General features: G+C 41.7%; 1 protein-coding gene across 2 annotated transcripts; it reads right to left on the bottom strand.

Moving 5' to 3' along the window:
- Window positions 1-14,625: 14,625 nt before the first annotated feature.
- On the bottom strand, window positions 14,626-63,269 carry AUH (AU RNA binding methylglutaconyl-CoA hydratase). Of its 2 annotated transcripts, XM_066614961.1 has the most exons (10): window positions 62,992-63,269; window positions 52,276-52,343; window positions 52,105-52,192; window positions 42,461-42,547; window positions 36,774-36,866; window positions 34,775-34,831; window positions 24,780-24,967; window positions 18,496-18,546; window positions 17,820-17,867; window positions 14,626-16,003 (listed from the first exon to the last, which is right to left on the bottom strand). In XM_066614961.1, the coding sequence occupies exons 1-10, from the start codon at window positions 63,218-63,220 to the stop codon at window positions 15,926-15,928; spliced, it is 987 nt and encodes a 328-aa protein (XP_066471058.1). In that variant the 5' UTR covers window positions 63,221-63,269; the 3' UTR covers window positions 14,626-15,925. The 2 variants fall into 2 exon arrangements, with proteins under 2 accessions (XP_066471058.1, XP_066471059.1); XM_066614962.1 differs by lacking the exon at window positions 34,775-34,831.
- Window positions 63,270-72,089: the final 8,820 nt, after the last annotated feature.

Here is a 72,089-nt window from a genome sequence, read left to right as displayed (position 1 = left end):
ACACCAACATACATTGTACACATAAATGTTATATGTTATGATGGCGCGAACATTGTAAAAAAAACTCTGGTAGATCTCCGGGCCTTGCTGGGTTTCAAAGCAGCTCTTGAGCCAAAAAAGTGTGAGCACCCCTGATTTAGCATATTCATGCTTTACAATATTTATGCAAATGATTTCCTTTCACACATAGAGGCTGTCCAGATCCTATCAGATTTGCTGGAGCCAATAGGAATCGTATTAGATCAGAACAAGAAACATTCTGAATTTTGAGGCTTTCATGGTCGGTATAGCTGTCTTTAAAATTAAAATGATCTGGGTTTTGAGACCTCAGACCATTAAAATCTTCCATTCCTAATATTTCACCCCTAGTTGTGATGGGGCTTTGAGAATGCCTATCACAGGTATGGGCAAAGTGGTATGCAAGTAATTTAATGGACCATAGTCTCCAAACTCAGATCGTTTTAATTTTAAAAATTCTGAACAGCAAGTGCCTGTACATAGAGCATAGGCAGCCAAACACTGCCTGCCTCCACCTGGTACGACCTCTTGCAGACCATTTTCAGACAGTACAAAAAATTCCATTGACTACTACTTTGCCACATTGATACCTGAGTTTGAAATAGTTGCTCTTTGATAAACTTCAGAATGATTGCTCCAACAACTCTTGCCAAAGGGTACAGAAGGGCACAGAATGGCTGCCAAGGGTTGAGCTATTTCTTCTTCATCTCATTTCTCTGGCCTGCATTGTAGTAGTTAAAAATGCCAAATAGCTTTCAGCATTAAACAAACAAGACATTCACACCCAATCTTGTGCTAGGTCCATGGTGCATATTTTATTTCTGTTTCATTCAAGATGTGCAGGAGACATGCATTTAAACATGTGTACTTGGTGCTGGGCATCTGCTTGGAGACCAGACCAGTAATATGACTATTGGGATGAAAACTGACAAGAAGCCACAGCTCCCAAGGCCAGGAAAGTCACACTTTTCATGGAACCATGTAATCAACTCCCCTTAATTGATCCATAGAGTCCAATGTGCTATGTTTGTACAGAGACTTGTTTACACCTTAAATTCAAATGGAGCTTTCATGCCGTCAAAATGTAGATGAAGGCTTCTGGCTGCAAATCCTACTGGAATAGCATATTTGGTGTTTTGTGATCCTCCTCCAACTTCCTGGATCCCTGAGCTTGGGAAAACAAAGATTATAAACCAAAGAGAATGTTTCACACCCAGTTGTGTCGCTAGGGAGATGTGGCCCACACCGGGTGATGTGTGCTGGGTGAGTAACATCACTACTGGCCAAAATTGTTAAAATTGCAGTTTTTAGGAATAATACCATCATTCAACACGTAATTTTTCATGCACAACGCAATGAAACAGACAGCGTCGAAATATCTCTATCAAAAGTTATAGCCAAAAAGGCTAGTGGGGACAGGGTGATGATAAACTGCCACCTGGGATGTTGCCACGCACACTGCATGGGAGGAGGTCCATCATGGGGTGATACACTGGTCTCCCACACCGGGTGGTGCAAACCCCAGTGATGCCACTGTTCACATCTCCATTTAGTATTTTGATACCATTGGTGATGTATGCAGCTCACCACTATTTGATGAGTTAGACCCAGAATTCAGTTAGACCCAGTTTGAACCCCCATTTTGATTTTTGAGCACTTTAACACATTTTTGCACACCATCAATCTCATCTGTTTCCCTTTCACTGACTAATTATACAGTTGCACCATCTGCCACTATACAGTGTCCCTACACATGATGGTTCCCCCCATGTGAAAACATGATGGTTCCCCCCCCCCCATGTGTTTTAATAAACACTCCCAGAACACTACTTGGGCAGTTCTATCAGCTTCCACTAAGGGGCTCAACCTGCCAGAAAGACCTCAGATTGTAAAATCTGGCTTCTACAATAATATACAGCAAGCATTCTTCAGTCCACAGGCTATTTCTAACATGGATTTGATCACATAGAAGCAGGACTGCCCAACCATTGCAACAGCAGTGACATGCAATTAAGTAAAAGTTAAAGTCTCTATAATCATCTTCTGTGAGTTGGAAACAGCTAAACCACAAAGGAAAAGGTAGACTATCTTGTCTTCCCTCTGTTGTCTTGAAGGCTGCTGTACTTAATTGGCTGCTAAAGAAACCTGATCAAATTGTGACACAGTTGTTTCGAAACCCTTAGCAGAGTTCATCCGAAACCTCAACATAACAAGTGACTTCTTATCTGTGTACTATTCCAGGAAGAAAAGCATGACATTTCATCATCAGTTGCTGAAAGACCAGAGGGCTCTGCACGTAGACTCGGAAAATAAGGACCCTCAGCTATAAAAGGGAGCGTGCTGGCAGATGATGGTAACAAAATCTCTCACCCTGACGTTTGCTACTGATACTACTTGCCAGAGCTGGAACGGAGGAAGTCGCATTGCCCAAGTTCCTAAGAATACACTTGAAGTCAATGTTTAGCTCATTATCGGTTTTCAGCTGAGGCTATTCTGCAGAATGGAACCCACAAGGTAATATGGTGGCATTCCTGAACCGCCTCACCCTGCAACTCTTCATCATGACATTTACCCTTTCACAAATAGCTGCATTGAACTCTAAAGAGACAACATAAGTTACTTGCACTGAGCTGGAAAGGACGCAGCACAACCCCTTTCAGTCTAAAAGCAGAGCATTCTGAACAAATACGATGCACATCTACTCCAGCCTTTCGTATCCACAGCTGCCTCCTCTGTTAACAGACAAATTGATTTGTGCTAATCCACACAAGTAATTCTGTTTTTTAAAGAGTCATCCAAACAGTGTTGGGTCATCCTTTATTGTCACAGAGTTCTCACAGAAAGGCACACAATATGTGAAGGTATTTCTGATACAGTGTGAACATGAAACTGTGGTAGTATCATAAGACGCAGCTGTACTCAGAACTATTACAACAAAACATACTCAGCAAGCTCAATAGGAAATTGAGATTATAGCAATTTCTCTGAAATCTGATTGATTTTCCATTTTGGGTTTCAGGGGAAAAAAACACTCAATCCAATATAACACTCTAGCAAGTGTCAACAGATTTCCTGCAAAACCTGTGTGAACTGATTCAGATTTTTTTTTTTTTTTAATGGTGAAGAGGTTATGTTCAGCCTAGGATTATAAACAAGCAGAATGCTTCTTTACAGCACCATTTTATACTTGTGTACATGAAGAGTGTCTACTGCAGGGCTTTTTAAACTGGGGTGTCGCGACACCCCAGCCTGTGGGCGGGGGCAGCCAGGAGGCAGGGGGGAGGCAGCATCGCAATCCCCAGGATCATGCCACTCAGGGGGCTGCAGGGGCTTGGGTGCACTTACCAGAGCCTCCTGCAGGCTCCCAGAGGTGCAGGAAGCTCTGTGCAACCGTCTGCAGGGCTCCCCGAAGATTTTGAAGTGAAAGTAGAGCAATTGCACTCCACTTGCGCTAAACCAATTGCTTCACTTTTGCAGCTTCGGGGAGCCCTGCAGACAGTCGCAGCCCTGCAGCCCTCTGAGCAGCGCAATCCTGGGGATCATGCCGCTGCCTTCCCCCCGCCCCCACCGCCTCCCCCCTGCCCCCGCAAGAACTTACAGCGGTTTTCAAACTCCTGGAGAGTTTGAAAACCGCTGGTCTACTGTATCATCCTGTAACATTCACAGGATGTTAATCCGGGTTTAGATTCACATGGTAGCATGGGGGGGGGAAGCTTTTTGATGCAAAGGTTCTCAAACTGGTGGGTCGCGACTTACCAGGGGAACCGGAAGCAGGGCATTCCTCCTTAAGTGGAGTGACCCTGCTCTGATGGTAGCATCAGTGCTGCAGAGATCACAGCGCTGCCACTGCCAAGGGGCTTATTTCTTACCTTGGGGCAGAGCTGGCCTCCTGAAGAGTCCTGGGGGCTTGCAGCCCCCTCCAATGTTTTCTGAGGCTTCTATAAACAATTCTTATCTCTGATCAGTAGCTACTTCCATTTTCCCAGGTTACTGACCCTCCTCCCTGGCTCTCTCCCCACCCACACAAATACTTACCTGGTTCCCAGCTCTCCTATAGGAGTTTGGGAACCACTGCGACAAGGTTTGACCACCCTTTGTAGTTCATTTACCCAATGTTAAAACAAACCAAAGAAAACAAATATATAACAGGGACTGGGTCAGAGCTGACTCATTTCTGCTGTTGAACTTGGTTGCTAAACAAATAGTTTGATTTTCCTGAGAAAATATACAAAACTTTCATTGGGGGGGGGGGTATGCTGAATGAGATGCAGTTGTCACCATTTCCAAAAATTAATCACACCTGACACATGAACCCCCCTCCCAAAAATAAACCATCTTCACGCTTTCCTCAAACAGGGCAACCTATTTCAACTCTGAAGCTGAAACCAGTTGTTCATCACATACATGGCCCAGCAGATCAGTGTTCAGTTATCCCTGAAACATGAGTTTGAAGCTAAGTTGGACTCTCCTATATTGATGCAATGAGAGTTATGTCACAATGTTAATCATTCTCAGGATACAAGCATTCAGGCTAATGAAAAACGTCTTGTGCAAGCAGCCATTAATCAGAAGCATAACATTGCATAATGCTTTCTGAAACATGTGTTATGTGATCAGAGTACAAGACTGCATAACACAGAAAAAGTGTTTGTGCCACAGATGCTGACCTTTCCTAAGACAGAAATGGAAACATGTGATGGGCTGCTCTTGCCAACTGCTGCTTATTGCCAATAATTAAGCTTGATGACATGAAGACAAACTTGTCTTCTTTTCAAGTGCTAAGAAGCTTTGAAGTTTGTACTTTCTGCCATAGTAAACTTATAAGCCATGGCCAAGTGGGCTTGGATATATTACTTTTGTCCATTAGGAGCGACTCCCATTAATGCTGGAATCCAACACACAGCTCCAGTGATTGCTGGCATCTGAGTGAGAGAAAACACATGCATTTTTACAAGAGCGCTTGATGAGCTCAACAAGTATAAAGGTCAGAGGAACAAAGACAGACAAAGGAATGCACGGCACATCAAATCTCAGCACAGAACAACAGCGTTTGAAGTTCTTGAGCAATAATGTTAGCGAGAAGCTCTTACTTAATCTCCTACCAGTATTACCGAAAAGAACGTTTGCGAAACCCTCCAGACAAGCACGCTGTAATTATAAGAAATAAAAAAAGGCTTTTGCTGCACCAAACAATTCTGTAACTCTCTGCTCAAATACCTGTGGAGACACGGCTTCTTTAGTAACACCAAAGGAAGACAATGTTTTTGAAAGCATCCAAAGGCCATGTTCAAATCCATCTTGCAGGAGAGCATGTACAGGAGAGGCCCAAGAGGAGACAGTGCTCCTGCAAGTACAGACCCTGCCACCCCGTGTACACCCCATCACTGCTCTTGTTGTCACCACCACCAGCCAGGTGGTACAAGCAGCCAAGTGGGCAATAAGAGGAGAGGGAGCCCACACCCCCTACTTTGAGCTCCAACACTGCCTCTTGGGTAAGTGTGGACTTGTTTTAAAGAAACAGGAGGAGTGGAGTATCCTCCCTTTTTTCCCCCTTTAGCGGTCCTGGAGGAGGGGGTAGGCTGCCACTAGTTCGATTCTCTTCCCGCTCATTCTCATAGGGCGTTAAGAGGATTGGGGCACTGATTGAATTGACTGCTAGGAGAGCTGTGGAAGGAACAACTCATTCACAGTAGAGCCGAGATACATAAAACACATTGTGGGCATGCTGCAAAATAAGTGCAAAGGAAGCAGCTGGTCATGGGTGCTTGGGCAGACAGACATAAAACAATAAGACAAGACAAAGAAACAAGCAAGAAGTCTAATCAAAAGTAGGAGAGAGCAACCCACAAGTCTTTAATCTAGGAACTCAATATGTAACTGCTCCCCCTACTGGTGGGGATAAATATGTACTATATACCCACTGATACTGTGGGTCTATTGCATGCTGTTACTCTTCCAACCCACCTACTTTCCTTCCTATCTTCAGTAGAAGACAGCCTTCAGTAGTTTTACACTTAAAGATAGTCTGGCCCTGGTCATGTATCTGCATGTAATTTCACCATTGATGGTATTCTTTACTATTTTAGTACTTTTACTACTTTATCTTTACTACTATTACTACAAACCTCATTATGTTGTTCCTATATGCAGTGTTTCTCAAACTGAGTCAGGATCCACTAGGTGGGTCACAAGCCAATTTCAAGAGGGTCCCCATTAATTTCACTGTGCATTTTATTTTTTAATATAGTATATTAGACTTGGTGCTACCATGGTATGTGACTGCTTTGGGGAAATGTTACTTTTTTATTATCCATACTTTTAATACGTTACTTTGTATATGCTTTTAACAATTATAGTCAATGGGCTATACTCCTGTGTAAATGCTGATAGGATTGCAGCTTTTGGGATGTTTGGGGAATTTTTTTAAAAACAGGGTTAGGAGGGTTCTTATTTATTTTTAAACTTATACTTACTGTAAATTTTTTAATTTACTTGATTAATTAGATTTTGTTGTATGGGGGGGACATTAAAAATTTTTCCTGCTTGATGATGTCACTTCCAGCCACATCACTTCCAGCCTAATGACATCTCTTCTGATGGGTTCCAATAAATTTTCATTCTAAAAAGTAGGTCCTGTTGTTAAAACGTTCCAGAACCACTGTTAGATAGGAATGCAACCCTACACGCTACTACCTGCAAATCTGTTTCAATAAAATCAATAGAAACATATTTAGAATTGGGATGCACACTGTATTTTTCCTTTGTTGGTGAACCAAATTAAAAGACTGTTCTTCAGTCTGTCTTTTCTTTTGTTTTTCTATTGGTTTGGCACCAATTGGGTACCTTAGAAATATACCTTCAAAATGTATTTAAACAGCCAGTGTATTAGCATACTACAGTGAGACCTATGTCCAGTAAGACGCTTTTGGCACTTCTACAGCTCTACTTGATACCTTACAGTCTTTATAGGGAAACTGTTAAAAATCAGTCCATATGATAATGGTTCATGTGGACATCCAAATGTCTGCAAATACCTCGTCATGTGCATTGGTGCCATTGCATAGGAAGTTTTGCTGCAAGTGGGTTGGTGCCAGCAGTAAGGAACAGCATCACAAGTTGTAATTTTTTTGGAATATAATCTCAGATAGGTATAATAGGGTGCATTTGTGGGTGAACCAAAGAAAATGGCTGCGGTACCAGGACACTACTTTGATGTGGCTCAAGACAGTTTGAGATTCTCCAGCTGCAAACCATAGGCTCCAATTTGTCTCCTGGCAGACCTCCAAGCTGTACCATAAATTTGTATAATAAACATTTATCAAAAAGACCCATGGTGCTAAGTCTCCAGGGACAAAGAATGATAAGCAATGGTAGAAGGCCACTAGACTGTGCCAAGGAAGGAAAAAGCGATGTCTCCTGGATTGGTGGTTTGGTGAGACTCAGAAGAAGGGAGGGGGATGATGCAGGAAGCAGCAGGACAGAAGGGGTAAAAAAGCAGAAAGCAGCAAAAAAGGGAACCCCACAGTTACAGTATTTGGAAGATCACTGACCAAGGAAGAAGGCATGCCCAAAAATGTCTGTGTCAAAGACTGTACTACACGCCACAGCTATCCACTCTGGTCATATTCCAGCATGTAAGTATGGGTAGGGATAAATTAATAAACTAATGTAATTAATCCATGCATCTTGTTCTCATTCCTTCTATAAGATCAGCATTTGTGTCTCAAGGCTCATTCTCAAGCAGTGAATCAGACTCCTTCAATAATATCCCTGGGCTGGGCCCTGACCACCTTTAGGCTAGCTAGAACACATTCTTCAGGGATGGGCAACTCAACTTGGAAGACTCATACTCGTGTCTCAAAACATGCGTTTTCACTTATTTGTGTGCACTGAAGGCACACGTGTTTTGAAGCCGGAAGTGACTTGGAACTCAGGAGTTTTTCACAGACTTGTGGAATCAAGTGGAATCACAGACTTGAAAACCTGAGGCTTTTGAGCCGCCACTCTGCTTGGTGAGTGTGTGCTTGCTTTTCTTTTCTTCTTTTTGCAGCTTCCAGAGGACCTTGTGGGCAATCTGGAAGCTGCATTTAAACTGGCTTAAGCAAGAGACTTGGAAAGAGGCAGGTATGTTGGCTCCAGGAGGTGGGGTGGAGAGGAGGAGGGGAGCTTAAATTTTGTTTTCTGGGCCTGCCCATCTCTTTTGTTCCTTCGCTTGTGCTGCCCAACCCTCCCATCTTGCCAAAGGTGGGTTGCCACCCCCTCCTCCCTCGCTGTAGGTGCATCCATGCTTGGTACTCCTTCTGAGGGTTGAATTGGGAGTCGTGATGTGATCAGGGGTGGGTTCATGGCTGGGGTTCATCAGGAACCAATCAGCACCGATGCACTCACTCAAACACCAGCAGAGCTTTTGTTTACAAATGGGATTGGGACATAAGGGGTGTTAAATGAGAACTCCAACACACACACACCCTGCCAGCAGCAGCATTTTTTCTACAGACCTGTGCCTGACTCATTTGCCAAAAAGTCTGACTTGAGTCAAACCAAGTCTAAAAACTATCTGTACAAGTACCGCAGGCTGCCCACTAAGACTCAAGACTCGAGTCTAATAAAAAAGGGGTGTGAGGTGGGGCTAGACTCAAGTCGAGCCATGATGGATTGGTACATCCTTGTTATTCTCTGCGACAATAGTTAACAGCTACTGATAAATTGGTTTAGAACAGGGGTCTCCAAACCCCAGCTCGAGGGCCAGATACGGCCTGCAGAGAGCTTCTATCCAGCCCGTGGCCGGCCTCTGATCCCGAGAGCCTCAGGCTCAGTTGACCAAACACAACCAGCATTGTGCTTTTGGGGTGGGGGAATGGGGATCCATTTAAGTGTGTGCTTTATTTCTTGGGTTGTGTTTGTGCTTGGAGAAGTCCTGGACATTTGAGCCCATTCATTTATTCATTCATCTAAGTTCCATCTCTAATACATTTATTTAAATTTTATATTTAATTTTTTTTCTGGCCTTCACCACTGTGCCAGGTATTTGATGCGACCCTTTGGCCAAAAAGTTTAGAGAGCCCTGGTTTAGAACGTGGAATCTAACAGAAAAGCAGAAGTTGATATAAAATGAAGAGTAAACACAAATATCTAGAATAGGGGGAATTCAGTGATGCAATGACTCTAGGAAAAAAGTGACAACATGAAGGCAGGATGGTGCACTAGTTAAGGTGTTTGAACTAGGATCAGGAAGCGAAAGATTCATTCAAATTTCTGTTCAGCCATGTAGCTCAATAACAAACTCTGTGTCAGTAGCTATCTTTAGCCTCATGCAAGTCACAACATTGCTGTGAATTTAAAATGGTAAGAGAGTATCTCCACATTCATCAATTTGAGCTCCTTGAAGGAAATGCAAGGTTAAAATGTAATAAATACTGTAAGTATGAAGCATGTCCCAAAAAGCATGTTCTGACCTTCAGAGCAAAAACATCTCAGGTTGCCTGCCAACAACATTTCCAACTGATGAGGCAAGACCATTTTTAACCAAGAATAGAGCTTTTCAAAAGAAATTAGCTATTTTTTAAGTTAGTAGGACTTGGCACTTGCTACCACAAATAGTTTCAATGGAATCTTGATTGAGGAGGTCAAAATGAAGCCACTTTTATTGTGAGCATGCATTCATTTCCAAGCAGCTGTTTGTCAGCTTTTCTTATCATATTTCAAGTATGAACTTCACTTCCTAAAGCTACACTCTAAAGTGGACCAGAGAGACACTTTTACTGAGTTGCTCTAATAAACATTTGATACTATGATCATTGACAATCTAACACATTCCATGTCTATCTCTTTGTGAAGCGTAACTATAATAGAATTACAATTTTCCTGGTTAATGTTAGCAGTAGAGCCTCTGAAAGAAACATGAACATTGCAAGGTTATTGCATGCTGTGTCAGCAGATACCCATCCTATGTAGCATGCAGTCTAATGCTATGCACTTTAACTCAGCAATGCTAATTTGTGCAACACCCTTTCAGAATAACTGGGAACAGACATTATATTAAATATGTAGTTTAGCCCTGAAAGGTGTTTTTTTTTTTAAAAAAAAAACACCACAAAATCGCCTTAAATAGCAATGGTTAGGCAAAATCAGGACTGCACAGGGAATACTTTAGGAAATACAGCAAGGAGGGAATATTTAGCCCCTTCCCACCTCCTGAAGTTGCTATTGACAAGTCTGAACAAGTGCTGAGTATCACATTAGTATTATTAACAGTATTTATATACTGTTTATTTATTTAGTACTATATATTTATACTATATATTTAGTATTAAATCATTTGATCAAATGACTTCAGTCCTTTAAATGAACTCATTTGTGCTCATTTCTGGTGACATCACCACTCCTGCTGTGGGAGACATTCTTACGGTCCACTCACCTCCGACTACACCCTTGATTTTTATGAAATAGAAATCAGTAGAGAAAAATGAAACAAAAGTTCAGGACTATGAGAAGTGGCAATATCCATACCACATCATGAAAACTTGTGAGACAATGCCACCAAAGATCTTTGCAATAGATCGTTACAGCTTCAACAATTTCTCAGTGCTTACATGAGCCACAACTAATATCCATTATTTATTTGAATGTATAACAAAAATATTTATCAGCAAACAAGCTCACAAAGCTGTTTGCATGACAACATTAACAAACAAAATCAATGGTCCCCAGTTCGTAAAGGGCTCTCAATTTAAGAAAGATGCAAAAGGAAGATGAGGAAATAGCTATGCTATGAAATGCTATACTATAGCATAGCTATAAAAAGATGCTATACTGGGGTTGAGGGACAATTGTTCATCCTCTGCTAAATTTAAGAGAAACACCATGTTAAAAGGTACATCTTTGCTCCATTAGCAATAGAACAGCCTGTTCTAGTTTAGTATTTTAACACAGCAAGCAAATACAGAAAAATGGATGGGAGCATTGTGAAGCAATCATTCATTCTTCTTGGTGATTGGGATAATTCCAACTGTAACTGGTAGAAATTGTAGAGCTGCAACACATACAGAAAAATGATATTGACAAGCCACCAAGATCACACATCAAAATATAGCTTGTCACAGTCATTCAACAGAAGATTATGTGCCAGATGTTTTACTTCAGTAATATAGCAATATAGTAAGTTAATGTTTATTAATCAATGGTTAGATTATATGACAAAATGGTCAAATTCTATAGTAAGTTGGTTGGGGGGGGCAGGGATGAAAGAGACAAAGGCCAGCTGAGGAAAAAATAAGTCAACAAAATCCCCTTAAATGAGCAAAGTACTCTACTCACACCACCAGATCATTGAATCTAAGCTATTGTATATAAACATGGGTTTTCTGGCAATTGGTTCAATAGTCCCATTCTTCACAGGGACTAAGGGCTCAATCCTATCCAACATTCCAGCACCAATTGTGACTGCATCAGCACTGGAAACATGGATAGGATTGGGTCCTAAGAAACCAACACAAAGGGAAGGAAAAAGGGAGAGAGGTATGAGATCATTCTCTGTGATGTGGACAGGCAAACAAGATAATATGAGATGGCTTTAAAAGGGGAATGGACAGATGAATGGAGGAAAAGTCTATCACAAGTCATGATGACTGTATATGATCTCTGGGTTTTAGAGAATGCCAGATTTAGAGCATGGTATTCTCTTTCTGAATGCCAGATGCAAGAAAGTGGCAACAGGTATATTCTTGTGTTCTCCCAGAGGCATCTCTTGGGCCACTGTGTAGGAAGCTGGACTAGATGAGCCCTTGGTCTCATATAGCAAGGCTCTTCTTATGTTCTTAAGGTATACAAGGAGCTTGAAATATTGAAATTCAGCTGAATGGGTTGAATACACAACATATTTTTAAAGTAGGAAACACCTCTACCAACTATACATTCTATTAACAGAATGCCAGAATTGCCACTAAATCAATAATTAAATTTAATGTCATGTCATTTCATAACCTTTAATACAATTAGGAATTCAAGTCTTCTGTAAGTTCTCTCCTCTGAAATCCATTTCAGTACAAGTAACAATCTTTTAAATGATACAATAATAAAATTAACAGTTCTAATCAAGGTAATGCTCTAGAAGTCAAGTACTACAAAAATACTTCCCCCCCCCCAAGAAAAATAAATGTGAAAGACAATTTCTGTATCAGAATTAGAACACATAATAGTTCAGAAAATGTTCAAGGATTTCACAGTATCTAGTCAATATTTTTATAAACTGCAACAAGCAATCTTGATGAAGTAATCAGAGACATTCAACAGACTTAATTTTATTCCTTGCTATTTTCTGCATCAATTAGATGTGCTCAGTCCCACTGAAGTCAATGCGTTTAAGCATGCATAACTAGATGCATTAAAATTACTTCCTGTGCCACAAAAATAGCACTTTAAATTTTTTTAAGGAACAAGACAAAATCTTGAAGACCTTTAATTGTCAGAAATTTCCTAATTCCCTTTCAAACATCAGAATGCATGCGTTTATCATCCCAACAGATTTATGAGCCAAAGTGTTAAATCTGCCACACCATATATTTAAGTCAATTTTCATATACATATATGGCTAAAGGCTGATGTTGATGAGCTCTTGCCATTTCACATTGATCAGTTGTTTTATCACTGTTCAACTGGAGTGTAACCTAGGCAATGTGGCTGTTATCAGCTGGTAATGTTACATAATAAGGTCATTTTAAAAATCTGAAAATGGTTGCATTAATGAAATTAAATAGTTTGGTATGCAGAGATGCACATATGGGTACAGCAGTCATTTCAAAAAGTCTTAGTATTCACTTCAGAAAAGAGCCAAAGGCCTCAAAGCAACACAAGATCATTCAGTATTGGCAATACTTTGATGACACCCAGCTCTATATGCAGGTTAATTCTGCAATTCTAAATACTTTTGAACATGAGAAGTGGAAAAAAATTGCCAACCTCTACAAGGCTTCACAGCCCAATCCTATTGGATTGTCCTTCTGGCAGTTTCCACTAGCACTGGCTACAGTAAAGTCTGCTCTGGCAGCACACCAAGTAACATGTTGCCAAAGCTCCAGTGGGAAGGCAGGAGCCTTTCCACACGTCACCAAACTAGACCATCCGCTGGAGCAGGTAAGCCAACATGGAAGTTAGGAGGCTGCGGGAGGTATAGATCTCTTCCCAATAGCCATCTGAGACCCAAGTTGCTCAACTTCTTCAAAAGAGAAAATGGCTTTGAACAGCTGCTTGTGCAGTCCCTACCCAATTTTTGCAAAGGTGAATATGGCTTTGAATAGCTGATTGTGCAGTTCCTACCCAGTCCTTCCTACAAGTGGTGCCAAGGTCAGGAAAGACAAGCCTCCACAGCTCTTCCCACTCCCTCCAACCCACTGTCCCACACTGCAAAGTATTGGTTTAGGTGGTGCTTGCCAGATGCCCAAAAGGCCACTCCCACTCTCCTGTACTAGCCACCCCAAAAAGCTTTCAGAACTGTTCTCTGCATCTCTGTGGGATAGGGAGCATTTATTGGATGCCTTTTGGGAGGCTAGTCAATAGAGGCAGGCTGCATACATCCCTCAGGTCTTGGGAAGATTTATTCAGTGCAGATGGTCTTGGCAGTGGAGAGGCAGACTCTAAGACAGTGCTATTCAAACTGGGGCGTTGCGACACCCCAGCCTGAGGGCCCTGGTCTCTGCCCCCTTAAGGGTCGGGGCGAAGTCAGCAGCGTGATCCCCAGGATCGCACCACTCAGGGGGCTGCAGGGGCTTGGGTGCACTTACCTAAGCCTCCTGCAGCCTCCCCGGGGTGCAGGGAGCCCGGCGCAACTTCTGGCAGGGCTCCCCGCAGTAGTGAAACTGGATGCGGAGCGATCGCACTCCACTTCTGCTTTAGTGGGGGCGGGGTGCGATCGCTCTGCATCCACTTTCCCTGCTGTGGGGAGCCCTGCCAGAAGTCACGCCAGGCTCCCTGCACCCCAGGGAGGCTGCAGGAGACTTCGGTAAGAGCACCTAAGCCCCTGCAACCCCCTGAGCGGCGCGATCCCCTTCTACCTGCCCCCGCTGCCTCCTCCCCCCACCCCTGCAAAGACTTACTGGATCTCTCCCAGAGAGTTTGAGAACCACTGCTCTAACGGATTTACAGGCACCATGTCCACGGCCACTTTTTTCTTGCTCACTTCCCCTGGATCCTTCAGTACACAGCCACAGAGGCAGGATATGACCACACAGAGGAACATGTCCTCTGTGAGAAGGGCACGACTGTTGGAGTACCAGGTTGCCTGCTGACTTCCTTCACCAGCTTATAGTTCCTTCTCAGATCCTTTCACCTCTCACCACTGATGATATCTAAACAATCAGAAAAAGGGTGTTGTACTTACTGATCTATGGCAAAACTGCCAGTGAAACACTGAGGAAAGCATCAGAGAAGATTACAATAGTCATATCTGGAGATCATAACAGACCAAATCCACGGGGTGGGGGGGGGGGAGACAGAAACAAAACCCTCACAGATACTGAGGTTCAACTGCATTATGTAGCTTGTTTATATTACTGTAAGTGTAGAACACCATAATACATTAAAATTGCTTGAACCTAAATCAATCGATTTCCATTTCACTCAGAACATGTTTTAATGTTCAGAAATAGATTCCCCAATCTCAAAACCCACAGAAGTGACATCATACACATTATACAATATGAAAAAGTATAAATATGAAAGACAAAAAGCTGCCATTTTTACATGGCCTCCATATCGGAACATCTCCATTTTCTGAGATATTTTCATTTTTGAACATAAAATGGAAAACTGATGTCTGCAGTACTGCAAAGGGGATAGTACTTCCTATCATAATCTGCATTCATAATCTTATTCATAACTTATTCAAAGGGGATAGTACTTCCTATCATAATCTGCATTCATAATCTTATTCATAACTTCAGTTAGTATGCTAACTAAAAATGCATTTTCATTTAACACTTAGCTACAGTCCTACATATGCCATTTAAGAAGTTAGTCCCACTGTAATCATTGGGACACAGAATAAACATGCTTTTGATCAGGCTGTAGAGGATATTTTGCATTTGCTGAATCTGTAAGGTGAATATAAACCTACACAGGACAGCCCCTATAACCACTGAAAAATGGTGAATGCTGAACCGAACAACATTTATACAGACACACAGCTAGTAGGAATGAGATTTCAAGGCGCATTTAGCATTGTTTGTAAAATATCATAATGATGCCACAGTGCATTCATATAGCTCTCTCAGGAGGATCTATTTAGATCTACTTTATTGTTCAAATCTTTTTTACTGAAGGAGAATGAACTTCAGCACAGAGCAATTAATACACGATGGAACCCTTAACAACTAACGCAGCATCATAATGTAACAAAGTTTCCAAATGAATTTCATGTACCAACAGAATATGTGAACATAATTGTTCAATTTGTCTCTTCAGTTAGCTAACTTTATTAATAATTTATGCATTCACCTAGAACACACATGATCTTTTTGATCTACAGATAATTTCAGAAATGTTATACAGTACATTTTACATTTTTGCTGTGCAGAAATAATTTGTTCCAACAGCATTTAAAGTTGCATACATTTAATGTTGCTTTAAGATCTGGCTATATTAGGAATTTATGTATTTAACTGATCAGGAATGAGATTCACACATACGGAATAAAAATGTGATATTACCCAATGATCTTGCAGATATACAGGAAGCCTTTCGAAACCATAGTGAGTAAGACTGGATACACATTGGAGCATATTATAGATATCACAGTATGGGTGGCTACTTGAAGTTTCATGGTTGTGGTATTCCAGGTTCTGAGGCAAAAGACAGCTGAAAAGTCCTTCTAGAAGTTTTCATACCATTTGTATTTTAAAAGGCATTTTTTTTCCTATTCTCCCTTGTAGCGAGGGGGTCTTTTTTCTTTAAAAGCAAGAAGACCTTCAATTCTGTCTTTTGTTGGAATGGTCTACAAAAGGAAAAAGTCATTTTCAGAGTCCATATTAAAAGTTAGTCATATTTCCATGCAGATCTTCAGCCTCTAAGCTGTAATGCTGTAAACTCCAGCCATAACATAAAGCACATATGACCTTTTCCATGGAGATTATCTACATGAAGAAAAATACTAGTACACAAATGTATTTTTTCAAAAGCACACAGGTGAGGAAACCTGTGTGACTTCTTGAATCCGACACTTGCAGTGAAGAAAAATATTAACACTGAAGCTGACGAATAATCAAGCTTTCCCAGGCTGAATTCAAAATGAGTTCACCTAAGGTAGACCCAAAGTAGACTAATATTGACTCACTTCAGCTCAGATCCAAATTAGTCTGGACTGAATTCAATTACCCTCAGTCCCATCTGAAGCCATCAAGAACATAATGAGCAATAGATGATGCCTCCCTATTAACACAACAAGGTTTGGAGTCACCCTACTCATCCTTTTTCTCCCCTCTCCCAACTTACCCAATAACAGTAGCAATGAGAATGCTATTGCTGCCGCCTTGATTAGACCCCTAGATGAAAGCAACAACATCATGTGTACCATGATCCCAGAGATTTGTAAGTTCCCAGGGCTTCCAAATACTTGATAACTACCTAAAAGTCTAGGAAACTACAATTACCAGAAACCTTGGCATATGCAATGCATTTGATTTAGTCTAGAACCTAATCAAGGCTGCGGTAACAGCCTTCACATTGCTATTACCACCATATAAGTTGGAGAGGAGGGTGACTGCAATGATGGGCAAAGACTAGCACTGGGATCCAATAATTGCAAGTGAAGCCCAACTTCAGAGGGTTTGTAGTTTGCTCAGAAGTTTCAAAACAGAGAAGATTCCACAGATTAAATTGGTTCCATCTCTATGATTGACACAATATCATACACCTGTGTTATGCCCGCAAAAATATAATGTGTAGAAGGTGCCTGAGGGCCGATTCTCAAGTTACATATTGCTATGAGTGACTGAAGTACTACCACTTTAAGCCATTTCTACCCAATGTTGCATATATTCAACAGGGACCAAATGTGTACACCTGTGGGCTTGGCAGAAATGGGTTAACATGAACTAAAAGAACAAATACCATAAAACAGCTGTTATGTTGTCCAAGCTTTGAAGCATAATGCAAGAACAAGTCTAATTTATCAGTCAAACATAGTATGAGATAATACTCTAATAAAGTATGAGTATTAGAGGTTACAAGCCATGATTGGTAGATATACAACCCCCTGGTTTTAGAAGTAGGCTATCTCTGAGTGCCAGATGCTTGGGAGTGGGAAGAAGATACAGATATGTCTTGAGTGCTCCCTGAGGCATCTGGTGGGCCACTGTGAGATACAGGAAGCTGAACTAGATGGGCCTTGGGCCTGATCCAGCAGGGCTCTTCTTATGGAATGCCTGAAGGTGACATTTCTAGGACTCTATTAGTACATACCTGCATTATGAACAGTACAAAAGTGGTTTGCATATAGAGCAATGAAATTACACATAAGAACATAACAACAGCCCCACTGGATCAGGCCATAGGCCCATCTAGTCCAGCTTCCTGTATCTCACAGCAGCCCCACCAAATGCCCCAGGGAGCACACTTGATAACAAGAGACCTGTGTCCTGGTGCCCTCCCTTGTATCTGACATAGCCCATTTCTAAAATCAGGAGGTGGCACACACACATCATGGCTTGTAACCCGTAATGGATTTTTTTACACGTCAGAGACAATTACAAACAGAGTTGGAGGAATACCCATAATTTTTGATTCAGGTTTTGTGCTGTTGCATTACATACCTGAGCATAACAAGCTTCTTCAATTGCTAGACCCGTTAGGAGATCCACCTGTGGGGGTGGAGGAGTAAATAACAGTCCATATTTGGTAACATTTAGAGAACAAACTCAAAAACGAATGCTGAGGAAAGATAATACATAAAAAGTACTCCTATGGTATGATGGACTAAAGTTTCACATTTACATAAAAATTATTTTACATACATAAATGAGATGTGGTGGAGTTGGACTTAGACCTTGAAGATCCAGGTTCAAATCAATACTCAACCATGAAGCTTCCCAAGGGTGACCTTGAGCCAGTCACTAAATTTCAGAGTCCAACCTATCTCACAGGATTATTGTTGTGAGGACAAAAGGATGGAAGAACTATGTATACCACGCTGAGCTCCTTGAAAGAAGAGTGGTATAAAAGTATGAAAATAAATAAATAAATCCCACCAGGGAAGCTGGTAGGGAGAAACTATTTCAGAGGGGAAAAGCACAAGCAGATGAAAGGTTTGCCACTACCTTCCTGCCTGCCAAGGCATCACCCTTCCACCTCAACTGTCCTTTAAATTACTCCCCCCCCCACACTGTATTTGTAGGGATTTGACAAAAACAATGTCAGTTCATGCCACTGTCAAATCTAGATTACCTCTTATTCAGCAACGAATTTAGATAAAAAACAATGTTTCCTTACCTCCATTCCTTGATTAATAGCCAATTTTGCAACTCTCATTGCTACTGGTCCCTAAAATTAAAGACAATACTAATATAAGTGTCTGAAAAAGTTGGATTTATGATTTTTTATTAAGTGATCAGGTATTAATCTCCTTCTTTTAGCCCTCCCAGAAGCTGACAGTAGTAGTTATTACGGTGACCAAAGTCAGATTTTACTAGTCAGATGTTTGGGACATTTTGTGGTAAGACCTAGGACCTTAACTTGGTATGCTGACGTCAAAAATCATGGGGATGAATCCAGTGGCACCCTTCTGTATACTGACGTGTGTGTTCTACTCAAGGAAGGGCAGTGTATATCTTATGCCGGAGCACTGAATAAGAAAAGTGAAACTAAATCCAATAGTGTTCTTCGGTTCATACAAAAACATGTGGAAACTCTTTTATAAGCTGAACAATGAGGACTGCTAAAGAAGCTATCTATTTAGCTTGGGATGAACTTTTCCACTAACACTTATAGAAACATTTGCAGAACAGCCCTCGCTGCTATTTTCCTCATGCTCACAGTTCTTTAGATCCAGCTGACAATTTCCTAGCAGGATTTTGATTATGTTCCAAAATGTAAAACGTTATGGTATCGCTGGCAGCATTATTGTAAATTTTAAAAAAAATGCAGTCTAATGCTGCAATCCTATCAATACTTACCTGGGAGTAAGCCTCATTGATTATAATGTGACTTATTTCAGAGTAGATATGCATAGGATTGGGCTGTAAGATTATTTTCAACATTAACATTTAAACCTAGAGATAGTGATTTGTTGAATACCATCAGAATTCTCCTACAATCAAGAAGGGTTCACTTCAGAACTAGCATGCTGTGTATTTGATAAATTTACCTTATGTTACCGTATACGATGTCATGGTGTGTACACAGAAACTTAACCTACAAAGGTAATTTCAACTTTCACATCATGTACGAGTTAAGTCACAAAAGTTCTTATTTCTATTCTGTACAGATTGTAGCTATTCAAGTAATGATGAATCTTTGTAGAGTACATTTTTATATGGTAGGTACAATATGCACAGACTAGTAAAATTCTAGCAGTTAAGAAGCAATTAGCATAAGAAATATAGCACAGACCAGAAAAGACTAAGAAATCCTTTGGCCACAATGATTGTAAAAATGTTTCAGATATGAAAAATTTGCAGGGCACAAGCTTGTTTCAATATACAGCAAAATAAAATGTCAAGGCTGCAAAGTCTGAAGTGAGGTAATTCAAAGATGAGATTAACTATAGTACCCATACAGCTAAGAGAAGAGATGGATCTTGTTCAACTTTTGCCATTATCAGGACTTAAAAGGTATGTCACTAGGAGCCCAATCCTACCCTTCCTCACACCTGCAGGTGCACCTGCTCTGAAAAGAAGCATGCTGCATTCAGCAGTGGGAGAATCAGGAGGCTTTGGAGGGGAAAGGAAACTAAAATTCCCTTACCCTTCCATAAGCCTCCTGCTCTGCAATCACTTTCCTTGGATCTGCACCAGCTCAGTAATCCAAGGAGAGAAAGGGAGCAGGAAATATGCTGACAGAGGGGGTGGGATCCTGCACAAGCCATTGCTGCTGCATCCACTCCCTCCTACAGCTTCCCCACCCCGGTTACTCCTCTCTCCACACTGCTGGCTTATCTGCTCCTGTGGCCATGGCAGGGTCTGGTGATGGATGGGGAGTGATGCTGCCTCTTGCAACAGCACTCCCAAAATGGCTGCTGACGGAGTGCTTCGTGCTCTGTCAGCAGCCATTTTGTTCTGCTGTCGCAAAATGCTATAGTGGCAGCCCAATCCTGCATAGTACTGGACTGTAAGATTGTAAATCCTACACACACTTTGCTGGGAGTAAATTCCAGTAAACAGAATGGGGCTTACTTCTGAGTAGACATGCATAGGATTGCACTGCATGTCAATTGTGACTTTAAAGATATTACATATTAATAGTTATGCTTTTGAATTACAAACCTGATCCTTCTTTAGCAGCAATGGTAGAATTATGAGCAATAAAAATGAGTCACTTAAAAACATAGCAAAACACAGCAGAGACAGGTTTAGCAATGCTGTAGCTTTGTGAGATGAATTATGCATGTCAATAAAAAAGGTACAATTAAATGAGGTTAGGCACTAGTACAATACATTGTCTGAGGCTTCTTCTGCTGTTAATTCCTCAGTTGTATCAGAGATTAACATTCAAAAATTGTTTGGCAGCATGTTCATATTCTTGATGTTACGTTGACAGACTCCACTTTATTGATTCCTTCAATTATATTCAGTTCTATCTCGTGAAGGATATCAATACTGCTTAACAGCACAGCAAAATAATTTCCAGATTGCCACTTACATACATTTGAAATGGACAAACACACTTCACATCTGATCAAAAATGTATTTTTTAGGATAAGTATTGCAACCTAATAGAGAACTACCTTATATAAACCTGGCCTTCATAGACTTCTAGCTGTACCATTTGGGTAATATATGTCCAAGAAATAGCTTAAGACTCTCTTGGATTCAAGTACTAGATAAAACTGTACTTGAAAGAAAGAATTCTATAATCTGTGACAGTCTTTCCAGGATAAATTATGGATTAGAACTACAGTACCACAACCTTCATATGCCTGCATTTTATAACAACTAATAAATTTTCTTTTATAGACAACAACAACAACAACAACAGTATTTATATACCGCTTTTCAACAAAAAGTTCACAAAGCGGTTTACAGAGAAAATCAAATATCTAATGGCTCCCTGTCCCAAAAGGGCTCACAATCTAAAAAGATGCAAAAGAATACCAGCAGACAGCCACTAGAACAGACAGTGCTGGGGTGAGGTGGGCCAGTTATTCTCCCCCTGCTAAATAAAAGAGGAGCACCCACTTGAAAAAGTGCCTCTTACCCAGTTAGCAGGGGTAGACACATATGCACATTTCAACAACTCTCTATAGAAATATAGTTGAGCATAGTGCTCTTGGACTGAGTGTTAAACCCTTCAAAAATTTAACATTGCTGAATACCAGATACTACCTCAATACGTATAAATACATATTAAAGTTTGAAAGCATATCTGGTCTGTATTATTCTGTGCAACTGGTAAAGGACACCTTAAGCTAATAATTAGACAAATGAAGTTCACACTCTGAAACCAGCTTTAAAGCTATAGTTAAGATAGCACATAGAAATTATGCTAAACTTAGGGCCCATATTTTACTCCAATATCTCTAAAGGTCACCTTTTCAGAAATCCCTGTCTATCTGAGCTGCAATTTTTTAACTACCAGCATTGCATACCACTATTTGAATTTGCTTCCTTGGGCTCGTATCACCATAATTTCTTAGGTTTGTGGCTGCCACAGAGGAGGCCGCTTGAAAGACTTACACATTTAAACACAATCTGATCTCTTTCTGATCTTTTGACTAAAATATGCAGCTTGTTCCTTAAAAAGGCCATGGTACCAATTGATTGGAGGATAGCAAATGTCACATCGATCCTTAAAAAGGAAGGAAAGGGTACCTGGGAAACTATAGGCTGGTCAGCCTAACATCTGTTCCAGGTAAGATGGTGGAATGCCTCATCTTAAAACACAGAGATGAACAAGCCTTGCTGAGGGAGAATCAGCATGGCTTCTGCATGGGTAAGTCTTACCTCACAAACCTTTTAGAATTCTTTGAAAAGATCAATAGGCATGTGGATGCGGAAGAACCTGTGGATATTATATATCTGGATTTTCAGAAGGCGTTTGACACAGTCCCTCACCAAAGGCTACTGAAAAAACTCCACAGCCAGGGAATTAGAGGGCAGGTCCTCTCATGGATTAGGAACTGGTTGAGGTCCAGGAAGCAGTGAGTGGGTGTCAATGGGTAATTTTCACAATGGAGAGAGGTGAAAAGCGGTGTGCCCCAAGGATCTGTCCTGGGACCAGTGCTTTTCAACCTTTTCATAAATGACCTGGAGATATTGTTAAGCAGTGAGGTGGCCAGGTTTACGGACAACACAAAACTTTTTTGAGTGGCAAAGACCAGAAGAGATTGTGAGGTGCTCCAGAAGGATCTCTCCAAACTGGGAGTATGGGCAGCGAAATGGTAGATGTGTTTCAACATAAGTGTAAAGTAATGCACATTAGAGCAAAAAAATCAAAACTTCACATATAGGCTAATGGGTTCTGAGCTATCTGTGATGATCAGGAGAGGGATTTTGGTGGACAGCTCAGTGTCTATTGCGAGAGAGAAAAAAGACTATAAATATTTTCCATATAGCAGTTAACAAAATTAAAATATACTCTCACGCACCTAGCATAGGTAGGCACCCTAGCAAAAGAAGTACACTACCAAAAGACACATGAGAGAAAGAATACCTACAAACCTCAACACCAATGATTTTCAACCACTATGCTGTGGCACATTGGTGCGCTGCAAATGGTCTGCAGGCGTGCTGCATGAGTTTGGGGGAGGATGCCTTGTTAACTGTCAAAAAACGGATGGTGTGCCCTGACAATTTTAGCTCCTTGTCAGTGTGCTGTGAGATAAAAAAAGGTTGAAAATCACTGATCTATACACTACTGAGGAGCTTCTTGAGACACAGGCTACTGTAGAAGAATAAAGTGCTCTAACATGAAAAGGAAGCTATTCTGGGCTCATTGCTAAGGGTTCTTCTTGTATTTCCTTACAACATCCTCTCACATTTTGGTAACATTTTGTCTTTAACAATCCATGGATTTCATATATTGTTCCTACATATTTTTAGCTACATATCCACTCTTCACTCCATAGAAACAGACTGTTTTGTGATAAAACAGGTGTCGTTTGCAGTATTTCCCTCCACATCCAATTAATTTCTGCATTCATAATACCCTAATATGATATACTGGGTACCTTTTTAGTTGGTGTAAGTTCATTAGCAAAATTTCATTAAACATTATTGGATCATGTGGAGATAGCATAAAGCAATCTCCAGATTTTTTTGCACATTCATTTATTATTTTTAATTATACCGTTTATCACCAAAGATTCAAGACTCTTCACAATATGTGTTTAAAGATATACTAACGCAGAACAGAAATCACAAAAAATAGGGTATGCAATCAAAAAAATACCAACAGCCACAAGAAAGAGAAAAAAAAAGAAACACATAGCAGTCAAAGAGAATTTGAGAAAACCTGCTGAAACAAACAAGTCCTCAGCCTTTTTCAAAAAAGCAAGAGGGTTGGAGCTCAACGAACTTTCAAAGTGCACCAATTCCACAGGTTAGGCAATAGTTACATCTTGGAACCAGCATTAGTAGAACTCAAATATTAGCAGAAAGTGCTTGTTTCTACTGAACCAAAGCGACAGAAATTCATGATAAATTCCAATTTCCATGAGCACATTGCGCATATCAGTACATTGCCATTCTAGTGTAAATGGAACAAAAAGGAGGTCGAGCACAAACTTTTGAATAAGTAGGAAGCTGACAGCACATAAATATTAGATCTATTACATTTGACACAGGTTTGCGCTTTTTTACTTCTTGGTATTCAACATGTTCCTAACCTTATGTCTTAAATGCACATGTTCAAGGGACAGCAAGATCATATTATACTAGTACACTAACAATCACACAGAGTAATCAGACTCAAACAAAATGCCACATATATAGAAGACATATAAAAAAATATAAATTGACATACCTAAACACATTTACATGCATACAAATCCCATCAAAGTTAAAGGAATTTGTTTGTGTTTAGAATTTGGGTCTCCAACTACAATGTGTCTGTTCTTATTTTTTGTTCATGCAGAAAATCTGTAGATTTTAGTTTGGAAAACTGAACTGGGAAGTCTAGAGACAAAAACTAAAAACATTCATAATTGTGAGAATTAGATAGCCATGTGCTATTCTGATGACAGCTTCATAAAACAAATGGGATTAAGTAGGGGAATCATGATTTTATGTTAAGCTACAAACGGAAAAACAAAAACAAAAGCTTTATTGCAAACTGAAAAATGTTCCTTACATACAAAAAAACTGGAGGGTATAAAATGACACAGGGAACACACTTATTTTGTAAGATAGTGCCCAAGTAGCACGTGTTTCTAACTGCCAAACTGGGGTTTGATTTCCTTTTTCTTTGATCATAATATAAACTTTGTTTATATAGATCTTCTTATAATAAGATTTTTTTGGGTGGAGATTGCTTTCCCAATTCTTTTCTTGGTTACACAATAATTATACTCTATGGCAATGAAGTGATAGGTTAAGCAACACCTTCCATTTGGACTGTACCTGAGGTAAAAATTCTTGTGCCAGGACTAAAGCTCTTCTGTAAGCAGCATCTCCTGCGTCGTTCTGTTCCACCAAATGACTGATCAATCCTATTGATTTTGCCTCTTCGCCATCAACTACACGTGCAGAAAAGATTAATTCTTTTGCCAGAGACACCCCAATTGTACGAGGTAGCCTTTGCGTCCCCCCTGTAGTTTGGAAGAGAGAGGAAATGCAAATACTGCTTTGTAAAGTGTGGCTGAACCAAGCAGTGCCACAAATAAGTGTAATTCAACATACCACAGAAGAACTAGTTGAATTCAGTTTTTCATGAAATAAGTGTCTCATCAATAATTAACAGAAACACAGAAGCTGGTACTTGGTCCAGTAGATAAAAGCACAAATTCTAGTTATTGTTAACTAATAAACCAGTAAGTCATATCAACAAAGTTTCAGATTCAATCAAGCACAACTGATAGTGTACATGGTTGATGAATGTTCTATAATGATAATACACAAATATGTACTTCCTTTTTCTGATATTGGTTAGCAGGAAGTTACACCCAATCTTTAGTCAGGCAAACCATCAAGATATCATGGAGAGAAACTGTTCAATGTTTTGTGAGTGCTGCAATGTTTGAGTATGAACACAATAATCATTTTATATTATGTATGAATGTATAAAAACACACAATTCCAAAATTACAGCAGCATAAAACAACTCTGACTTCCTCATAGTAACAAATGTTAGCCATGATTAACAGAGTCAAGGGGATGGAGTCAGACAAGTGAAGGAAAAAGGTTTTACAGAACTATTTATAAAAAGTATTTTAAAAGCATATAAGTGTTTTGAATGGGAAGAAATACAAACAAATGTTCTCCTTGAGCTACCAATACAACAAAAATTAAAAATTAATTTTTTTAAATATTTGGAGAGATAAACTTCTAAAGTTTCAAGAAAATTTTATGCATCATGTAGAAGTGATTATACCATAAAATTTGTTCCTTTTAGATTCCAATATTACAGAGCTCCTTATGTATATAGTGCCCAATATGAATTTTTTTACCCAGGGTTAATGCAAGAGTGCATGAAGTCAAGGCACGGTTAAAAGTCATTTTTCTTTTTCTCCTTCTTCCTGCCTCCATACACTCCACAAAGCAGACATGGAGAGTAGAACTTTCCAAAGGTGACCACAGCTTAAGTGGCAGTCCTATTTGGACCCTAAAGAAATGGCATAAACATTGTGACATCCTGCCATCAAATGCAAAATAAGTTTAAGTTATCTCGGATGAACAAAAGATCCTGACCCCAGGTTGCCTCAGTATGCGAGACCCAATATTGTCTTAGTTGTGGTAGTTACAACAATTAACCTCCTTATCAAGTTTAAGTTCCAGACAACCCAATCTCCCCTATCTAACTTCCATTACCCTTCTGACCCCAGAAGTTCGTCAACAAGGTAAGATCAATAAAGAAATTGGAAGATGGAAGCATTCCTGGAAACTCTGGAGGTGTGGATGACTCCTGAGCCAATCAGGATCCACATACCTCATATGCACAAAGAGCACAACTGTTACAATTTGGAGACTCCAATTTGAATTTGAAGAAACACCTAATCAAAAGCTAATTCTTCTCAGATACTAAACGCACCATGAAACAACTGGGAAGGAACAATTCTCAACTGCCTTTTTAGAAGTCTTCCACTACCATCCTTCTCTGGCCAAAGTCAGACTTCTCTTTCCTTAAGCACTCTCAATAGTGGCTGCCCTTCTCAACCTGCCATCAGTTCAACTAGCATACCAACGTGATGTAAAAGGAGACCATTATCCCCCATTCTACACCTTAAAACATGAGCAAGAGTGACTATCAGCGGGCTGGCTGTTGTTGAAGCACATCTTATGGCAGTCAGTGCCAGTCATAAAAGGTGCCCTGGCAGCTTGCTAAGTAGTGTGCTGCTGGTGGGAAGGCTCTTCCCACTGGCAGCTCTAGAGATGCAGATGTACTGCAACAGCACAATTCAATAGGTCTCTTCCAGCCCAATGTGTAAGCAAATTTTTTCATTCTAGGCAACCTCCATGTTCTTGAAATCCCTGCAGAAGCTAGACCAAGCAAACATCACTGATTATTAACTAAATACTGATGATCAATTACCCTCTCCTGATGGTTAACTCAATTAACTGACAGTTAATGAATACTTCCCCTATCCCAGTATTATCACATATATAAAACATATATGTGATACTACTGGGAGGAGCACATGTGACAAATGAAATTATGAAGTCTCCATAATGGCAGTTACAGGCTGAGACTAATTATTCACGTGGGTTCTGCTCCAAGCACTCACGTGGATTGCAAAAAAACACACTATAGCAAATCAATTTTAAAAAACAAAGTTTCTTTGCTCCTGTGATTTAAAAACAGCCTTGCTGACCTTTTGACTCTAAGATGAGTCATTAAGACAATCCATCAATCCGTCCTCCTCCAATGGCCCCTCCCTTCACCAATGCAAACATGCTCAGGGAGAAGGGACAGGCCGCTGGAAAGAGAAGGATTGATGGATTGTCAACCAGCTGCCCTCTCTCTCTCATTAAGGAGGCTATTAAAGGACTGTTCAGTTTTTTAGACTGATTTTAAAGGGGTGCATTTTCCCCTTCTCCAGGGATCAACACATTCCTTCTCATTTGCAGGGGGCCATTCGTGTTGAGTCAAATCCGCGTGTAAAAAATCCGTGTATAAATAGGCTGGACCTGTACATGCAAAGTATTTTACATTGTCCATAACAAATGAACAAACCATTATTCATTATATATACACATGCACTAACTTCTTCATAAGACTAGATAGATTTCTATACAGATTTCTACAAGAGTAAGTTATAAAAATTTCAAGCCATTCTCCATTCTCCTAAATTCCATCCTACTCAGGTCAAGAGACATAGGAGGAGTGATAACCACACAATAATGGAATACAAAGTTATTTAGAAAGAAGTCAAAATACCTAGCAACATGAACCAGACAGCAGAATCTCAGCATTGCTTATTTCTCATATAATATATAAATAATAAGAAATCAGTGAAGTATCTTCTAGTCTTATTCACTACCAAAGTGTTCTGGAAGGTGATGCATGAGCACATGAGATGAGGAAGCAGTGTCACTGAGTCAGTTAGTCCATGAAGGAGGGAAGAGAGGCACTAGCAGAAAGTATATGGAAATATTTAATACTTTATTGAAACTGGCATTCTACTTTAGTTAGTTCTTGGAAAACATTTGATTGCTATATACATCCTTGAAGTGTTGGGTTTTGTAATGAAAAACCACTATTACACCACTGCTTGTTTGTGTTGCAATCTAGAGAAATGATATTAATTACTTGAATATAAATCAGATGTTAATACAGATGAAACTGCTTTGCAAACAGTTTAAGGAAAAGTCACTATTGCCTTTTTTGTTTGTTCGTAACTCTTCTGTTTGTTTGGGCTGCACTTTACATACCACAGCATTGGTACATATTTAACCAGAGTACTTAATACTGTTGAACAAAAAGAACAAAAATAAGATTAAGGTTTACACTTTTCATCCAAGCATTCTAATTTAAATTGGTTATTCATTGGGATTGCCATTTTATACATGCCTATACTAAGAAGAAATGAGTTTGTACATATCCATCCGGTGCAAGCAGGATCTGTGGACAATCCATAGCAGCTTCAATAGTGAAGGAGGAAGAGGGAGAAGTAGAAGCTATATACTGCTTTTAAAAAAAGCAGCAAAATATATCAATAAATATCCCTGTTCCCAAAGGGTAAACAATCTAAAAAGATTGCAGAAGAGATTCCAGCAACAGCCACCAGAAAAGATACCATGCTGGGGTAAAGAGGGGTAGTTGCCTCTGCTAAATATAAGAGCAAACCATTTAAAACATGCCTCTTTGTTCAGTACATTAGTGATTAAATACAATTTGTTAAAAATCTGAGGAATGACGAATTCAATTCTTTATACAAAACCTGATGCTTACCACTTGATTCATGCATTTAAGTGTCAAACTTCAGTAAGTTCCAGTTCAGTAACAGTTACTAATGAAGATTACAGGAATAGCCTTTAATGTATTTTTTGTGTACTTTTAAGAACAGCCAAACTAAAGTTCAATATGCAGTCACAAGGATGGGAAATTTCCTATTGTTCTAATGATTCCTGCTCTGACCAACTTGTGATTTGCACTGAATTCAGGTGACAGATTTGTCACTTACCAGACCTTTCACAGATCATGTACATCTACAAGGGAAATACCTATATCAGTACTCCTCTCGCAGGATACCCAGAATACAACACTAAAAGGAAAGCTTTTGAGAAGCATGCTTCAATTATGATGGTTTTCAGATACTAACTATATCATTGTAGACTAGTGACAGGCTATAGCTAGTAACAAGTCAATGGTTAAATTAATTCCAGGGCACTTTGAGTTATGAAATTAGAAGTGGCATTGCTAACAGTGCAGCATCACTATTTTTACAACTGTCTTTGATCAATAGATAAATCTAATAGATTGGAGCACTGCCCTAAACCAGTGACCAACTTTTACTGTATTTCTCTCATCTCAGTGAATGGTCCTGCAGGAATAGATTACCTGAAAGACATCACACAGAATGTGCATACTTGCATATTCAGTGTCAACAGATAAGGCAAATATGGGAATGTCTCATAACAATGAATCTAATGTACTGTGAACCTTTTCTTTGTTAACAATTCTAGGTTATGATCCTACTCTGACTTACTTGGAGTAGGCCTCAGAGTGGGACTTACATCAGAGTATAACATACCTAGGATCAGGCTACATATTGTATACACAGGATATTTATGCACACTGCCACATCCCTTTGATTCCAAGTATTTGAACCATATTGGGGAGTTTTAAAAACGCAGTGCCTTACACATGCTGCAAACTTTTCCAGCTGAAATATCATACTTTTTTGCATGGATTATATTTTGTTCAAATTTGCTGTACCCTAACATTCTTCTGAATGAGTTGTTTTAGATAGTGTGCTGTATTGTAATTAGATACATGAAGTCCTTATCTTCCCAAGGAGTACTGTCATCAAAATGCCCTAGTTATCTACATTTAAAAATAAACTATTACCCTTGAACATCAGTTTGAACATCAGAGGGGGTTGGCTTTTCTATGCTGCCCTTCTCATTCTCTTTCTCCTTTGTGTAAACATGCAATAACATCCCTTTTACCACAGACTAGAAAGTTGTTCATCTGGGAAATGAGAAAAGCAAACAGCCTGTAGGTACCATACATGCCTGACAATATAAGGAACAAAAATACAAGAGGATACAAGAGGAAAGGATTATAGAATAGACAATAGAAGCCCCAAACACTAATCAGCATGAACCAAATCTGAATAAAATAAAAGGGGGAAATCCTGTAAAGATACCACCTTTCTGGAAATTCCATAAACATTGTAGTTATAGTGGAGGAAGATGGGGGGGGTGGAATATAAATTAAGAACATTAAGCAAGATGCTGTAGCCCCAAACACTACATTTCGTGTCTGAGGGCCAAATGAGATACAGCACAATAGCAACAGATGGTTGCTAGATGTGTGTTTTTTAACCCAGTTAAGGAGAATGCATGAAGAAAGCAAAGAGATTTGATGTAAAGTCCAAAAGGGGTCTGTTGGTGAGGAATGAAGAATCTTTCCTTGGGTTGCTGTTTACCTTCCCCAAAGTATCCCATATCAGCTCGGCTGGGAGAAAAGTACTTGGGGACGGAGCTAGTAGTACATGATGCTACTGATGCTGCATGATGGAAGAGGGATCAATTACCCTTATCTTTTCACTCCTTTTACTCTTTACATTGGACACAACTTTCTCTTTCTATATGTTTGATGCTTAAAACGTATGGATCTACCACAGTAATGTCTATTTTGGCACTAAATGTGAACTGTAATCCCCAAAACTGTTGTTTGAACATGCTATAGTTATTCGGCAGGCAGGCAGTGCTTCTTTTCAAGCTTTTTAGCTGTAGTTACATCAGCCAATACATTTGCCACTTCAGCAGAAGGTTCTAGTCCAATAGGAGCCTCATAACCATTTCCTTGGCCAACCTACCAGCTATTTGGGCTTATCAACTTCCTCCCCTCTCCAAGCCCTCTGGCATGCAAAGAGAGTTTGAGGGGGAGGTAGGGATTGTTTCATTTTTGTTTAGAGACGTGAGTACCAACAGGAGAGACTACAGCCATTTCTTACCCTTTAAAATTGCAGCAGACTCCACCTCTCCACTATGGGGATGGTCTGCGTGAGAGATGGCGTTTTCTCTCATTTGTGCAGAGGTTAAGAAACAATACAAGAAGATTTTAAGTCAATTGCAAGAAATTAATTTGATGAATTCAGTTTTGATTTTTTCATGAAAAAGTAGGACGTATGTATAAACCACAGTTCTCCCTAATTTAGAGAAGCAGAACTAATCCACCTCTTTCCATTAACACTCCACATACTTTGTTTAATTACTTGGAAACAAGAGTGGCTGTTCAAACATCTGCTTTCTGCACTATTAGCAATTTCTCTTCAGGCTATTTATTCAAAAGGAAACATAAAATAAACATTACCAAATATGATAAAATGCAAATAAAACTAAGTTTCCAACATATTGAAGATGCAGAGAAATAATTTGTTTCATATTAAAGCCTTCATACTAATCATAAGTGCAACAGATTCTGAAGCAAAGAAGATCCACCATAATTATTTAAAATGCTGTAAATAAAAATTAAGCTTTGCATTGACAGTAGACTTTCTGTTGTGATCTGAAAATGAAATGCTTAGACCACAAACTCTTAAAAAATCATGCTGATAAACATGAGCGAATGGGGGAGGGGAGAGTTCTTATAAATTTCATCAGTTTGCACTGTTTCAAAGAGATAGTCATTAGCTAGAAACTTTGTAGTCGCTTATATATTTTCATTCAGAAACTTCTCAATATTGTGGTCCGGTGGAGATATAGCACAGGCTCCCTACAAATCAGAAGCCTGTCTCAGCATATGTTCCCTTTCCTTCTCTTTCTGACACAAATTTGCCCCCTTTCTCTGCCATCCCAACGTTGGCTTTAACCATGGTTTAGTACCACATCAGAATCAGGATGTACTAGTTAGGATATACTAGTCATGTCTGCCAATAACCAGGGTTGCCAACTTAATCAGAGTTTGAAAACACAATTCAGAGTAATACTATCAATATATTTAAAATGTTGACATAAATAACAATAAGCAGCATGAGATCATCATTTCAGTTCTGTATAAGAAAAGTGCAGAGAGTTGGTAGGAACAATGAGATGGCATGAAAGGACACCCCTTTTCTTGCCCCACTTCGACAGGTTCCTCAGCCAACAGGTGAGAGGAACCCAAAGTGCTACCTTCTCTGAAGCTTCTTCCCATGTCCATCAATGAATGAGTTGGGGGGATGGGAACAAAGCTTCTCCTTTCCTGTTCAGCTCCAAAGCCATCATGGGCTCAGAGTATGAACAAAGCAAGCCATGTTTATATCCTGGGGCCAAGGTGTCCTACCTAGACACTGCAATGGCTTTCAGCTGATGGTAGGGAAGGATCAACAATCTGATGGTGGAAGTTGCAAGCCATTTCCTTTCCAGCCACTCGAACTTTCAGCTGTAGCAATAAAGGCTGAATTTATACACTGCTGTCAGCAACTCTGCCTAACAGCAGATAGCAATGCACATGTTCAGCCTTTGCCATATAGCGATGGGGAGGGGGGGCAGTGGGGCATCATTCAGACTTCTGCTATTATTCTGCATAGAAGGGCAGTTGTTGCAGAAATCGTTGACATGTTTTCATCAGCCCTGCCTGACTTCCAAGTTTCTCACCTTATATATCTACTAGTTTGTTGATAAGGCTCCCGAGCTCATTTTCAGCAATGGAAATCATTAAGCACTTGAAGCAATATAGAGAATTTATGTTACATTTTGAAATATTCCCATTTGTAATTTTTTAAAAGACTAAATACAGAGCAGGCAGCAGACCTCTAAAAATTTGACTACCAGACTTTTGTATTGTAAAATGGTCAAGATAGAAGTTAAAATGTCATGTTTTATTATGGAAACATCTGATGTATATGCCCCCCCCTTTTTTTCAAAAGCATATATTTAGAACTCATTGTACAATTTAAATTATGGAAGTGCTAAGAGCACCACATTCCATTCAAAGAGGCTGTAAATACAATTCTGAAGGACTTTTCAATGAAATGCAAATACAAGCAGTGCTTTCAGGAAAGGGAAGAAGAAAGGCACTGTGAGACATCAAGCATTTCCATTGCAATTTCAAAATTTTAGCCAGTAATATGAAACAGAATAACACTCCTCAATATTTCTTAAATTACCACATTATGATAGGAGGTATCATTAGTCATTCTCTAAAACACCTGGTGCTATGTGTTTATAACCCAGGCAACAGTTTGCTGCTAGCAATAGACAGTAAAACAGAGTAACGATACAAATATAAAAAAGTGCTAACATGTCCAGGTTTCCACTAGTTAGCTCAAGCAAATGTCCATCTCACTCTTCAAAAGCCAACTCCCTATATAAACCTGACTCAAATATAAATTATTTTCACCTATAAAATCAACCAAAAGCCTATGAACTAAAATCAATACACTACTGCTTTGCAGCAACTCAAACAAAATTGAGTGATTGAACAAAACCAAATGAAAATTCTTTGAAATTTGGCAAATATCATTTTGCAAGAAATGCTAACAGTTCACATACAGCATTTTCATGTTAATTTTTTTGGTTCCTTTAACTTCTTTAAATACAGCCAGCTTCTCACATAATACCCCTGCTACCTGGACAAAGAGGTACTTTGGTGATATCTGGGGGGGGGGGGGAGTAACAGTCCAATCCTACACTGCAACACTGGGTGTCACAAGTGTGCTGTAAGGTACATTTGTGCCACCCACAGAGTATGCAGCACTGGCGGGGAAGCCACAGTTGGAGCCCTGACTGCTGCCAGTGACAAGGTAAGCACTGGATGGCGTGGGGAGGGTGGCAGGAGGACACAGGGGAGATGATCCTGGATGGGGGAGGGAGGGAACCAGCCCAGGAGTGGTGTGGGACTAGTGGAGGTCTTGCTGTTGAATCTATTCCCCCTCCAAGGCTCAAAAGCCTGACACAGGGCTTCTCAAGTCTGCACCAGTTAAATAGCTGGCCCAGCTCCAAAAGCCCCATTGAGCAGGTTGGGTTTTACTTGGGGTAAGGGGACAAATGCCCCCTTCCTCTAAGGAGACCATCCTGCTCAAATCCAGCACAGGAGACAGCAGGATCCATTTGGGCCCTAACTGTCCCTATTCACCCTCATCACAGTGTCTCTTCCAGGGCTATTTGCTGGTTTTTCTTCTGCATCTTTTAAAGACTGTGAGCCCTTGGGACAGGGAGCCGTTCAGGGCCCAACCCTATCTAATTTTCCAGTGCTGGTGCAGTTGTACCAGTGGAGTGTATGCTGCAGCCTGTGGTGGAGGGGAAGTCACTGGGCTCTTCTTAAGGTATGAGAACATGTATTCTCTTACCACAGGGCTCCACTGTGGCTACACCGGAGCTGGAAAGTTGGATAGGATTGGGCCCCGAGTTATTTGATTTTCCTCTGTAAACCACTTTGTTAATTTTGTTGTTGAAAAGTAGTATACAAATATGCTTAATAAATATTCCAGAAACTATTTTGAAACATCTTAAAGAATATTACTGAAAATACATGAGGTGGCATGCAGCGAAATATTTCTGTTAGCAGAAGAGCACTCCACGTATGAAAGCACCCTCCTTGAATGGGAGCAGCATACTGCTCACAGAATGGGTCATTGCACAAGCAAAAATAGACCTCTGCATAAGGGAAATGCTTCTTCAATTCACAGAAGTGTTATCCAACATGCCACCTATTAAATTTAATATTTGGAACTTTAAAAAAAACGTTTTAACAGGTCAACAATATCACAAGTACCAACAGATAATTAGTATGAGAAATGTCATACCTGCACCAGGAATAATTGCTAACTTTGTTTCAACAAGACCCATTTTTGCAGAAGTGGCTAGAAAACAAATAAAAAGATTTAGTTCTTGAGAAATTTACATTAGTTACATTAACAAAATAAAAAGGAACTTGTATAAAATGAGATGCCAATGCACTAAACTTGTTTAAGTTAAATGTCAACTAAATAAGTTGTTTACAAAGCATAAAATCAAAATACACACAGAACCCATTAAACTGTCTGTGGCTCATTAATTTTCATACAAGACCACCACTGATCTAGGAAAACCTTGAGTTGTGTTTTAACTTCTCTCATGCTGACACTGTGGAAAGAGCAGCCACTCATACAAGGACACATTCAGCTGGTGGAAGACTCCCTTTAACGGATGTACTATAACCCTATTTCCATTCATAGAAGAAACTTTCAATTACCAAGTGTTAGCACAAGAAAAGTTAGAATACAAACTCATATTCATAATGCCACATGGAAGTAACTCACAAGCACCCATTCCCATAGTGGGAAGCCAATTTGGCCATGCCAGAACTTCCAAATTTGCATATATCACAAATTTTACATGCAGAAAATATGCATGTGTTGTTTTTATTATTATTATTTATTATTAACAGTATTTATATACCGCTTTAACAGAAAGTTCACAAAGCGGTTTATAGAGAAAATCAAACAAACTAATGGCTCCCTGTCCCAAAAGGGCTCACAATCTAAAAGAATGCAAAAGAACACCAGCATACAGCCACTAGAAAAGACAGTGCTAGGGTGAGGAGGGCCAGTTACTCTCCCCCCGCTAAATAAAAGAAGAGCACCCACTTAAAAAGTGCCTCTTATCCAGTTAGCAGGGGTTATTGTATGTGATGTGTTCATCACATACAATCATGAACACTGAGTTGTACTAAACAAAATGAATCTCTACATAGAAAACTGTCAGCATAATTAAAAAAAATGAATTTTCAAGAGAACAGGTTTGCAACCCCGGAAAAAAATGAAATTTGGAACGGCAATTCTAACTACTTCCTGCTGACTAGCTGAGACAGAATGGAGGTATACATTCCTTACTGCAAATTTTTGCATACCTGATACCATTGCTTCAAAAATATATGCTCAATGTCTACTTCAAAATTGTCCCAGGGGACATACCGAAGTATGTTCTCTAGAACAGACTTGGACCAGGAATTTGGCAAAACACAACCCAATTACAAAAGTTTTGAAATGATGAAAGATAGCAAAACAAAATTAAGACATAAAAAATAATTTCCATCCACTTCAGTCACTTCCCTTCTGAAATACTCTTCTGCTTGTTTACTTCTGCATCTTGTCAAAATAAAGTGCAACAAGAACAAAAAATACACAACATACTTCCTTCTTCCTTTCAACAAAATTTGATTAAAATTGTATTTAAACTATTAATACAGCATCATAGAATGGAGAAGAACATGCAAGTGGTAACAACAAATGTGATGCGAGCAGTTCTCTGTTGGTTGATAATTTCAGCCAAAATTGCTGAAGCAGGAGGACACAGAGATAGTGGTGTTGGATATACAATTACAGTACTTTCACCCCTCTCAAGAGCTAATGGACAACACCAATGGCATTTACTGGCTTTAAGCAAGCTAACCTGTGGCAAGACTAATACGCAGGTGCCTGGGAAAGGGCTTTTCAGTCAATAAGCCCTCCCCTTACCCATTGGTTTGCTTATCACAACCTGTTCCTACAGTGACAAACTTTACAAACTTCAGGATGGGAGTCGGATTTGCACACTAGGGAGTCGGATTTGCACACTACAGATGCTAGCCAAGAGGGACTCAACCTGTTCCAAAGTGGTTTAAACACTGAAATTAAGCATTTTGTCATTACATTAGCCATACATTTCAAGTTACATAAAAGAAACTCAATAATCAAAAATAAAATCACTTTCCTAAGCAAGAATTAGAGAACTTAACTAGACAGGTAAGTAGGTTATACTGATAAGAATAGGATTAAGCCTTACCAGCTACTCTTATGTCACAGGCTAAGGCCAATTCCAGACCACCACCTAATGCAATGCCATCTATCGCTGCAATAGTTGGTACTGGAAGATTAGCTGAAAGGGAAAGTAACAATTAGCACCAAAACAACTATAATGGAATCATTTGTGTAGTACAGTACATTTCATTCAGCCCCCAAAGCAATCTTTCTTATAACACAGTGGATTTAACAAAATCATTTTCTGTGGGGAGATCACCACAGACACTCACCAATAAATCGATCTCACAGATAAGCCGAGGGCAGGTTTTGACAAAAAAAAATCATGGCATTTTCTATGACCCTCAGATAAGTTGGGGGTTATGCTTAGAGGGGTGTCTGACCATAGTTTTGACTGATTTTACCCAAGACCAGATCCTGAAAAATAACCTACCAATAATCATCACCTAAGATGTACAGTCTCGAAGTTATTAAAAACATAGTAAAAGTTCATGAGATACATTCTTATTCTTCTTAAATTCTGATCTTCACCACCTTTTTGTAAACACTATCAGAGTAGGTGCACTGTGAACTACATACCAGTAAAACAGTGGTTCCCAACCTGGGGTTCATGTACCCCTAGGGACACTCAACAGGACCACTGGGGGTACATGCATGGAATAATGGCAGAAAAAGGCAGGTAGTGCTCCAGAATGTCTTGCAGGGCCAGCAAGGCAGGAAGGGAGGTAGCTAGTTGGCTGTGAAAGCCCCACCAATAGCTAGTTTTTGGTAAGCAATTCATGTATGAACCAGTGAAAACCAGCACAGTAAAAAAGCTGGAACATAATACGGAAAGTGATCTATCACCCAGAATTCCTCAGAAAACTTCTGGTGCAAAATAGTGCAAAGGCAGTCTTCTTCAAACAGATAAAAAGAGAAAATACTGTGATGAATACATGAAGTATGGGTTTTCATATAGAGGAGATGAGGGCTTATAATATTAATTACAAACATTTTGCTAATATGAAGGGTACAATTTATGGAAATAGGGATATGCAAATGATATGCAAGTGAAAAAGGTTGGGAACCACTGCAGGAGAACCATGGATCAAATCCACTTTTAAGGTGCCTGATGTGTTAAGCCACAAGCTCTACATAAAACATACAACTTATAGCACATAACTGGCAGTGTGCAATTCAATTCACGGCAGAGAGATGAGCAAGTGCAGCTGGATATAGTTGCAACCCTTTTTACTCAGAAGTAGACCTACTGCTTTCCATGGGTGTTATTTCAGTAATGGTGCACTGAACTGTAGTCTGGGACTTTGTTTCAAATGGAAAGTAGGATGACATCCTGGTGTTGAAAAAAAAAAACAGACCTCTGCCAAATGCAAGGATTTGCCAAACAGAAAAAGGTTTACTTGATTTCAATTGAAGCCTTGGACCCTTCTTCAGGAGGAGAATAAAAGGTTAACTTTGGCTGGAATTTCCCAGGGAGGTTACCATAGAAATTAACATCCCTCTAATGACCTCTGCATTGCTTCTAATGATCAAGCCATGCCTGCCTGCTGCTTAAAAAGCAAGAAACAAAACTTTTCAGAGTTGAAAAGCTCTGCCCTCTGATCGACCTCAGAGATAAGGAGAGGTGATAATTTAAGCTTCATTACTTGTCCAAAATTTGTAGCCCTGTAGGCAAGTATCTACAGTAGCCATTTTCAACCACTGTGCTGTGCTGCGAATGGTCTCCAGGTGTGCCACAGGAATTTGGGAGAAGGTTAGGATCATTGGGGGATGTGAGCCCCCATTGACAGCACAGTGTGCCTTGTCAATTATCAAAAAGCTGATGGTGTGCCTTGACCATTTTAGTGCCTTGCCAGTGTGTGGCGAAAAAGGCTGAAAATCACTGATCTACAGTATGCCAGTGGTTCCCAAACCTTTTAGCACTGGGACCCATTTTTTAAAACACCACTCTGTCAGAACCCACCTAGGCTTACCAGAATTTTATAAAATGGAATCTAGAAAGAAATATTTTATTAATAAGCAGAAAAATGACCCTCAAAATTTCCCTATAATTACATATGCTTGCAAACTGCAGGAGCAGAGCTCTTTGCAGGGTAATCAGCAACTACAGTATCTAATTTTTTCATAGCTTCAAGGTTTCGGGTAATTAGTTACCTTGTCTTTTCATTACCCTTTGGTGACCCACCAAAAAACAGGTCGCAACACACCAATGGGTCCCGATCTACAATTTGGGAACCACTGATTTATGCCGTATTCTGTGGGGCCAGAAAAGCAGCCAGCAGTCTCCTTGGGTAAGGAAATATCAGTTCCCTTAAACTGTGCAGTGCTTCCAGAACTCCCATGGATCTACTCTTATCTGCACCAATGAAATTACTGGTGGATTTGATTAGCCTGTGTCAGGCCTTTAGGTGTAGGATAGGGGGACAGGATCCTGTGGCAGCCTCTGCTGCCATCCCCGCACACTTCTGGGCCCACAGGCTGCCCTCCCCGCCTTCCCCCACTCTGAAATACGTCCCCACCACCTGGAAAAGACACTTCACACCATGCGCTCCTCTTCAGTCTCCCAATAGCACGGAAACCCAGCACCTAGTGGTGCTGGCTTCTCCACTGGCATCCCTGCCCACTGGCAGCAAAGAGACTTAACAGCACTTTCACAACAGCCATTGCCAGGGCAGTGAATGGGATGCTGGCACTGCTCCAGCATTGCATTGGGCTATTAGACTAGAAAAAGTCTGAATTTTTTAAAAAGTAGCATGATCTACCACTTAGTATAATCCTTCTTCTGAAGGTGGGGAAAGAGTACTGCTTCTACCATTTGCTAAAGAAAGTTACAACATTCAATCATTTCTTTAAATAATACTTTTTAATTTAAAAGGACCAAAAAATAAAATCTATTGCTGAAAAATTACTACAGAAAGTTTCATTATAGGTTTCACAGCCCAATTTTATTCTTCCACCCCACTGTCAATGTAGCAACACCAAAATGGAGGCAATTGCAGAGGTCTCCTCTGGATAAAAGACACTCTTTACCTTACCTGGGGGTAAGTCTCCACAGTGCAGTGGGGTATACTTGGACTTGCCCTAGCAAATTTGCTGGTGCAGGTCCAAATGGACCCATACTGCAGGATCATGCCAAGGAAGAGGGCTAGGATTCAGTGGCCACCACTGCTGCTGCCAAACCAGCCTCCTTCTTGGACCTGATCCGCCCTTCTCCTGCCTCATTCTGCCGTCACCACCTCAAACGTTGATATATGAATGGTCCTTTACCTTATTAAACTACTTGAAGGGATGTACTGAAGAATTCCCTCTCTGGTTTCAGATAAGCAATATATTCCCACCTCATAAAAATAACAATCTAATATAGCTTATTTTCTCAAGTACTTTAACATAAATATAGCCTGCATCAGTAATGGAAAGCTGAAGGTAAGATAAAAATAAAGAAAACCAACAGCCTTGATGTTCCTGCATGGTAAGCCATGCAACTCTAATTTTAGAATGAAAACACTAATACTAAAAATAGCAGCCTTTGATATTTTTCCTCCTTCTTAGTGTCTACAATCCATAGCTTGCTGCTCAGTACAATTATTGCTCTTCATATCAAAGGACTGCTTATCAAAATTCCAATACTACAACAAAAAAGGTATGGTCAAATAGCTATGCAGAAAGAAAGCTCAAAGCAGCAAATAATAAGTTAGTATTGCTAGAAAATGTCTGGAACTGAAGTACTGTATTTAAACTTTCATCATACGTGAATGGTTGAAGAGTAGCAGAAGTATGGTAGCATCAAACGACAGTGTCAAAGACATAATTTCTAAGAACACTTTAAAAGCTGTAGCACTTTCAATAACTGCAACATTATAGTGGTACACACACAAGAACCCATGGATTATGCCCATAGGGTTATAAATATTAAAACTAATGAAAAACACACTTTTACAAGAAGAAAAGTAACCTTAATCCAGAGCTTCCCAAATTGGGGACTGGCAACGAACGCCCTAGACATGAAAGCCCAGACACTACCCAATTACGTAGCGAGGTGACATTGACAGCAGTGCCACTGCTTCCACGATCGCACTGGTGTGGGGGGAAAAGGGCTTTTTTTACACTTACCAGGGGTCACTCTTGCACTCCGGAGGGCATGAGGAGCCCGCAGACGCCTCTGAAGGAATCCCCATGCCTCAGAAACACTGTAGATCACAATTTCGACCCACTTCCAGTTTTTGAACCATAATTAAATTATATAACATATTTAAAATGTTTACAACTGTACGTTTTTACTATGGGGTTTAAAAGTCAATGAGGAAACTACTGGTTGTATTTAATGGTCTTTTTATTGTTTTATTGTGTGTTTCAGGGAATGGCTTATTCCTAAGAGAAAGAGACTTCAAAAAATAATATTGCCTGTTTCCTGGGAACCAAAGACATATGTGGAGTTATCCTTTGTACTCTGCCAACAGGCAGAGGACTAAGGACCAATGGGAGATTGCATCCCCTGCCTCTCAAACATCATTCAAAGGGGAATACCAGCCTGGCCCCATCAACAGTCAGAAAATAGAGCAGCTGAAGGGAGCGAATCTCCCCCTCCCTGACTGAAATGAACTCTAGACCTGTTTTAACTGTCAGGTGCCCAGGGACTAGTGAAGCAAATGAAGGCATTAGTCAAAAGCCTAAGGGGCTACTAGGCTTGTTTTCTATTGTTTTTGGAAGGTGCAGTGCAGATCACAGTGATCAAAAACAGGGTATAAAATACACAACTTTTCCAGGCCAGGTACTACTTCATGCAACACAAAATATTCAAAACCTTAAGGTCTGTTCTACTACACAATAGCGGTTCCCAAACTGTGGGTCTAATCTACGATATCTCCCTTTATGCTGGCACAAAAGTGCTTTATGGCACTTTCACAAAGAAGTTCTATAAACAAAAGTTCTCACAAGTTCTCCCGGTCTCATCATATACTAGCAATCAAACTCAGGTGGTTGAGTGTCTGCAGTTTGTATGTAAAATGGGCTACAGGATATACGGTTATGATTGCTACACATTACGGCAGAAGTAAAAATACTTGCAAAGTAAAAGAAAAACAGCCTAAGGTAGATTGAGCCTTACAGCTCAATCCTAGTGGGTGTGAGCTCCAGCAAAGCATGCACTGCACTGCTGCTTGCCTTTACAAAAGCACTGGAAAACACTTTGCAACAGCATAGCTGTTGCCAGCACTGGTAACACAGTGCTGTGTGTGAATAAAGGTCCACACTGGCACATGCATGCTGACAAATGTCCCCTTACCCCAAAGAGATGTCCAACAGCCAAAATCCCAGCACATGATGCAGTACTGGCACCACTGCATTGATGCACAAGAATCTGCGCTGGATTGAGCTTCCCCTCATTTCCAAGAACCTTTCAACAGTTGAAGTGTTAATTGGCAAAAACAACCACAGAACAGAGAAGACATGGGCAAGGGAGGCCTGCTTGAGTCAACTAGTAATATGGTTGAGAAGATGCAACATTTTATTCAAAGTCCATTTGTTGACTAGATTAGCAAACAAAATATGTCATTTTTTTGCTAGTATTAGGCATTATTTTCTATCTGAAACCGAAATATTCATACATTTTAAATAAATCCATTGATATATACTATTTTTGGTTATTCCAGAATAAAAACAAACTTAAGATCAATTGTTCATATGCTACTGCTTGTGATTAATGTTTTCACTTACCCATTTCATTAATTGTAGCTCTTGCTTTTGAAACATAAGAGCTTACTTCACTAGAGTGCATTTTGGCTCTTTCTTTAAGGTCAGCACCTGCAAGTGACATTTAATGGTTACATTCATATTCAAACTTAAAAGTAATATCAGCTCAGATAAGTTATAATGATATTGCTCATACTTCCAAGAAAATCTTACTAAGCTTATGCAGTAAAAAGTACATGTCTGAGAAGCCTCTAATAAGAGCTCCCAAGTCATAAGAACATAACAAAAGCCCCTCTGGATCAGGCCAAAGGCCCATCTAGTCTGGCTTCCTGTATCTCACAGTGGCCCACCAAATGCTTCAAGACAAGACAACAAGATACAACCTGCATCCTGGCGCCTTCCCTTGCATCTGGCAATCTGATGTAGCCTACCTCTATAACCAGGAGTTTGCACATACCTACCATGACTTGTAACCCGTGAATAACTTTTCCTCCAGAAATTTGTCCAATACCCTCTTAAAAGCATCTAGGCAAGAAACCATCACTACTTCCTGTGGCAAAGAGTTTCAAAGACTAATTACATGCTGGATAAAGAAATATTCTCTTTGGTCTGTCCTAACTCTCCTAACACTCAATTTTAGTGGATGTCCCCTAGTTCTGGTGTTACGTGAGAGAGGGAAATGAGTGCCTCTCTATCCACTCTATCCATCCCCTGCATAATTTTATATGTCTTAATCATGTCCCTCCTAAGGCATCTTTTTTTCTAGACTGAAGAGTCCCAAACGCTGTAGCCTTTCCTAATAAGGGAGGTGTCCCAGCCCAGTAATCATCTTCGTTGCTCTCTTGGTTGCACTTCTCTTTAGATATATATATTTACATAGTCAATGTACTAAATATTTAAAACAAACTGAAAACCTTATGAAGATTAAAATGGGGACAACCCCTGCCTATGGGCAGGAGGTCTGGTCTAGAGGGTAGAGCCTCCGTTTGCCTGAAGATAATATCTGCAGGTCGCCAGTTCGAGGCCACCTGCACCGTGCGACCTTGAAGCAGCTGACAAGCTGAGCCGAGTTATTCCATCTGCTCTGAGCGTGGGAGGATGGAGGCCAGAATGTGAAACCAGATCAGAAAGAAACATCTGAAATGTTGTGGTTCTTGAAAGATAGAACCTTCTTTCAATTGTAAAAATCCCTACGGGGATGTAAATACCCTGCCTATGTAAACCTCCTTGAATAAAGTCTGAGGAGAAATCTGATGACCAAGAAAGGCGGTATATAAATACCTGTATTATTATTACAGGCTGATACATAAGAGTCCAGTTTTAACATTACATAATATGAGGCTGCAATCCTATCCACGCTTACTTGGGAGTAACCTCTCCCAACCTCACTGACTAGAATGAAACTTACTTCTGAGTAGATATGCATAGGGTTGGGCTCTGAATCACTTAAATGTTGCAAGGCATTCAGAAGCATCCCACTGCCTCATGGGTGTGCCCTTCCTCTCCCTATGTTGTATTAAAATTCATTTCTCCCTTCACTTTTTGGAAGCGATAATGATCCCACAATATGCCACATTGATAGGTAGCTATCTGGTTTTAGAGTCTGGAGCTATAGGTAGTACATGGTTGCCAACTCTGGTTTGTAGCTATCCATGGTTGGCCTTTACATCAATACATACAAGGTTCTGTCATGATTAGCTCTGAGAAGGGGGAAAACTTACACATGAGGGAAAAGGAAACAGCCGGGAAAGGAACTCATGAGCCCGATCTTCTAAGCACAGTTCAAAGACTAGGAACACTGTCACCACTATACCTAGAAAATAGGCTAGAAAATTGAATATGCACAGGGTATACAGGTGGAGCCTATTTATCCACGTTAGTTCCGTTCCGTGACTCGGTGCGATTAACAAAAACGCGTTGTTAATTCCATAGAGTTACACAAATGTGCTGCAGCCTGACACTTCCGGATGGAAGGAAACTATGGCAGCTGTTATCAATCCCCTCCCCTCCGTACTCAGCCCTCCTGTTGCCAGCTGCCCAGCTTCTTTCACAGTTGGGATGCTGATCTTCTAAGAGTCCAGCCCTATGCATTTCTACTCAGAAGTAAGCCTCATTGTAGTCAATGGGGCTCACTCCCAGGAAAGTGTGGAGAGGATTGTAGGCTAAATCTCATGCTTTGCTTGGTGGAAAGGCTTGCCTGCATTGGTGGGGGGTGTTGCTTGTGTCGGTGATTGCCTGCACCATGGGGGGGGGGATTCGGCAAACGCTCCCTGGGTTTTTTAAAGCAATCCCCTCTGTTGCTACCACACCTGCCCCTGTGTGTGAGTGTGTGTGAGAGAGAGAGAGAGAGAGTGCTCCACCTTGCTGCACGTATTTTCGGGGGCCCCTTCCCCTCTTCAGCCTCTTTGCTGGCTCAGGGGCTCCAGGACTGTTACTGTTCCTTCACAAGGGGAACCTCTTCCAGGGCTCCAGGGCTATTTCCCTGCCTGAGCAAGGCAGAGCATTTTTGCAGTGTTTTGGGCTGCCTGGAAATGGCTCGAGATGCCAGCGCAAGGCAAAGGTGTGTGTGACTTTCGGTTCCCCCACCCCATTCCAGTTGAGACAAATCCGCACATAAAAAATCCGTGGATAAATAGGCTGCACCTGTATAACATGGGGAAAGACTACATAAAGAAAGGAGTCTCAGTAGGCACAGCAATTAGGAGTTGTACCTTTTCCCCCTCCTCTTATTCCTTGCCATCATACTTTTTAGTTGACTTAGGGCCTAATCTTATTCCCCACCACTGCTAGAACACATGATGCATGCTATGAAGGGAGCAACCCAGATGGACCAAGAAAGGCAAGTAAAGATATTCCTTATTTCAGTGATTTTTAACCTTATCTATCTCATGGTGCACTGACAAGGCACTAAAATAATCAAGGCACACCATCAGTTTTTTTACCGTTGTCAAAGCACACTATGCTGCTGGTAGGGGGATCACACACCCCAACTGCCCTACTAATAAATGACCCTCCCCAAACTCCGGTGGCACACCTGCAGACCATCTGTGGCACACCAGTGTGCCTTGGCACAGTGGTTGAAAATCACTGCCTTACTTACTTCTCACAGGCCACCTGACCTCCAATGGGTCTCCTATTTAGCAGGCTTACAGAGGCAGGGCAGGACCAGGCAGGAACAAGGGGATAGGATCTTGGCATGCGCCTCTGGCTATTTGTACCAGAATGCCCAGCCTACAGAATGGTAGAAAAACTTTAGCGCCATCGTAAGTGTAGCAGTGCAATGCTACTTGGGAAGCACCCAGGGCTTAGAACCTTGGTGCCTGATGGGAGAGTGCTAAAAGCAGAAGCACTCTGAGGGTTTTAAAGTTAGAACTAGAGCAGCAAGGAGTCAGAGCAATGAGAGACATTCATTCAGAGGGTTGATGCAGGGAGAGCTGAGCCGGAAGTAGGACGGTATGAGATTGAGAGAGAAGTCCGTCCTCCCGGCTAGCTTCCTAGCAAAGAATCAGACGACAGACATGTATAGAAGCGAGATGCAGAAGGAAGGCCACTGGGATTCAGCCTTCTCTGGCTTTTATTCCCTCTCAAACAATACACAACAGGCTGGGGTTTTCCATTCTCTTATCTTGTTCACAATACTAAACAATGAGTCAAAAGTCTGAGGCTTCTACTTAACGAGAACAAGGCAGAGGCTTCTAGATGTGTCCAGATGCCAACGCAGGTGTGCCTGCACTTGTTGCCATGTCTCTAAAAGCTTAATGTTCTGTGCATTTTCCTACAGTAAGGACCTGGCAGGGTTTGGCGGTTAGGCCAAGATATGAGACTATAACATACCTGACCCAAGATAGGAGAAATACTTCAAGAAAACACATAAATAAGACACCCGCATCTGGTCCCAGAATTTCCCTTCTTTCTAAAGTCATCTGTGAGAAGGCAAGAGGTTGGTCTAAAAGATCCAAGTTTCCAGAAGGGCAAGTAATAGGCAACCACAAGACAAAAAAAAAAAAAACACACCTGAATCACAACAGTTGGTAAGTGGGCAAGGTTTTTCAAGTGCCCTAGGAAAACTATGAACTGCACTATGGGGATGTCCATTTGTTAATGGTGCAATCCTATGCATGTCTACTCAGAAGTAAGGCAGAAATCCTATCCACACTTACCTGGGAGTAGGCCCCATTAACTATAAGCATGCATAGGATTGGGCTCTAAGTCTTATTGAATTTAATACATAATCCCAGATAAGCATGTGCTGTATAAGATTGAAATCTTAGTAAAACATTTATATTCTGCTTTTCCATTAATAGACATTCAAGGTGGTTCACAATTATGAAGTTTAGAAAAAATCAACTTAGAACAGAAATAAAACTCTATAGCAGTGATTTTCAACCTTTTTCATCTCGTGGCACACTGGGAAGACACTAAAATGGTCAAGGCACACCATCAGCTTTTTGACAATTGACAAGGCACACTGTGCTGTCAATGGGGGCTCACATCTCCCAATGGTCCTATTGATAAATGACTCTCTCCCTAATTCCCGCGGCACACTTGGGGGCCATTTGTGGCACACCAGTGTGCCACGGCACAGTGGTTGAAAATGGCTGCTCTATAGTCACAAGAAACAAAGGGAACTAAAGCTAAAACGCAACAGCAATGAAATCAGATCAAACTCATGTAAATAGCCAAATTTTAGCAACACACTGCTAACAAAAGCAGAAAGGTAGCCACAGTGGTGGAATTCCCCAGCCCTGCGCCTGTTCAAAGGTCTGCAATGGCACCCCCCTCACATGTCCTCCCCGCACACAAATCCCCCCACCAAAATGTTGCAGAGCCTCACAAGGCTCCAGGATGTGTCGCAGAAGCCTCCTTCCCCAATGTCTTAAACTGTGCTTCCGGCAAACCGGAAGTACAGTTTCTGACGACATCAGGAGCCTCAGAGAGGCTTTCACATGGTCCTGGAGGGGCGTGGGACTCCATACTGGAGTATTTGCTCCATTTAGTTAATGGTAGGTACACTACTGGGTAGTCAAACTATCCTCCTTGGAGAGGGCATTTGACAATTAGATCAGAGTTTCTCAAACTGTGGACTGGGACCTACAAGTGGGTTGCGAGCAGCACCTAGCTCAGCCACTACTGAAAATACAGAGCTGAAAATACAGGGTACAGAGCTGCTGGGCAGAGCGGGCTCCCAGTGGGAGAGAGGCATGGTGCTTTGCCCTGAATAGATGGGAAAATGGGATGCTGGGAAGAGGGGAGGGCTGTGTGGTTGGAGAAGGATCAAAGTCTGTGTTCTCCTTTGACTTCCAAGCAGGAAAGTTTGAATTCCAAGATGTGCAAAATAACAGCACAAGCGCGCTATGTAATCGGAACTGTGCCTGATAGCTTGGAAGCCTAAACTGATGATGCACTTCTGGCCATGACATAACTTCCGGGTTAAGAACATCACTTTCGGTGGGTCCTGGCAGATTGTCATTCTAAAAAGTGGGTCCATCATAAAAAGTTTGAGAACCACACCACAGTTGAAAATTTCACGTGTCTTCAACCACCTAACACAAGACACCGGTCCTTTGTTGAATGAATAATTTAATCCAAAATAACAAACTTCTGACAGCCTAATCCTAAACTGCACTAGCGAAGCCAGGCCACATGGTCTGCGTTGTATCCAGGGCAGGTAAGGTGGCTGGAGATCTCATCAGGATAAGGGAAAATTTATTCCCTTACCCAACGTCAAGCCCCAGCCTACCCTGTGGGGCTTCTCAGATCCACACCGGAGTAATGCCGGGAGAGATGTTAGAATATGATGGAGAAGGCCTCTGCCAATCCCACCCCCTCCAAGGCCTGTTCTGCCACTCCCTGCCCAGAAATGCCCCATCCCCATCCCCATCCCCACACTACTGCACCACTCCTGCACCACATCTCCTTGTACTGGCAGCCAGAATTCTGGATGTGGCGCCAGTGGGCCAGAGCAACCCTTTCCACTGGTGCCGCATCCTCTCGAGTCAGTTTAAAAGTGTTTTATGCATGGTGCTTTTACAACGGTGCACCTGCCACAGTGCAAAGTTTGGACTGTGCTGTGAATCTTGATGGCATAAATATGAACACAGATTCCCACTACTGCAGTGCTATGAAAAGTATACTTGAGAAAACAAAATAATGAATTTTTTTGAAATAGAAAATCTGAAAGGGAACAGTAACTCCTTCCTAAAGCATAAATGAGAGTTAGTTATGTGAATCCAAGATATTCAATTTGTTCAACTAACAAACAGATTTTGTATTTCAAATTTCATGTTCAAGTTCCCCTCAAGAAGAATACTCCATAACAGCTGTTACAGACTTCTAAACCTACAATGAGTGTAGGGGGGGGGGAATCAAAGTCAGTTATTGAAGTCTTTTTTTTACCTAGTCTGAAAGCAAACCTCTTGTCTGAATAAAGAAAAAAAGTCTTTATGCTTCGTAGACCAAATGCACGTGTATGCATAATTAAATATGACTCAACCATTTCATATAATCATCCCACTTCTGTTACAGAAATAGCTGACATATATTAAAAACCAAAGATGACAAAAATCTAGTGATGTACAAAGTATGCTTTTCTTCGCCAAGAGCACAGAAAATTTGTTTTTAAAAAGTGGAAGAATTAAAATAAAACATAGGGCGCAATCCTAACCCCTTATGTCAGTGCTTTCCAGCACTGACTTAAGGGCAGTGCAGCTCTGAGATAAGGGAACAAACATTCCCTTACTTTGAGGAGGCCTCCGTGAGTGATACTCAACTGCAGGATGCAGCACACCTTATGTGTGCCATTAGCACCGTTACATCAGTGCTGGAAAGTACTGGCATAAGGGGTTAGGATTGCACCCTTAATCTATGTGTCACAGCAAGAGTAAAAAGTAGCATTCAGAGATGAACAACATGATTATTGTTAATATTATAAACAACACTTAAAAATTGAAATAACTTCCCATAACAGAACTACTTAGCCCAAAGTTCAACAAATGAAAAACAATTCATTTCTTTCCAATCATCACTACTGGCTAGATTTGTCCTTAGTTCACTAATTCAATTCAAGTCTAGTTCAAGACTACGACTTGAAACAGAGTGTGTATTCTGATGGGAGGAATTTGACTGGATAAAAGTGAAAGGAAATAAAAGTGTTTTAATATTTGAAATACCCCCCCCCCCACACACACACACGCTTCTTGATCTTGAAGGATTCCAGATCAAAAATTCCAGAGGAAAGATTCTGTAGAATTGACAATCAATTACATCTCCATTTCAGGATGCTCACCACAAAAGAATCTACACCACAGCAATCCTGGAAATGGCTCCAGTGCCTCTGATCAAAAGCATTATGGTTCCAATGCATCTGCTCAACAGCATTAAAGATGTAAAGTACAACTACATAAGCTTTTATTCACTTATGGAAGATGCTTAAGCCAAATAAGGCCTAAGGCTAGTCTGTGTGCCAAACAGTGGTCAAGAGACAAGGTGGAAGAATGCAGTAACTTCCAGAGCTGTAACATTACAAATTGCTACTCATTACAAATTTTCACGCCATTTGCCTGTTACCAATCTTAGTTTGATAAGCCTGTTGGAAAAAAGGGATGCCTTCAGGAATAAGTTAGAGTTCATTATTGAAAATGAAACCTAACTAGCACTAACCAATTTTATGCTTTCTGTGTTTAAAGCATTTGGAGGATTAGTGTTGAATAGCTTCTGAGTTACCCCTTTGAATAGTTTCTTTGTATTGTCCTAGTGTCCAATTTTATTTTTCTCCATGGAGATGAGAGAGGCTTTAGCTACCTAGTTCCTCTCCAAAAGTTCCTCAATCATCTCTTTTTCTCTTGCTGCCTCTTATGCTTGGAGCGACCTCCAGTCCGCTTCAGTTGCTATCACTCTTATTTCTCTTAAATCTTTCCACAAAATCCACCTTTTCTGAGAACCTTCAACCCAATCACCCTGCTCCTATACTACACTAAAACAAAATCTAAACACGCAAGCACACTACTTCTACAACACATACTCCTATAACACTGTTTCATTAGTGCATTCTTAGTCCCAACTGTAATTTTTTACAGTACAAAAAAGAAAAAAGTTGAAATCCATAAATCCATTAAAAGTTTGGTGCAGAATACAGCTGTCAATGAAATACTTTCTGCCAACAAAAGCTGCACATTTGGATTATTGTTGTGCCAAAAGTTGTATAACCTGGTTAACATGTGGTCAATTGCTTTCTACCAGGAAATGCTTTGGGAGAGGAAACAGAGGGCAAGATAATCTACCCTAGCTGTTTTCTTCAACAGGAAGCCTAACTCCAAAGATGAGTCACAACCTGGTTGTTATCTGCCAGGTTGGAGGAGTAATACCAGCAGTGTAAATTACCACAGCTGACTTCAAGTTAATGTCCTGGTGAAAGCAGTACCATGAATAGTACTACATCAGAATAGTAATGATTATCTCTGATAATGCTATTTTACTCAGCACTGTTTTCCAGGAATATATCTACAGCATTATACCAGGTATTACTACATTCACAAAGTACTATACTGGGATCCTTTTACAAGTTTACCTCTCCATTTTGAAAATAGTAATATTACAGAAGCTAAATAACCAGTGGCATTGCTAGGGGGTGCGGACCGCATTAGGTGATGCACTCAGGGGGACTGACACCACCACTGACCAAAATTGTGAAATCCTAGCATCTTTCAGATACAGGCATGACCCTGTATCTGTGGAAGTTCTGTTATAAAACCCCCTGTAGATACATGAATCCACGGATACAGGGTGAGGAAAGGCTACGGCATTTGGGCCTCTTCAGCCTAGAAAAGAGATGCCTGAGGGGGGACAAGATTGAGACATACAAAATTATGCATGAGAAGGAAAAAGTGGATAGAGAGATGCTCTTTACACTCTCACATAACACCAGAACCAAGGGACATCCACTAAAATTGAGTGTTGGGAGGGTTAGGACAGACAAAAGAAAATATTTCTTTACTCGCCGTGTGGTTGGTCTGTGGAACTCCTTGCCACAGGATGTGGTGACGGCATCTGGCCTGGATGCCTTTAAAAGGGGATTGGACAAGTTTCTGGAGGAAAAATCCATTACAGGTTACAAGCCATGATGTGTATGTGCAACCTCCTGATTTTAGAAATGGGCTATTTCAGAATGCCAGATGCAAGGGAGGGCACCAGGATGCAGGTCTCTTGTTATCTGGTGTGCTCCCTGGGGCATTTGGTGGGCCGCTGTGAGGTACAGGAAGCTGGACTAGATAGGCCTATGGCCTGATCCAGTCGGGCTCTTCTTATGTTCTTATGCTGCCCCCACCTTCTGAAGGTAATGTGAGCTCTGCTCCCCTCACCTCTGGAGGGTTTTCAGAGGCCAACAGAGGCCCCATGTGTCCACTTGCAGCCTCTGCAGGGTTCAGAATGACCACAGGGAGTATGACTATTGTATACCAAATGAAAATCAAAGAAAGCACTAACACAAATCAAATTACAATAGGTCCACCAAAAATTAAGCATTGTCTATAGCTGTTTTTAAAGGATTGCTTAAATACAGAAGTTGTCCAAAATGGCAGAGCTTGCTGAAAAAAGATTTCAGACTCTCAGACATCTCTAGTAAATTTCATTATGGATTTCTAAATTAAATTAGTAATATTAGATTTACATACCAGCACAAAATATCCCAGGAACTTCACTTCGAAATATAACCGTCCGTACTTTTTTGTCAGTTTTCAAAGCTTCCACAACTTTTGTTATCTATAGAGAAAGAGTGAACAAGTTATCAACACTTATTGTCAGTAGTTCATATTTGCAAAAGATTAAAAGATTCACCCACTTACCATTTTTATAAGATTTTTATTAAGTGCATTTTTTGCATGCGCTCTGTTTATTCCAAGTACTACAATTCCTATATACAGAAGAAGAAAAAATATTATCAATCGACTATGTAAGGAGGCTTACTGCTACAATTTTCAAAGCAACTCATACAGTATCCAGTGGCAAAAATGCAGCCTGTTTGGATACACTATTTAGTATTAGACATATAGTCAATAGCCTACATCAGGGGTGTCCAAACCCTGGCCCAGGGGCCACTTGCAGCCCTCGGGGACTCCTAATCCGGCTCGCGGAAAGCCCCCAGTATCCAATGAGCCTCTGGCCCTCCAGAGACTTGCTGGAGCCTGCACTGGCCTGACACAATGTGAGGGTGACTGTTCAACTTCTTGCATGAGCTGTGGCATGAGGGCTCCCTTCACTGCTTGCTGTTTCACAACTGTGATGCAGCAGCAAAGGAAAGGCCAGCCTTGCTTTGTGCAAGGCCTTTTATAGGTCCTGAACTATTGCAAGACCGTCATTCATTCACATAAGTCCCATCTGTAATATATTCATTTACGTAAATTTATTCAAATTTGAAATGTAAATCAATTCTTCCCTCCCCCTCCCCGAGCCCCCGACACAGTGTCAGAGAGATGGTGTGGCCCTTCTGCCAAAAGGTTTGGACACCCCTGGCCTACATCATTGACCTGGCTAGATAGTGCACACTCCGTCACTGCAAGAATAAGAGTAGAATGTGCAATAATTTAAAATCAGTTTATGAAAATGTTTGCATACACATATTGCTTAAATATCAATGCTTCTTCTGCAGGTTTGGCAAGTTATTAAAATACATACTCCCCCACAGTCTTCCTATGTAAAACCACTTGGTATATCATGGCAGAATTGTTAACATTAAAGCAACATTATAATGCCAGGCATGAGGTATACGAGCCCTAACACATTTCCCCAGCTGTAGTTGTTCACATTCTTTCGGAATGTAGGAATACTTCCAACTTCAAGTAACTTAAAAATAAGAGATCTATTCTTAAGCACAAGAACAACTGAAAAACATACAAGCAAGGTGGAAGATTAGCTTGGGTTGTAAAGAGAAAAAAATTAAATGTGTAAAATCAGGTCAGTTTAGTGGAATAAGATTCTTTCTCTTTCCCTTTCTCCCTAACACCACCCCCCCCCATTTCTGTGTTTTTGGGGTTTTGTTTTTTTAAATCAGAGACTTCAACAAAAAGTAGACAAAAACCCCTAGTGATTATGGGTGATGCATCTAAAAAACTTCAATCATACAAAAATTATTTAAGTTTATAGAAAAAACAAAATTGACACTTTTTCACCAGCCCAGGACATCTAAAGGAAAATACTGTACACTTTATCACTAATTTTGTGCATTGGGTTTGATGAGATATTCAGCATAAGAGATGTACAGTTTACTCAAATTTGTATTTCAACAAGTACAAAAGTTCCCCTACTTACAAATTAGATTCCAGTGGTCGGTCTGTAAGCCATTTTGTTCTTAAACAAACATCACTATTTAGTAGAGTCCAACTAAATAAAAAAAATCATGCAAGCAAGATTTTTGCTTAAAACATAATACAGTAATGGCTTATGAAGTACATATTCTGGTAACTGCATTCCTGCTTTTTGTCCAGCTCCAACAGAAACAGTGTGTTTGTTCAGGTATGTTTTGTGTACCCACTTAGAGGGCAACATGAAGCAAGCAACATTCCCATAGGTTGCTTCGTAGCTTTCCCCAGCATTCATATCTTTGAATGTTCATAAACTGAACGTACTTCAGTAGAGGAGCTACTGTAGAGAACAGTACTCTCTCACAGCATCCAGAAAATACAAAGCAAACTCCTAGTTTCTACTATATCTGAATCACTCTTGCTGAGAAAAAGGAGAAAAGCTAGAGCCAGAGGGGATTCTTGCTCTGGAAAAAAATCATAATCCTGAAGTGCATCTATATGATCTCTGAACAACAGAAATATTTCATGGGAAAGAGAGCACTGGTATATAATAGCGTGCAGAAGGAACCCAAAGCATGTTGTTGGAGCAATGTCCATATAGATCAGGATTCCTATCACCTAGAACAGGGATAATTGTATAGAACAATTGTATAGAAGAGAGAATTTCAGCAGGTGCAGTTTGTCATCTCACAGATGACAAGCTGAACCTGCTGAAATTCTCTCACCTATGCAATTGTTAAAGGTCCAGGATCCCTAACGTTGAAAGTTTGCCCACCCCTGGCCTAGAATTATAACACATTTTTTATCCCACTGTTCTACCAAGAAGCTCAGAGCAGCATACACACTTCCTCCCATTTTATCCTCAGGATAACCTTTTGAGATACAATATGAATACACTGAGAGGTGCTGATGGACTCAATGACCCAATGACCTTTCCTAGTCAACATATCAGGAATCAGTTCAATACTCTATATCCGTATCACAACAATTCTGGGGAAATCTTTATTTACACTTACTTAAAATATTTACATTCACTAGGAAGAAATTTCTAAACATCAATTTCTATTAGAGTTGCAAACCCACCTTTCAATTATAAACAAGGCAGTAAAGATTTGCAGTCCAGTTCTGCTTATTCAGAATAACATCCTATTGACTGTAATGTGGGTTACAGGAGACCCCAGGAATTTGCAGGAGATAGGTTCCTACTGCTACCATGGATACCCAATACCATGGATAGCAACAAACCCTACTCAAACTTCCTGTTAGCATTCTCACAATCACTTCCTGTAGCATTCCTCTAGCACTGCTGAATCTAGGTTCTCACTGTCTACTTCCTGTTCCAATGCAAAAGAAAGAAAAAGCTCCCCTTTGCAAAGTGCTTGTAAACAAAGTGAAGTGAGTCATGACTGCAGTGGTGGAAATTTGAAAACCACAGATAAGTGAAACTGCGGATATGGGGGGGATACACACACCTGTACTTACAAGCAAGAGTAAGCAGAAATGTAGTTTATCAGCTCCTATCCAAGAGCTCCACCAGCAAGGGGGAGGACAGGCAGACTCGGGGACTATCCCCTCGTGAGGCTTCATAGTTTTGGCAGGGAGGAGATTTACAATCCTCCTCTGCTGTGAGGTAACCCTGCTTCCTTAGGTTATAGAGGCCTACTAGCCCAGCCCTTAGCGCCTGCCTTCAACTTCTCATCCTTGACCTTTCCTACTCTTAAATAGTCTGCCCACCCTTTCCTGCCCCCTGTCCTTCCAGGCCCTGCCCTCTAGTTTCTCTCTTCCCTTCCCCTGTCCCTAGTAAACTCCCTCCATTCTGGAAGATTGGTGTTTCAAGCCCATACCGAAGGCGAAGCATCCCTGTCAACATCCTTGCCTGTCAACCCTGGTTTACCAGCACAGCCACACAGGACGGCCAGGGCTGAATCATCCACTATTAAGCCTTTGCTTGCATAGGTCTATCAGTGCCTGTTGCTCAGAAGGCTGACTAGCAGTTTCTTCAGTCGGCTCCATGGCTGCAGCTGGACCTACTGCTGTTCTCAGCGTATCCTGCCACTGTTTACTTTGGAAGAGTTATTAAGTTGAGTTATTAAGTTGAGTTATTAAGGAATTGAAGAATGAAGTTGCTGATCTCTTGACTAAAATATGCAACTTGTCCCTCAAAACGGCCACGGTGCCAGAGGATTGGGGGATAGCAAATGTCACACTGATCTTTAAAAAGGGAAAGAGGGGGGCCCGGGAAACTATAGGCTGGTCAGCCTAACATCTATACCAGGGGTGCTCAATAGGTGGATCGCGATCTACCAGTAGATCGCGAGGCAAAATGAGTAGATCGCGGAGTGCCGACCCCCCCTTCAGGTGCCTCTGGGAGGAAACGCCGGGAGTAAGGCCCATTGTATTCAATGGTAAGTGTGGCTAGGATTGCAGCCTCACAGCCTAATCCTAGGCATGTCTACTCAGGAGTAAGTCCTGTTATACTCAGTGGGGCTCAAGGTACACCAACATACATTGTACACATACATGTTATATGTTATGATGGCGCGAACATTGTAAAAAAAAACTCTGGTAGATCTCCGGGCCTTGCTGGGTTTCAAAGTAGCTCTCGAGCCAAAAAAATGTGAGCACCCCTGATCTATACCAAGTAAGATGGTGGAATGCCTCATCAAAGATAGAATCTCAAAACACATAGACGAACAGGCCTTGCTGAGGGAGAATCAGCATGGCTTCTGTAAGGGTAAGGGTAAGTCTTGCCTCACGAACCTTATAGAATTCTTTGAAAAGGTCAACAGGCATGTGGATGCAGGAGAACCCATAGACATTATATATCTGGACTTTCAGAAGGCGTTTGACACGGTCCCTCACCAAAGGCTACTGAAAAAACTCCACAGTCAGGGAATTAGAGGACAGGTCCTCTCATGGATTGAGAACTGGATGAAGACCAGGAAACAGAGAGTGGGTGTCAATGGGCAATTTTCACAATGGAAAGAAGTGAAAAGCGGTGTGCCCCAAGGATCTGTCCTGGGACTGGTGCTTTTCAACTTCTTCATAAACGACCTGGAGACAGGGTTGAACAGTGAGGTGGCAAAGTTTGCTGATGACACCAAACTTTTCCGAGTGGTGAAGACCAGAAGTGATTGTGAGGAGCTCCAGAAGGATCTCTCCAGACTGGCAGAATGGGCAGCAAAATGGCAGATGCGCTTCAATGTCAGTAAGTGTAAGGTCATGCACACTGGGGCAAAAAAACAAAACTTCACATATAGGCTAATGGGTTCTGAGCTGTCTGTGACAGATCAGGGGAGAGATCTTGGGGGGCTGGTGGACAGGTCGATGAAAGTGTCGACCCAATGTGCGGCAACAGTAAAAAAAAAGGCCAATTCTATGCTTGGGATCATTAGGAAAGGTATTGAGAACAAAACAGCTAATATTATAATGCCATAAGAACATAAGAACATAAGAACAGCCCCACTGGATCAGGCCATAGGCCCATCTAGTCCAGCTTCCTGTATCTCACAGCGGCCCACCAAATGCCCCAGGGAGCACACCAGATAACAAGAGACCTCATCCTGGTGCTCTCCCCTACATCTGGCATTCTGACTTAACCCATTCCTAAAATCAGGAGGTTGCGCATACACATCATGGCTTGTACCCCATAATGGATTTTTCCTCCAGAAACTCGTCCAATCCCCTTTTAAAGGCATCTAGGCTAGACGCCAGCACCACATCCTGTGGCAAGGAGTTCCACAGACCGACCACGCGCTGAGTAAAGAAATATTTTCTTTTGTCTGTCCTAACCCGCCCAACACTCAATTTTAGTGGATGTCCCCTGGTTCTGGTATTATGTGAGAGTGTAAAGAGCATCTCCCTATCCACTCTGTCCATCCCCTGCATAATTTTGTATGTCTCAATCATGTCCCCCCTCAAGCGTCTCTTTTCTAGGCTGAAGAGGCCCAAACGCCGTAGCCTTTCCTCATAAGGAAGGTGCCCCAGCCCCGTAATCATCTTAGTTGCTCTCTTTTGCACCTTTTCCATTTCCACTATGTCTTTTTTGAGATGCGGCGACCAGAACTGGACACAATACTCCAGGTGTGGCCTTACCATAGATTTGTACAACGGCATTATAATACTAACCGTTTTGTTCTCAATACCCTTCCTAATGATCCCAAGCATAGAATTGGCCTTCTTCACTGCCGCCGCACATTGGGTCGACACTTTCATCGACCTGTCCACCACCACCCCAAGATCTCTCTCCTGATCTGTCACAGACAGCTCAGAACCCATCAGCCTATATGTGAAGTTTTGATTTTTTGCCCCAATGTGCATGACTTTACACTTACTGACATTGAAGCGCATCTGCCATTTTGCTGCCCATTCTGCCAGTCTGGAGAGATCCTTCTGGAGCTCCTCACAATCACTTCTGGTCTTTACCACTCGGAAAAGTTTGGTGTCATCTGCAAACTTAGCCACTTCACTGCTCAACCCTGTCTCCAGGTCATTTATGAAGAGGTTGAAAAGCACCGGTCCCAGGACAGATCCTTGGGGCACACCGCTTTTCACCTCTCTCCATTGTGAAAATTGCCCATTGACACCCACTCTCTGCTTCCTGGCCTCCAACCAGTTCTCAATCCACGAGAGGACCTGTCCTCTAATTCCCTGACTGTGGAGTTTTTTCAGTAACCTTTGGTGAGGGACCGTGTCAAACGCCTTCTGAAAGTCCAGATATATAATGTCCACGGGTTCTCCCGCATCCACATGCCTGTTGACCTTTTCAAAGAATTCTATAAGGTTTGTGAGGCAAGACTTACCCTTACAGAAGCCATGCTGACTCTCCCTCAGCAAGGCCTGTTCGTCTATGTGTTTTGAGATCCTATCTTTGATGAGGCATTCCACCATCTTACCCGGTATAGATGTTAGGCTGACCGGCCTATAGTTTCCCGGGTCCCCCCTCTTTCCCTTTTTAAAAATAGGCGTGACATTTGCTATCCTCCAATCTTCTGGCACCGTGGCCGTTTTGAGGGACAAGTTGCATACCTTAGTCAAGAGATCTGCAACTTCATTCTTCAATTCCTTAATAACCCTTGGGTGTATGCCATCAGGGCCCGGTGACTTATTGATCTTTAATTTATCAATGAGGTCTGAAACATCTTCTCTTTTAACCTCTATCTGACTTAACTCCTCGGTTAGAAGGGGCCGTTCGGGCAGCGGTATCTGCCCGAGGTCTTCTGCCGTGAAGACAGATGCAAAGAACTCATTTAATTTCTCTGCCATCTCTAAGTCTCCTTTTATCTCCCCTTTCCCTCCCTCACCATCCAGAGGGCCAACCGCTTCTCTGGCGGGTTTCCTGCTTCTAACATATTTGAAGAAGCTTTTATTATTCCCCTTAATGTTGCTGGCCATGCGTTCCTCATAGTCTCGCTTGGCCATTGTACAAATCGATGGTAAGGCCACACCTGGAATATTGTGTCTAGTTCTGGTTGCTGCAGCTCAAAAAAAACATAGTGGAAATGGAAAAGGTGCAAAAGAGAGCGACTAAGATGATTACTGGGCTGGGGCACCTTCCTTATGAGGAAAGACTACGGCGTTTGGGCCTCTTCAGCCTAGAAAAGAGGCGCCTCAGGGGGGACATAATTGAGACATACAAAATTATGCAGGGGATGGACAGAGTGGATAGAGATGCTCTTTACACTCTCACATAACACCAGAACCAAGGGACATCCACTAAAATTGAGTGTTGGGAGAGTTAGAACAGACAAAAGAAAATATTTCTTTACTCAGCATGTGGTTGGTCTGTGGAAATCCTTGCCACAGGATGTGGTGATGGCATCTGGCCTGGATGCCTTTAAAAGGGGATTGGACAAGTTTCTGGAGGAAAAATCCATTATGGGTTACAAGCCATGATGTGCATGTGCAACCTCCTGATTTTAGAAATGGGCTATGTCAGAATGCCAGATGCAAGGGAGGCAACCAGGATGAGGTCTCTTGTTATCTGGTGTGCTCCCTGGGGCATTTGGTGGGCCACTGTGAGATACAGGAAGCTGGACTAGATGGGCCTATAGCCTGATCCAGTGGGGCTGTTCTTAAGATCCTGCTTCCCTCCCTGCCTGAGCAGGGCCACTCCAGGCTGTGAGTCTATGTCAGGAGACTCTCTATGTCAGTGAGTCTGGCTCAGGAAACATTCCTCTCCTTAACCCAGCAGTGAGGCTGCCATCAGAGGTTCATAGAGGCAGGATAGATAATTGGCACTGCTATGCTACCCCCCACCCCCACCCCCAAAAAATGCTCCACAATAAAACTAAGGGGGAAAATGGAGAGACCACTACCTTTCTATGTTATGTTCTGTATTCTGTGTCACCTTCTTTCATGTGGTGCATCAAATCGAGGGGAGTATGATCCATATGAATGGATTATCAGTCAAATAATAGCAGAGGACCAAAACAGCTCACTTAACCACAAGTGCCTCCTTTTCAACCATGTAATATCATTTTTCCATGGGTTCTCACTTGTGTCTGAGAATGAGTTTTTCAGTCCGCCCTTCTGTTAGGCTAACACATCCTCCTGTACAGTAGGTCCCCACTTAATGATGGCCTCACAATTTGATCAAATTACTTTACAATGGACTCTGTGCAGCAAAATAGGTTCACTATACAACAGGTTATTCACTGTATAATGGGCATCTGACTGCCTCCAACAGAACCTTGTGGGTGAGAAACCAATCAGCAACTGCAAGTGTTTGTTTGTGTCTCAGGGCTCAATCCTATCCAATTTTCAAGTGCCAGTGCAGCTGTGCCAATGGGGCATGTACTGCATCCTGTGGAGGGGATGCAGTCACAGAGGCCTCCTCAAGGTATGGGAACCTTACCATTTGGGGCTGCATTGCAGTTGCACCCGTGCTGGAAAGTTGGGTAGGAATGGGCCCTTAGTGCTTTGCCAGGGTGACCAGATACAATGGAGGACACAATGCCTGTACCTTTAACCACTGTACAGAAGAAGGAATTCTGGCTAGTGCAGCTTTTAATACCCTTCCATGTTGAGTTGCACCTGTCAACATTCCCTCTTCCATTTGTTCCCTTACCTCAGGGCTGCAATGGGATTGCACCAGTGCTGGAAAGTTGGATAGGATTGGGCCCTCAGCCAACAGCAATGTGTTTACATTTCTGCCAGGCCCACAGGTGAACACATTTGGTCCCTGTTGTGTATATACAACATTGGGCAGAAATAGCTTTTAATTTCATAGATCTGTGTGTTTGAGGGAAGGAGTGGACTCAAAGACAATCTTTGAAGGATGTTTCAGCTCTTGTTAACATCATGGCTGTGTATACTCAGAGGGAAGTGTGTTGAGGAAGAATCAAGGGAGTGGAAAATGGAAACCTTCTAAGCCAGGGGTGTCAAACATAAGGCCTGGGTGCCAGATGCGGCCCACGGAAGCTTTTTATCCAGCCCTCAGGCTCTCAATTGCTGGGCAGTGCTGAGGTGTTACTGCTAAAAGGGCAGCCCCCATGAAAACTGGGCTCTTTCATATCTTGAAATATGATAAAGATTTGCATGTTTTCTCTTGTCATTTGTAATTTATGAATTCCTAAGTGAGAAAAAGTGCTTATTTTTCATTATGAGTTGTTTAATAACATCACTTCCTGCCTAACGACATCACTTCCAGCCCTCAGCAGGCATCATGAATGCCATTCGGCCCCCAGGTATGAAAGGAGTTTGACACCCCTGTTCTAAGCAGCTCCTGCTCATCATGGCTCTGTAGGTCTGAGAAAAGGGGAGACAGAAGATAGTTTTTGAAGCAGCATTCCAGCCGCAGTAGGGGTGTAGAGGCAGACAGATAATTGACACTGGTGTAGAGAGTCCCCCCCCCAACAATGTCTCACCATACAACTAAAGAGGGGAAGGGAGAGATCACCTTAATATTTTGTTATGTTCTTTCCTGAAGTGCATCCATTGCAGAGGAGCCACTTAACATGAATGGATTATTAGTCAAATAAGAGGGCTGTCTTGGCCCTCTGCTTTTAATCATGGAATATAGTTCTGCCTGTCTTGGCAGGGCCTCTCTGGGCTGGCTGGCTGGGTGCCATGACACCCAATAGCGGTGAATCCACCTCCTGAAATTAATATTGAAACTACAGAATGGTTATGCTACCTAGAACCAGTATTTTATTTAATGAGGAATAACCAAAATAAGGTTCTAAAGTTCTCAAAATTTGTGTTATTACTATTTTGAGGGGGGAAACAAATGCAGATCTAGAATTTATGTCTCCCCAGCAGGGTTGCTGTGGCCTCAGGAGATAGTCACACATCGGTTTCCTAAACAAAAATGAGAAAAGGGGCTAGAAAAGAGAGGAATGAAGGAACAGTAATGAAACTCCAATCCAAACGCTAAAAAAGAAAGAAGGAAGGAAGGAAGGTCATGATGGTGGAACACCTTTGAATCAAACGTTAACACTTAATTCTATTAGACCAGCATTTTGGAAATACCACTGGAAGTAACTGATGATGTCATCACCAGTTACTTCCAGGTTGGGACACTATATGTGAGACTCCAAACACTGGTAAGAGGCTGTGGGGGGGGGGGGTTATGAGCAAGCAAGAAGCAGGCACTGGAGCTCTGCCCGCCAAGCTGAGCCTTCTATTACTGTTTGTCATGTTGCATTGCAGGTCTAACTGCCTGGTGGTGGATGTCTGGGTTCTTGAGTGCCACGAGGCACCCTCCCTCAAGGACCACCAGTGGCACCAGTACCACTGGTTGAAAAACACTGCATGACAGCCCAGTTCTATGCACAATTACTCAGAGGTAAGCGCCAATAAGAGTCAATGGGGCTTACTCCCAAGTAAGTGTGGACAGGATGGCAGCCTTAGAGCCCAGTCCTATGCATGTCTACTCAGAGGTAAGCGCGATTCCAGTCAATGGGGCTTACTCCCAGGTAAGTGCGGACAGGACGGCAGACCGCCTTCAGGCTGCCCCAGGGCAGACGGTGCACGAGAGCACCCAATGGGTGCGCGTCTTTCCAGCCACGCCTCTGGCTGAAGCATTTAAAGGGCCAGCGCGTTCCTTCTTCCGAAAGCCGCCAGCTGATTGGGCAGAGCGGGAGGGGCCGCGCCTCTTCCAGGAGTCTCCGCAGCCAACCGCACGACGGCAGGGAGGCCCCAGCGCGAGGCGCCCGACCGTAGCCGAGGCTCGCGCTCTGCCCCCGGCTGAGAAGGCTCCGTGACAGTTGGGGCACGTGACCCCCGCGAGCCCCCCCCCCCGCTCCCGCCAAGTGTTACCTTTGTGCTCGTCGTCCAGGTAGCGGACCCGCAGCTCCTCCTCTCCCGCCCTCGCCTCAGAGCTGTAGGCTCTCCCGGCCGAGGGCAGCGCCGAGCGGCGCCCCGGCACCAGCGCTTTCAGGCTCAGGCGGCGAGGAGAGGAGCGGGGTGCGGAGGCGGCGGCCGCCGCAGCCAATCCCGCTTGACGCTGGAAGAGGCTCAGGGCCACCGCTCCCGCAGCCGCCGCCATGTTACCTGTTTACAGGCGCGCGCCAAGCCGGGCGATCCGCCGCCGCCCCTCCCCCTCACGCAGCACCACGTGACTCCCCGCGAGGCCCCGGTGTCTCAGCAGCACGTGACCTGCGAGTGCGGGAGGGCAGCCCTTCGTCACGCTCGCGCCCGGGAGCTCTGAGACCCCGATGGACGCCGTGGGCGCGCCTCACTCGCAGGTCCCCTTTCAGGCAGTGCAGCCGTAAGTGAACCCGTCCCCTCTAGGGAAGCTGAGCCCAAGCCTTGCATGTCTACTCAGAAGTAAGCCCCATTACAGTCAATGGGGCTTACTCCCAGGTAAGTGTGGATAGTATTGTTGCCTCATAACCTCATGGAACCCAGGAAAACCCAAAGCCCCAGGCTGCTGTCCTGTCCACACTTACCTGGGAGTAGGCTTCATTGACTCTAATGGGACTTACTTCTGAGTAGACAGGCCTAAGATTGGGCTATTGGGCAGCAATCCTGTCCACACATATCTGGGTGTAAGCTTCACTGACTCTAATGGCACTTACTTCTGAGTAGACATGCATAACAGAAGTTATGATGCTGTAGTCCAGGTGAGGGTTAAGTGGCCCTCTTTATTTCTCATTTAGTTTTTTTGCTGTCCTTGGGAAAGGGATTTCCTGCAGCTAAACTTTTGCTACTCTGTGAATTAAGTAGCAAGAAGTTTAGCTTCTTTGTTACTCTTGAACACAAGTTATTGTTATTACATTTATATTTCTCCTGCCCTTTAGGGCAGCTGTATGAAAGTTTGACTTTTTGTATCATTATTGCAATCGTTAATTACAATAAAATGTAATGATGAACCTGCCTGGACAAATCTTGGAGGTTTAAATCCACCTGCAGTAGTGTTCACCTCATTGACATTGATAGTGTCAGGGATGGCAACCAAACATGAAGCCTGATCCTGCCAAAATAATGGTGCATTCCTAAGCATGTGTACTTAGAAGTCCTATTGAGTTCAGTGGGATTTACCCCCAGACAACTGTGGCTGCAATCTTAACCATACTTTCCTGAGAATAAGCCCCATTGAACAAAGTAGGACTTACTTCTGAGTAAACCTGGTTAGGATTGTGCACTGCGTGTAAGATTGCAGTCACAGGGTGTAAACAGAGTTGTCTGGACTGGACTGGAGTTTCCAGTCTCCTGGGTGTAATCCCTATGGCGCTTGGTGAAGATTCTGTTATTTGTTTCACATTTCAATACATAGATCCGTCTTCTGACATGTGAAAAATCTTTCAGGTCTGCATAGGTCTACCTATTCTTTTTTTAAAGAAAACTTATTTGTTTGGTATGTTTATGACTCCTATTGTATCAAATCTAAGATACTTTGCTCCTCATTCCCTTTCCTACAGTGCCTAGTCTGAGACTTCTGGAAAGCCCATAAGGAGGGCTTCTTCTGTTTGTCCGTCCCCACTGGTATTCAGTGGCATGTTCACTGGCAGGTCTAGTGCAAGCCCCATAGGATCAACTCAGTAGCAACCACTCACTGTGGCTCATCAGCTGTCAGAGCCAGAGAAAGAGGAGAAGACGCCAAAGAGGGAGCTGTTTCCTCCATCCAGACTTAATCAAGAGGACCTCCCCCCCCCCATTTGAAACACTTGGTTCTAGAGGCCATTTCTGAGTTGGGCAATGTCCAGTCCCCCCCAGCTGTTGCAAATGGCAGGCTGATCCCAAAGAGTGAAATCAAAGCTTTGGAAGTGGTAACAGGGTGCCATCCCCCCCTTGTCACCATATGGTATTCAATTTTCATATTCTTCCCCATTTATTCTTTCTTCCACCTCACCTCCCTTTTCTCTGTTGTTTCCCTCTGTCTCTTTTAGACTGTAAGTTGTTTGGGGCAGAGAGCTGTCTCATTCCTTTCTTTTGAACAACACTTTGAGAACTCTTTGTTTAAAAGTAGCATCTAAATTCACTGACTGAAATGAATAAAAACTGCCTCTCATCTGGAGGTTCCATATAGCAAGAGCAACTAATAACCATTCCATTTTATATATATATATTGTATTGTATTGGCAACCTTCAGTCTCGAAAGACTATGGTATCGCGCTCTGAAAGGTGGTTCTGGCACAGCGTCTAGTGTGGTTGAAAAGGCCAATCCGGGAGTGACAATCCCTTCCACACCGGGAGCAAGTGCAGTCTGTCCCTGGTCTGTCTCCCTGGCTATGGGCCTTCCTTCTTTGCCTCTTAGCCTCAGACTGTTGGCAAAGTGTCTCTTCAAACTGGGAAAGGCCATGCTGCACAGCCTGCCTCCAAGCGGGCCGCTCAGAGGCCAGGGTTTCCCACTTGTTGAGGTCCATCCCTAAGGCCTTCAGATCCCTCTTGCAGATGTCCTTGTATCGCAGCAGTGGTCTACCTGTAGGGCGCTTTCCTTGCACGAGTTCTCCATAGAGGAGATCCTTTGGGATCCGGCCATCATCCATTCTCACGACATGACCAAGCCAACGCAGGCGTCTCTGTTTCAGCAGTGAATACATGCTAGGGATTCCAGCACGTTCCAGGACTATGTTGTTTGGAACTTGGTCCTGCCAGGTGATGCCGAGGATGCGTCGGAGGCAGCGCATGTGGAAAGCGCTCAGTTTCCTCTCCTGTTGTGAGCGAAGAGTCCATGACTCGCTGCAGTACAGAAGTGTACTCAGGACGCAAGCTCTGTAGACCTGGATCTTGGTATGTTCCGTCAGCTTCTTGTTGGACCAGACTCTCTTTGTGAGTCTGGAAAACGTGGTAGCTGCTTTACCGATGCGCTTGTTTAGCTCGATATCGAGAGAATGAGTGTCGGAGATCGTTGAGCCAAGTTACACAAAGTCATGGACAACCTCCAGTTCATGCTCAGAGATTGTAATGCAGGGAGGTGAGTCCACATCCTGAACCATGACCTGTGTTTTCTTCAGGCTGATTGTCAGTCCAAAATCTTGGCAGGCCTTGCTAAAACGATCCATGAGCTGCTGGAGATCTTTTGCAGAGTGGGTAGTGACAGCTGCATTGTCGGCAAAGAGGAAGTCACGCAGACATTTCAGCTGGACTTTGGATTTTGCTCTCAGTCTGGAGAGGTTGAAGATATATATTTATATAAGATATATATATATTTCCATTCATTATTAGAATTGAATTACAATAAATAGTATTTTATCTCATCCACCATATTGCCAATCTATATTGTTGTGTGACACCAAATTCTAGTGTTATGACAGAAGGAGAAAAAATTATATCCACTTTATTCACACCATGCATAATTTTATAGCATTCTGTCATGTTGCTACCTGTTCGAGAATGGATTCGCCTCACAGTGACAGCCCTTGCAGCGATAACAGGGGATTTCCAACCAGCAAGGGTTTGGCCTCCACCTTTCTTAAGGTAAGGTAAGAGTAGCACAGTTTATGGGCACCAGGCCAACCTTAGCCACCACATTGAGGAAGAATAACGCATACTTGCTTCCACAAGAGGCAACAATTGTGATGGGAAGGTAGCAATTCAGCCTGGGATCTACATGAAACAAGGCCAAGAGGAAAGGCATCAGAGGATGGGTGATAGGAATGAAAGGAAACTAGGTGGGGGGAAGGGCTGCACAAACAGAGGATAAGACAGCCTGCCAGGGATGAGGAGGAGGGAACGGGTGGGGGGAGGCTGATGCAGAGGCACAATCTCTTCCTGTATTGGAGAAGGCAGAGGGTACAGTAAACCCCCTCCCCACCCACTCTAAGGCAGTTGAAGGGGGACTGGGTGCTAGGAATTAGAGGCCAGATTCCAACAACCTGAGCTGAAAGAGTCAGGTCATGGACACAACCCCTTCTAACAATCCTCAGGGGGAGTAGGTGACAACCCATCCAGGGGAAGCCCCCTTGGGTGAGGGTGGGGTGTGACAACTGGTGGAGAATGTGGGCAGGGAGAGTCCCCTTGCAAATGAGTGACATGCTCTGCAGTGAGTCAGGATGACAGCCCAAGTGGATTAGGCCCAGTTTGGGCAGTAGTTAACAGAACAACAAGGGCAACTGAGAAGAAATTCAAAGTTGAAAAGAATGCATTTCCTTCACAGTTTAACCCCATGTGAGGTCAGGACATGGGGAATGAAGGGAATGATCCAATTCTCACTTGCATTTAGCAAGTGGGCAGCAAATTAATGTAGCTTGTGTCCACAGTGATCTGGAGGGAGGTAGTGGTCGACTTGGAGGGGAGGGGAAGGCCCTTATCTTCACCAGCTACCCTAATGCAAACCACATCAACATGGCTTCATGGTAGGGCCAGCCATGCATGGAAGTGTGCATTTTTCATCTAGCTTTTGCCTCCTCTTCTTAATTCATAACCAATCCATTAAAATGCCTAGCATCTTACAATAGCTCATTTTAGTAGCTATCATCATTCAGTCACATTTTGTTGATGGCTTACATAAATATTACAAGTTTTAAGAAAATTAACTTCTATACTTTGCATAATGAAATTATTTTTATGTGTTTTAAGTAGTTTTTCTTTATGATAATATAGATCATTTACATCTCTGAATAATACTTTTCACTGTTACAGAATGTGTTTAGCATTCTAGTCCTAAATGGTAGTTCTGCTGTATGTTGTTGTTTTCATGTCACAATGCAGTTTTCAAAAAGCCCAGCAACTCCTCTCTTTGCACTGGCATTTGAAGTATGAGTCAGAAGATTTGGATGAAAGCAGAGTTTTCCATATACAGAACTCTTTCATTGTTCACTGTGTTTTATTTCATCCCACTCATTTTAGAAGCTGGAATAGGAAAAAGTTTCAAGGGCAGAATATGAGTTTTTGGGTAAATGTTTTTGAAGTTACAGAAATTAATATTAAAGTAATGTTGAAGCCATACTTCCCAACGTCTTATTCACAACATTAATTGTTTGGTAAGGAAATATTCAGTTGATGCCTGTCAGTGTGCTACAGCAACAGAGTAAGGATTATTGGTTAAATATATAATTTGTCATGCAGAGACCAAGAGAAAATTAGAACCTGTATAACACATTGTCACTTCCCCTTCTAACTGTCACTGACCCTTTCTTCCACTCACTTGCCCCTGTTAAGTCAAACTAGAAATGTTGACACTTGTAGGGCAGCTGGGCAGTTTGCCCTATGTCCTGCCAATAAAATATTTCCTATTTTCTTAGAAAATATGCAGTGCCGTGGTTTGACCTAATCCACTGACATTGCAGTCCTTTGCACACTTCCCTGGGTGTAAGTCCTATTGAACTTAATGATGCTTACTTCTGAGTAGACATACCTAGGATTGTGCTGTTTGGTTTCTTTGCCTGTTTTTTTACAGTTTTGCCTGTCCCAAGAGTTGTGAACTAGAGACTTTCTTCATAATATAGATAGCCTATTGGAACATTCCGGGATCAGATACTCCAGATATGGCTACTGTTGCATCAGGTGGACAGACAGGACAAACAGTAACACACAGCAGGACTTTTTCAGTGGTTCATTCTTTGAGAGTATTATTCAGAGAGATTATCAAGGTGGCAGAAGCTGTGGGAAATCATTGCATTATGATCAAGAAGAATCTTACACTACCCTATGTTGAACACTGCAGACAAAAAGTTTTGAGGTGGATGGGCAACTGCAACTCTCTATTTCTTATTTTCCATTATTATAGCTTTCTACTTTCTCTACTCCAGTGAGTGGTGCTTGGGGATGTAATTTTTCCTTTTAATGAACATATGTTGTGTTAATAGGCACCAAGGAGAGAAAAGTCTTCTAAAATATGTAATAGCTAAAAATGCTTACTCTTTGAGTCACAGTTCATTCTATTCAGATGAAACCACTCAGGCATATCTCACCATGTGTAAATTTAATACCTTTGTGAAACTGTGGTTTCTGTGTGTGAGTGTTTTCTTTTTATCAGTGGGCTGCAGGAGCTGTCTCTTGACGCATTATGCTTATGAAAGTTCTCAGTAGCTTACCGCCTACCTGGAGCATTTGTGTATTGTTTTCTATGTTTGCCATGAACATGAAATAACAGTGTAATGTTGTTTCTTTATTTTGTTGTTCAGTTATACTGTACTTTATTACTTTGGGAATAGAGTTTCCAATCCTGTTTTCAGGTTTTTAATATGACTTCTCCGGTTTTCTTTGTTTAAACAATGCTGTGACAGAAATATATTCCCTAATTGTTATCAATCATTCATAAACAAGCAGAGCACATGGCTTTCTCCCTTTGGCATTTTGCCTCTTTAGTTTATTTCAAAGGCATCTGTTTCCTCAAATTGTCTGTTCTCTTTGTTTAGTGCAGCCTTTAGTTATAAGATTAAATAAACCCATGGGCTGGTTAGGACATTTACTTCTCTCTTTAAGATACCTACTATTCATATCCACCTCCATTCATATCAAAACTTCAGTAATAACTTTTGAATTCTGTTGTATTCTGCATACAACCCAAGTAAGTGACATTGCATGGCTTTAAGTCAATTAATATTTCAATTGGGCAGCCCAGTCCTGAGCTGCGCTGGCATACCAGGAGGTAGCTAGAAGTCTCCTTGGAGTAAGGAGCTATATTTCCTTTTACCCTGAGTAAGCTTTTGAGGCTAGCTTTGTGCATATGCAGAACTCCACTGCTTGTGACTGCACAGAGACCATGAAGAAGAGTGGGCTTTTTCCAATGAACTTTTACAAAAATATGAATCTTCAGTGACTAGGAAAGGAACTCCTTCTCCAAAAGCTTGCAAGATATTACATGTCCTCAGATGTTTTCCTTGTATGATGCAAAAATAACTGCAGTGCTCTTACATTTCTCTTCTGAATAAGTATAGCTTTCTAAATACAGTTAGATACAAGTGAGAACACTTTTCCATCACTATATCTTGGAATTTCACTTGGTTCTTTTAATTATTCTTGGTTCTGAAGAATAGAATGTGTTTCCAAATAATAACAGAATTGGTTTTCAATTAAAATCCCATACCTTTAACAATTTTATAAATATTATGTCAAGGTTAATGGGCTCTGAATCCATTCACTAAGCTTAGCAATTGCCTGAAAAGAACTATTGCTGACTGAAGGTAAAGACATAAACTAAACCACTGTGAAGTTTAACACACCAGAAAAATCTGTGGTCTATTATATTCTAATAAAGATTTGTGTCCAAAATACATTGTGTATAATCTGTAGTTGATTTTCACATAATATTATCTAAGATAATTGTATCCTGTTTCTCTCCCTTGCATCTGGCATTCAGAGATTGCCTAAGCCTAAAACGAGGAGGTTGTGTATACCCATCATGGCTTATAACCTGTGATGGACGTTTCCTCCATGAATCTGTCCAATAACCTCTTAAAAGCATCTAGACAAGCTACCATCACCACATCCTGTGGCAAGGAGTTTCACAGATTAATTACATCCTGGCCAGTGTGCACTGTATCCTATCCCCCTTCCCAGGTCTGATCCACTTGCACAAATCAACTTGAACTTGCAGTGTATCTGCAAAATTGGAAGTATCTCTGGTTTACCATCAGCATGTAATACAATCAACTTAGTATGCTCCTTTTTCCATTGCCATAGTTTGTAAATAACCTATTTACAAAGTGTGTGGTTGTAGCCCCAGCATTCATCAACTGTCCCAGCATGTAGATCTGATTTACGGCCCAGTCCTGTCCAACTTTCCAGCATTGATACAGCCACAATGCAGCTCTGAAATAAGGGAACCCTTATCTTTGTTCCCTTACATTGAGGAGCATTCTGTGACTGCCCCACCACCACTGGATGCAAAGCATGCTCCATTGGTACAGCTACATCAGTGCTGGGGGGTAGGATAGGCTTGGACCTTATTTACTTTTTGGTCTCATGGCATTCATCTAGGCACATGTACATAAAGCCTCTCAAAAAATATCAATATTTAGGCTTCATGAGCATTGTCAACACAAACTTCTAATCATTCTGGGACAATCCTACAGTTGCTGCAGTGGCAGGCTCTTCCAACTGTTCTCTTACAGCTTGTGTCTTCCATCTCAAAATACTATCTAGAACAGCAATTTTGAACCGTTTTAATCTCACAGCACGTTGACATGTTACTAAAATTGTCAAGGCACACCATCAGGTTTTTGACAATTGACAAGGCACACCATGCTACCAGTGGGAGGCTCACATCCCCCATTTACCCTACTAATAAATGACCTTCCCCCAAATTCCTGTGGAACACCTGTGGACCACTCGTGGCACACCAATGTGCCATGGCACACTGGTTGAAAATGGCTGATCTAGAGCATTGATGCAGAGAAGGGGAGCTTACTGTGGCTCCCCAAAATCAATATGGTTCAATCACTGCAAGAGAAGAAAGTTGACATCAATTTTCTATAGGGGTTGGCCATCTTCGAAGCACCAAGATCTTTTGCACTATTTTTGAAGTGTCACGTACTAAACATTCTAACAGACAAAACAACAGTCATACTACAGAAACAGTGGCATGGCATCAAATTCCCTTTGCTCCTTGGCATACACAATTTCAGATAGCTGTGTTCAACATTATGCACCATTTTAAATTGCTATTTGTCTAGCTGGAGCATCCAACAACTTGGCAAATGCTTTCAACAGAGCAGACAACAAAGCAGTCTACGATTCATCACTAGAGTTGTCCTTCATGGGGCCCATGTGCTAAAAGTCAAGTACCAAGAATTTTGCAGCTGTGCCAGCCACAGTTGTAGGGGTTGTGTTTGTAGCCCCTTGGGAAAGACACCTTTTAAAATGGATTTTCTCTATCCCACTAATTACAGTATTTAACAGGATACAGAGACCGTGATGACAGCAAAACTCTAGCAGGCGTTGGCCATTTTCGTTCATCCTCCCAGTGCCAAACTGACCTAAGCAAGTGGGCCATGAACTGTTATCAGCACCAACTCTAGCATTGAAAT

The sequence above is a fragment of the Tiliqua scincoides genome, chromosome 2 (genome assembly GCF_035046505.1).
Source record: "Tiliqua scincoides isolate rTilSci1 chromosome 2, rTilSci1.hap2, whole genome shotgun sequence".
NCBI classification, from domain to species: Eukaryota; Metazoa; Chordata; class Lepidosauria; order Squamata; family Scincidae; genus Tiliqua; species Tiliqua scincoides.
Note: the sequence above shows the minus strand (reverse complement) of the source record. Positions and strands in the feature narration are given on the sequence as shown.

Excerpts from the sequence above, each read along its gene's own strand:
- AUH (XM_066614961.1), bottom strand. The coding sequence starts at position 63,220 with ATGGCGGCGGCTGCGGGAGCGGTGGCCCTGAGCCTCTTCCAGCGTCAA. Across the intron at positions 42,548-52,104 it reads TCCTGGGATATTTTGTGCTG|GTGCTGACCTTAAAGAAAGA; the intron begins GTATGTAAATCT and ends TGTCACTTGCAG. Across the intron at positions 34,832-36,773 it reads CTGTGACATAAGAGTAGCTG|CCACTTCTGCAAAAATGGGT; the intron begins GTAAGGCTTAAT and ends TTTGTTTTCTAG.